The 71,450-nt window shown below is 42.6% G+C and overlaps 3 protein-coding genes across 7 annotated transcripts in view; 1 reads left to right on the plus strand and 2 right to left on the minus strand.

Annotated features, from left to right (window-relative positions):
* Positions 1-984: 984 nt before the first annotated feature.
* Positions 985-14,045, minus strand: G6pc2 (glucose-6-phosphatase catalytic subunit 2). The gene is given in 9 exon segments (XM_042055371.1): positions 985-1,243; positions 7,798-8,081; positions 8,083-8,315; positions 8,952-8,994; positions 8,996-9,068; positions 11,613-11,643; positions 11,646-11,720; positions 13,202-13,311; positions 13,834-14,045. Coding segments are annotated over 9 exon segments (1,320 nt in total).
* Positions 14,046-22,064: 8,019 nt separating this feature from the next.
* On the plus strand, positions 22,065-34,537 carry Spc25 (SPC25 component of NDC80 kinetochore complex). Of its 4 annotated transcripts, none has more exons than XM_038337013.1 (7): positions 22,065-22,188; positions 22,856-23,005; positions 23,100-23,165; positions 27,411-27,557; positions 29,168-29,272; positions 31,843-31,941; positions 33,866-34,537. In XM_038337013.1, exons 2-7 carry the CDS (start codon positions 22,867-22,869, stop codon positions 33,988-33,990), a joined length of 681 nt encoding a protein of 226 aa, XP_038192941.1. In that variant the 5' UTR covers positions 22,065-22,188; positions 22,856-22,866; the 3' UTR covers positions 33,991-34,537. The 4 variants fall into 4 exon arrangements, with proteins under 4 accessions (XP_038192941.1, XP_038192942.1, XP_038192944.1 ...); XM_038337014.1 differs by having other exon boundaries at positions 22,067-22,178; XM_038337016.1 differs by lacking the exon at positions 22,065-22,188 and adding an exon at positions 22,414-22,440.
* An 8,105-nt stretch (positions 34,538-42,642) lies between these two features.
* The window catches only part of Nostrin (nitric oxide synthase trafficking), a 52,541-nt gene continuing 23,733 nt past the window's right edge, over positions 42,643-71,450 (minus strand). For both annotated transcript variants that reach the window (XM_038336986.1, XM_038336987.1), the window contains 11 exons: positions 70,342-70,404; positions 68,243-68,341; positions 63,201-63,326; positions 57,526-57,624; positions 57,307-57,432; positions 52,058-52,166; positions 49,843-49,931; positions 47,007-47,132; positions 46,007-46,121; positions 44,859-44,945; positions 42,643-42,971 (listed from right to left, as the gene is read on the minus strand). In XM_038336986.1, coding sequence (XP_038192914.1) covers positions 42,835-42,971; positions 44,859-44,945; positions 46,007-46,121; positions 47,007-47,132; positions 49,843-49,931; positions 52,058-52,166; positions 57,307-57,432; positions 57,526-57,624; positions 63,201-63,326; positions 68,243-68,341; positions 70,342-70,404 — 1,176 coding nt within the window. In that variant the 3' untranslated portion in view covers positions 42,643-42,834. The remainder of the gene's footprint in view (positions 42,972-44,858; positions 44,946-46,006; positions 46,122-47,006; positions 47,133-49,842; positions 49,932-52,057; positions 52,167-57,306; positions 57,433-57,525; positions 57,625-63,200; positions 63,327-68,242; positions 68,342-70,341; positions 70,405-71,450) is intronic.

Below are 71,450 nucleotides of genomic sequence, written 5' to 3' on the forward strand. Positions count from 1 at the left end.
GTAGAGAATTTTAAAGGAACTGCAGATTTCGTTGCTGTTTCCTATCATGCTTAGAGAGCAATTTGCATGCACACAGGTACCGTGGTAAAATAGGCATTATGTTCCTTTGTATTTTCTGAATCTCGGGAGTCAGTGAATAATCTCACCTGCACAGGATGACAAGCCAAAGGAACTCCCATAAACAACCAAACTCCACTGCAGTTCTTTCAAACTGTGTTCAATTAAATGCCCAATTAATTTAAATGGATAGACTGTAAATAAAATAATGCACATGATTATCATCTAATTAGCACCGGCCAGCATTAAAATGTGCTCATTAGTGAGTTGTAGAGTATCCTAAGGCTCATAATTAGTAATCAGGGTGTACGTGATTGGCATGGGTAGCTGCCGCGATGTAGCTATTCAACCCAATAAATCAGAGCTAGGGTGAAATATGCCTTATAAAGGGGAAAGAGGAGTGCATAGCCAGTTGGTGAATTGACATTTTTCTCCTTTATGTAATTAAGGTGCAATCCCTACTCTCAGACACAAGCAGATAAATCTAAGAACAACAGAACCTCTATCGGAAAATAAAAATGTGCACTCAAGATGAGACAGGAAGTTCCAATAATTACCATAAAAGAATACAAAAAGGAAAAAAATACACACACACACAAACCCTTTGTGTTCATTAGCTGAGAGCATGAAATTCTTCTAGAGTAAGTACAGAATACGAGGAAAGATAAACAAGGTCTTAAGCTTTCATGCATGTTGAAAATTCCAGTCATCATTTCAATATGACTGTAACACATGTTGTAATTTAGAGAGTACCTTGCCTTTATCTTTTCACTGTTAGTGTGAAATCAACAGGCTGCAGAAGACAGACACAGTAGAAGCTACATTCATATCTAAAAGAAGCCATCACGGCAGATACTGTTGATTGGCTACACTATTTTCCCTATTACAAAGGCTAGAAGTTCTTTACCTTTTCAGACTCTCTTGCAGCTAGAGAAGGTCAGGTGATCCTGCCAGGCTTATGAGACACAGGCACTGGACTCTGTGTGGACTTTTCCTTCCTAAACAAAGCCTGGACGGGGAAAACAGCTGTTTCCGTTCTTGTCTAGACGCGAGCAGCCACACTGTGATGACTGTGATGACTGAGACAAGGGCATGGTACACTATGACAGCAGAGCAAAAAGTACCAAGCCTGATACCTGCATATCCCCCAGATGGTTCACCAGCCTTGGCTATTTGCCTCACCCACCTTGGTAAAAGAGAAAAAGGCACATTTTGATTGTATGAGGCCCTGGAATAGCTTGTTATTAACTATGAATAAATAAATAGGTTGTTAACTATGAATAAATACAGCTTTAAGACAGGTTTTTATTCATAAGAATATTGAAGAATAAGTATATGGAAAACTAAACTACTATGCTTAAATGACCTTCAGATATGACTTTTATATTGAGAGATAGTCTAAAATGATTTTCATTTATTTTTGTGTTTCTGGAGGCAGGTGCTAGTTATTTGACTAAGTCTAGTCTGGAGCAGTCTGAATGTCTCAAATTACCTAGAACTCACCTCAAATTACCTAGAACTCACGTTTCTCCTGCCTTAACTCCCAAGTGCTGGCATGACTAGCATGGGCGATCATGTCTAGCTTTTAGAATGATCTCAAAGTTACTAATTTAAAAGAGCCAGTTCATCTGCTTGCAAGTTACTATTGTGGAAAGGATGGTGGATGTCCCTGTAGCTTATGTTAGCTGTCTTCCAAAAATATTTCACCTCCCCTGCTTTAAATAAAGGAAGCTGTTAATTAGGCATTTCCTATGATGTGTGGGATCTATGAAGGTTATAGTCTCTAGCCCTCACTAAGTATATTGGGCTTACATTGGGAACATCTGGATTCCTTCTAAAGGTGATAAACCATTGGAAAGAAAGTAAATGAAGGAGAGGGAAGATTTAAAGGGCAGCCTAGAAATTCCCTAAAGCCCACAAGCTAGAAGTAGTCCTAGGATCTATTAGAGCTGCAGTAGATGGCTGGGAGCCAATTGGACACTCCTCAGGGCAGAGGCTATGGCACGCTATGATAGCTGTGTATGACCCCATCCCTACACCTCGAGCACCCAAAGGCAATTGATTAATGTCAAGTGGATGGTTGAAAAGTTAGAAAAGAAAAGCCCAATTTGAGCCTAAAGAGATCTTTGAACAGTTTTTGACACTGTTTTCTAATGTTTCTTTTACACGGTCATTCTCAAATACCTCTGTATCATAAAATCAACTTACAGAGTTGTGTTACATTCAAGAAGCGCATTTCAGCTGCTTGAAAAATTAAAACATGGCTTATCTTTATTTTTTTAATTTTTTGAGATCTACTTACATTGTTTCCCTCCTCTTTTCCCCATCCAAATCCTCTTGCATCTTTTTAAAAAATTCTTGGTCTCTTTTCTCAATGGTGCTACATGTATATGTTTATACTTGTATATATTCCTAAATACATACGTGCACCCTGCTCAGTCTGGATATTGTTACTTGCACGCACATTTTCAGGGCTGATCATTTGGTATTGGATAACCAGTTAGTTGATGCATAATCCAGTAAGCTTCTGAAAACATGAGTTCAAACAGACTCACTTTCCGAATCACACAGCAAACATCTCCAACCCCACAAAAGTCCCCTCTTTCACTCATCCCAGTATTTCTTTATACCTGCTAAGTATCTCTTCTAGCAAGAATTTCCATCTTAAGGTGTCAAGGAAGAATGGAATTGGCAATTTAATTATAAGAACAATCAGTGGGCATGAAGTCTATGAATATACTCTTGTTAATAGTGTTGCCTCATTATATCAGTTGAATTATTTCACATCTTCAAGTATTCCCTTTCATAGCTATAAAACTTGAATTTTAATTGGCACAGAATGTCTGAAAGGCCAAAATGTATTATATAGATCCGAAATTGTTTAACAAAAGAGCAAATTTCAAATCGGATTACAGCCCCTTTTAGAATTTATAGCCTTGTTCATCTCACTAAGTAAAATTAAAACAGTATCTATGAAACACATTTTACACAGCCTTTCATATCATCTTTCTCGCTCTTTTTATAGAGAAATGACAATACCCCTATACGCCTTCCACAAAGACGGTGCTTCGCAAGAGCACACAAAAGAGGAATTTGAGGAAGGGTTACAGTTTGAATCTGAATTGTCCCCCCATAAGCTCAGTTTGAAGTTGCTGGCATCTACCACCTGTGTCCTAATGCTATGTGGTCCACACAAATTGAGCTGCAATTGTGCCTCTTGATTGGCCGGGATGGGAAAAGCATGACCAGACCAAAGCCAAGAGAATAAGATGCACACCAACACCTGAGGACGGGCAGAATACTTGCTTCTCCTTTCCTAAGTCAAGGCAGTTCTCAGACAAGAAAGATTGACAGCTCCACCGCTCCTTCACCCGCCTCCCCAGATGTTCTAATGGCAGAGCTAGGATTAATTGTGAAGAAAAGAACAGCCCAAGGACTACATGCTGTTCATGCAGAATTGCTAAACTTGGAGATGCCAACGTGTGTTACAGGCAGTGGTGGGTAAAACAGCACTCAGTAAAAGCATGGTGTGTGGTCAGGGAACACAGCCTGGGCAACACTGTTTAGGAAGCAAAGCCTGGGGCCTGGAAAGTCCATTTTACAATGGGAGTTGGAGCATGACTGAGCCCGCAGTGTGCTGCGGAAGATGGGAGCTGGGAGCGGGACTATGTTCTTCATCTGGGCTGGGCTCTTTCTCGGGTACACATGTCACCTGCTCTCACCTACATGGTTCCCAGATGATTCCAGGGAAGGGCTTCAGCCCTCATCTAACCCAGCACGGGAAATGAGATGATGGGCATTGGGAGCCAATGTAACCCCTAGGTTGTGCCTCAAACCTAACCCAGAAGGACTCCAGCTGCCACATTCTTCCATCTCCCAGCAGCCTCTGCGGGGGGGGGGGGAACACAGCCTTTGAACTGAAGGCAGAATTATATTCAGAAATCATGCGGCAAAATGTTGGTGGAATAGGAAAGACCCCAAGAAATTAAAAACCCACAACAGAACAGAATTAATTGGCTTCACGCCAACCTTTATAACCTCCACTTTTGAGTTTTCTCCTTACCACTTCTGTGCTGCCTAAAGAAATGGATGTGGTTCCTTTGAAATCATTACTGCGATCTCCATTAAAGGACAGCAAAGACAGTAATTAGTACTTCTCACAAACCAGCCTTGTATCTGACATAAACTCCAGTTGTCCTTCGAGGAGCCCAAAACAGAGCCTTTATTCTCAGAACTTTCTCATGAGTTGTTACGGGAGCTGCGTCTGGATCTTTCTACCACTCAAGTCCTTTTCCTGGAAGCGGGATAAGTAAGGACTTTGAAAGCACCAACAAAGTCGCATTACGTGACCTTCATGGGGGAGTCGCCAGATGACATTAAAGATAAAAGGACAGTTAGGAATGGCTCTTTAGTTCCTTGGCAACATTAGATTCAGGTATTCATCCAAAAATGCTGCCTACAAATTACCGGGAGACCAAGATGAGGACCAAGTCTTCAGGGCAACGTGATACTTGGAAAGCTTTTGTTACTATTTTCTGAATGACCACAGAAGCACTGCTATCAGACATATATGTATCCTAAACCAGGAAAACGTGTTCATAAAGTCATCCAGTTATCAGAATATGACCATCAATTATGGATAAAAACACACAGTTTTGATGCCTTTGGGCTCCCAGGACATGGTACAGGGAGGATGTACCCAGACTCCTCAGTTTGGAGCAACAAAGCTTCAGGGAGACCCAGGTGGCCAGAGCTCACAGGATGGAATCAGGGGGAAGGGATCTGGCCTCTGTAGAGGTGCCTCTGGAAAATGCTGCCAAGACCAATGCTAACATGCTACAGAGCCCCCGCCCCGCCCCCTGCTTCACCTTAATGTAGTTAGAGATAGGAAACAATATAAATTTTGTTTTGCTTTTCAAGGAAAAGCATGATGGAGTTGGATTTGTAATACCCAATTCAGTAGCTACTAGACACACACTTAAATTAACTAAGAATAAATAACATTTTATAACACCTATGCTAGTTATTCTTTTTTAAAAAGATTTATTTATTATCTATTGAGTGTTCTGCCTGCATGTGTCCCTGCAGGCCAGAAAGAGGGCACCCAAATCTCATTACAGATGGTGTGAGCACATGTGGTGCCTGAGAATTGAAACTCAGACCTTTGAAAAGAGCAGGCAAAGGCTCTTAACCATTGAGCCATCTCTCTAGCCCCACATGCTAGTTATTCTTATGTCAACTTGACACACAAACTAGAGCCATCTTAAAGGAGGGAGCCTCAATTGAGAATAAGATAAAATCTGGTTGTAAGGCATTTTATTAATTAGTGATTGATGGGAGAGGGCCCAGCCCATTGTGGGTGGTGCCAACCCTGGGCTGGCTGTCCTGGGTTCTTGTTCCAGGAGGAACAAGCCAGTAAGCAACACCCCTCCATGGCTTCTACATTAGCTGCTGCTGCCAGGTTTCTGCCGTGTTTGAGTTCCTGTCCTGACTTCTTTTGATGATGCACAGCTATATTAAATGTAAGTCAAACAAACCCTTTTCTCCCCAAGTTGCTTTTAGTCACGGTGTCTCATCACAGCAACAGCAACCCTAACTAAGACAACACCTTCCTCAGTTGTATTAGGCACATTTTTAAGAGTTTAGTAGTCACACGAGCCAGTAACTACAATATTATACAGAAGCAAATATCTTTATCATTCTAAAAAGTTCAATAAAAAAAAAACCGCTGGGGAAAGTAGTTTGAAAATATTTAATGAATCAAAACTTTTTAAAAATGTTTTTAACCAAGAATTTTGTGTGGGGGTCCATTTTGTCTCAAAAATTTTGGACCTGTAAAGTTTAGAGTCTGTTCTTGGATTTCAAGAATGTCTTACGACATTTTTAGGCTCTCTGTTGTAGGGACATGCATACAGAGATGGTACCAACTTAACCTTCTAAGGGAGAAGCCCAATCAATAGGCTATCAAAAGAAAGTGACTCAACATTCTTCTTAGTAGTTAGTTTTAGCAATAATAAATTCCCTTGCATTTCTTTTCAAATGCATGTTTGATTGGATAGCTTCTAAGCCTCTTGTCTAGATTGTATCATCCTGACAGCTTGGGATATTGACATTTTTCCCTTGAATATGCAGATGGGTAGACACTGAATAGATGAATATAGTGAGTCAAATGAGCTCAATTTTGCTTATTTCTTGTGAATAAATTGAAAGCCGAAGTCTTCTACATCATGATTAAAATCAGGCATTTTCTCCAAGGCTGTACAGAACCATCCCTCTTGCTGCCGAAGCAATTTCAATCACAAAAGCAAATTGCCTCCAAGTGGATTCCTCCAGGAGATTTCAACTACATGGAAAGAAAAATCTCCTCACGAGGGTCTCAGAGGCTTCACGGTAGATGGGGGTAGAGTTGTTGGAGATTAATTATTGAAAATAAGCCGCGCCTCATCCCATTCCTTCCCCCTTGAGGATGGCATGTCATCTACAGATAACTGCGTAGGGTAGCTGAAGAAAGTTCCTCCATGGGAAACCACAGGGAATGCCTGGTAGAATCGGGCACAGCAGCAGACTCCCCAGCCTATTGATGCCCCGGTCCCCTCGGGCCTGGGTGAAAGCAGGTTCAGAATGTACGCGGATGGGGGATTCAGGATGGACATTATTGACTCTGCTAGAAACTTGCAAAAAAGGCTCGAAGGGAAGACGGCCTCCTACATTTGCAGGTGAGGTGGCGGGGCAGACAGAAGGCAGTGTGGCTGGGGACTACGGTAGCCTCGTGCAGGGACAGTGACAAGGAACGCTGAAGAAAGGAACACGAACGAGTCTCTCCTACCTCTCTCCCTGCAGTTCCCCAATCAGCATGGGATGGATTTATTCTCAAGTAAAAGCTTTTTTTGCTCTGAGCTTTTTTCCCCCCTAAGGAATCAATTGCCTTTTTTTTTAAAAAAAAAAAAAAAAAAAAGAACGCTAGTTAATGTGTCTTATAAAACCAACAGTACATTTTCTAAAAACACACTTGGAGAGCAGCCAGTGAATAGGTGTTAGAGATGCTATTTTCCATGACTCCAATCAACTGGTATGTTTTCATCCATATTTATGGCCTATTTAATACATCATCACCTAAAGTAATTCATGTATAATACCCCTGAGAAGAGTTACAGACTGCGTTGAAGGAGACCACAGGCTATCGACATGTAGCGAAGACAGACTCACAATCTTTGAGCTTCATCAGGAAGACAGGGTTATCCACTGAAAGTCTAGAATTCCATGAGGAAGAAAAAAGAATCTTGCTGAGAAGTTGTTGGTGTAGTAGTACAGCCCAAAATTAATTTTCCAAAGTGGGGCACAGAGATTGGTCCGATGAGCCGATGCACATGTATCTAATAGTTTTTTGGAGGTTGAAGAATTTGGTTTTCCTGATTTTGAAAGACTTGACTCCTAAAGGTAAAATATGGGGACGCCGCAGTGAAGACGTTTTCCGGTAATCAGTAATCCAATGGGGTGACTCCAGCCAGGTTTATTGACACACCGACAAGCACTTCTGGAGAACAGAGATCAACAGTTGACAGTTTCTGGTCCAGACAGGAGCCGGCTCTGCTCATTTGTGCCGGATAAACTTGGGTGTCACATGTTCAGCCACTGCTGGCCTGGAAAAAACTCTATTCGGGATGTAAGTCAAATAGATATGGCATTTCAATGCCATTTCTAAAAAAAAAAAAAAAAAAAAAAAACCATGGAGTCTTATACGGCAACCATAGACTCTTCTTCTCACTGGGTCTCGTTAGCATACGGATACAGTAGGGAATTAGAGCCACCACGGCCAGTGGGATGGACGCGCTTTTACAGAAAGACAACAGGTAAAACCAGGGCTCCCTGTGAATCGGGATCTGGGTGAAGCAATAAAGCTTCAGTGTGATCAGTGAGGTCTTGGCACCGAGCAACCGGAAGCTCAGCTTGCAGCCATTTTCTCCCCGGCAGCTCGTAAGAAACACTTCTGAGTTGATGGCGAAACCCAAGCCAAAGAGGACCCCCGAGGTTTCTCACAAGTCCCGCAAATGGCGTGCTGTCAATGTGGATCCAGTCTGGGTTGGCTCACCACTTTTTGACTATAGGCAGAGACCACAGCAGGTCCATGTCGAGCAGTCTGGGAAGCAGGTAAAAGCCAAGTGCAAACAGGAAGAGGAAGATGTTGGTCTTCAGGTACACATTCAAGCTGGCCATGTGGATTCCTGGAGTGTGTCCAAAGGCCTTTGCTATTAGCATCCCTAGGGATTACAAAGATACCGGCATAAGTGTGTGACCCTGAGCCCTTCAGGAATCTCTCCCCTCTGTACTGGGGAGGGCTTTAGACACCCAGGTTCTAACAGTTTCCTAGAGTGTTTTCAGACATTCATTGAAACAGGATAGTCCCATAGTCTCTCAACCACCTACGTTTGCCAAGAAGGATCAGTTAGGAGTCAGGAGCCTTGAATGACAACCCATTTTGCAGGCAGAACACTAAGCAGTACAAAGCGGCCACTAAGTGAAGTTGAGTCATGCAATAAGAACTTTGATAACCCAGACTGAGTGGCTGTGAGTTGCAGGGTCTTTATGAAGTCCCCCAAAAGCACAGTATATGACATGGTGGTTTGGAAGACGGACTTCGCTTCAGCAACACCTCAGAAAAGCCCATCTCACAGGGCAGTTACTCATTTCCACAGTGAGAGGGACTGTGTCAGCATGAACACAGGTGCTCAGGAGAGCAGTACATTACCTAAGCCCCCGTGGTAGCATTTGTGTTAGTAGCTTGCTAGAACTACCTCTGACACCAGAAACCTGGTGACCAGGGAGCGCCTGACACCACGGAGCGGCAAGCAAAGCAACGGTGAAATCACACAACTAATCCTAAGAGACCATATTACCACCCATGACTCCGAGAAGGACCTGATGGGGGAAACGTGTTGCTTATGAACACTCTGGAGACACAGACTCCGACTTGAATCAACCAGGAAGCACTCCAAAGGAAGGACCAGGTCAGTCTGTGATAGAATAGTCACAGGTGTGACTAGCAAAGAAATCGTAACTCCTTACACTTAGGCGTTGACACCCGTAGTCCTTGTGGGACTCTCCTAGACACCACATAACACAATTCGAGAGTCTCTTTTCCACATGCCTTCACAGCTTCCATAGGATCCAAGAGCTTTTGCACAAGACTTCACATTCCTTAATGCTATCTCCTAAGGCTTTAATAAATGTTTTAAAGGAATGTATTTAGTCAAAAATCCAAGCATGGTGGGGGGGGGGTGGCAAGAGGGATGTGGACATAAAATTCTACTCCAACAGAGGAGCTACTGGCATTTGATATTCATGGGGAGGGGAAGAGTTAGATTTGTTTTTTAAGAGTGTGATACCTGCTAGGTCCACCATGATCCAGTCAGGCTCCACACCCAAAAGCAGTTGAGTAACACAATTCCTTCTTAATGAGTCTGGGGGTGGTAGAGGGAGGGAGAAAGTGATGGTGGGGAGAGGGGTGACAGAGACAGAGACCCTAAACTGGATTTGTAAGGGGGTAAGGGTGGATCTGGGAGAAGGTGGGTGAGAGGAAATTAATATCAAGATACACTGCATGAAATTCTCAAAGATACTTTTCTTTGAGAAATATTTTAATATCATTCTTAAAGAGGAAGGCATTTGGTGACCTTGAAATAGGGAAGAGGGAGCAAGGAAGATTCAGGTGTGTGGGGGAAGGATTTAGCAGTATCCAGAATAATCACGAATAAACCATATAGATCTTTGTTCCCTGGTATTTGTGCTTCCTCGCTGTCCTCCACTCTCGGCTTTTCTTTGTTTGAAGAAAAACACTAGAGGCAGCGTCCACTTAGGTGAAAAGCTCATGAATGTTTGTTCCACTGAGCCCATGACCTCTCTGTGTGTAATCTCACAGACTCTCGGGGCCCTGATTGCTGCATGATACACAGAAAAATGAAGAACAAGAAGATATACTGTATACATTCTATTAGAAGCAGAAATGTACACAAAAAAACAGGGTAGAATATTAAAATCCAAACAATAAAAAAAATGCTGTATTTATTGCCAGGAACCCTCAACTGGTTTATTGTTGACAACTAGACTAAAATTTAGTTATAGCAAGCTCAAAGATTAAAAAGAAGAAATGAGTCTACCAAAGGAGAGGTATCCAGTGTTTATCCAAAGGGAAGAATTAACAAGGATTTGGAAATGTCAGCTAATGTGCAGGCACTCGCTACATTTTCTTTTGAAGATTTATTTTTATTTTATATGTATGAGTGTTTTGCCTGCATGTATGTATAAAGCACCATATGTGTATCCCTGGTGACCTTAGGGGCCAGAAGAGGTTGTCAGATCCCCTGGAACTGCTCTTATGGATGGTGTGAGCCAATCATCTGGGTTCTGGGAACTGAACCTGGGTCCCATGCAAGATCAGCAAATGCTTTTTAACCTCTGAGCCATCTCTTCAGGCCCCACTCACTAAATTTTGATAGATGAAGAAAATATTGCCATTACAAATATCAAAAAGGAATAAGGGTATTTTTTTAGAACAAACATATTCTTCCAGAATTGTTCATTTGAGGGAAGAAAGACCCACATAGACTCCTTGCTTACGTTATTCTGCACTAATCTTAAGAAGTAGAATAGTATTTTCAATTTGTTATTTTAGAAGAAATTTTCTATAACCGGTAATGGTTGTATGCTAGATTTTTTTAAAAGGTTGACATGTTTTTCTTTCAATAACTAAATTTTGGTCTGCTTGTCAGCAATATAACGTTTGAGGATTCCTGGCACTCAATGCAGTCTTTTTTAATAGTTGAATTTTAATATTTGATAGGATTTTTGCATGTTTCTACTTCTAATCAAAGCTGTACAATCTATGACTAAAGTGTTGTCTAGGATTGCTTTAATTACAAAGAATTTCAAAGGAAGAACAGAAGAAAAAGGCCAATTTCTACATGGTGTGCTATCTTAAAGTTCTGTAAGGGTCTACACATTAAGAAATCTGTTGGCAGTAAATCTAACATGCGAATTTAATTTTGCCTCTAGAATGTTTTAATTAAAAAGACTGCACAGATTTTAACAGCTAGAATATATTTTAGTGATCTTAAAAGCATTGGGTGTTCAGAGTAGGAAGCATAATTTTACTAGATAAATCAACGCATTCAAGAGCAACGAAGATTCTTAAATTTTTAAGTTAATCTTAAGGCAAGAGAATGTGCACGCAGAAATGTTTCCTTATGCAATTTTAGATGGCTTGTTTATGAGGTATCAAAATAATAATTGAATTCAGAATCCCAAAGGCGTATTTAGCAAGTCATTAATCAGATAAACATTTCCAACTCAATTATAAAAGTGGTAATAGCTGTGAGCTAATTAGGACATTATCTTAAAGCAGAATATTCATTTCCCCTCAGCCTGCTACATGGGCTGTGAAAGAATAGAATAAGCACATTTCACTGAACAACTGAACATGTATTAAAAGGAATATTTAGAAACGACTTCCCGTATTCAACACTGTCTTGTTAATGCTACAGAAGTTGGGGCACGCCGACCTCTGCAGAGTGACAGAGGACTTGTCCATCTGACAGTGTTGCTTAGGACAGCTGTTACCATGACATACCAGACACACGATGAGCCCATTGTGTGACCAGATGGACTTCCTGTAACGAGCACTGTTTGTTCAGAAAGTGGTTAATTAAGCATCAGGATCAAAAATGAGACAAAAAGATGCTATATTTGCCATGTAAATTACACTAAAATAAAATAGAAGCCTCGCTGGTTACAGGTTAATATGTGCTGTACAGAAGTAGATAAAAGTGAAGTCAATTTGAGGCTTAAATTCATGACTTCAAAAACACCATTTAAAAAAAAAGAAGGAACAGAGAGAAAATTGCTAGAAAGATTGGATTTTTCCTCTTGGTCCCTGGAGGGGTAGCCCATTCTTGATCATCTGTAATATGGATAATAATGGTTAGAGTTAAAATTGCCATGTCAAATATAGGGAATGTGACTTCTCAGACAATTCCACATGATGGAACAGGGCCATGAAGTCCTGAATATCATGGACTTACAACATATATAATCAGATATAACTTTATGTAATTCTACATTAACTTTCTTTAAGGAGAATGCGTTAGGTATCTTATCTCTCTCTCTCTCCCTCCAGACTTTCAAGCTGACTGAATTCTGCAAATCAATATATCCGGGTGTAATTAAGAGCATGGGCAGTTACAGACAACGCTAACACAATCTTATTCATTCTTCATGTGTTGTTTTCAATTGACAAGAAAATTAAAGTACTTCTACTGGACCTTGAATCGATTTATTTTCCTTAAGCTAATAGGCTACCGTTGTTCTGCTTGTGGCTCACCAATTGACTTACAAACAGCTGCTGTGTGCATGCAGAAACCAGAATGTGTACGCTGTGGCCATTGCAGTGAGAATCTTGGCGAAACACTGGAGAATCCAACCCACAAAGACACTAAAAGGGGGGTGTGACTTGTGACAGAAAACATCTGCCATCAGGTGTTTCTTGTCACCGGCTTTTCCTTACCACCAAAATGGATGAATTCTTATATACTGCTAGTTTTGCTTTTAACTACTTTACTTAGATGTCAGGCGTAACTTTTCACCCAGCAGAAAGCCTCTCAGGTTAAATTCCAAATCCTTGCTGTCCCAGAACTCTCTCTGTAGACCAGGCTGACCTCAAACTCACAGAGATCCACTCGCCTCTGCCTGAGTGCTGGGATTGAAGGAGTGTGCTACCATGTCCAGCCATTTCTAGACTCTTAATGGAGTTCTTTGGGACTTCATTCTAGCTTACTGGTTTTTTTGTTTTGTTTTTTTTTTTGTTTTGTTTTTTCATTTTGTTTCGTACCAAACCATTACTTCCAAAAGCAAATACCCAAGTATAAACAATTCGGATAGGATTCTCCACACATAATCTTTCACAAATAACAATGCAGAATTCAACTATCCATAAAATCCTTTCCTTCCTCATTAGCAGTTGTTATAATAAACGTTAAGCTTCCCCACTCATGACACTTTCTTTGAGATCCTAGCTATCATTTGATCATAGGATACTAATCATACATAAAGACTTAGAATAGTGTCCGTAAAGTGAGGTCGCTTTAATTGTTACCTGGACCTGTCTCACATGTAGTAGGAAACTGGTAAAGACATGAGCTTGAGTGATTTGGGTAAATCTGGCTTTCTTGGATCCACCAGTAAAGACGATACCCAAATAATATCCTGCAATTAAAGGCATATGCATTTCACATGTACTTAAATACAACTGTTAACTAAGTGGAGACTTGTCATTCTTGTAAAAACTGACTCAAGTAAAGAGTCATGATTGAAACACCCTGATATAACTTGGGTTTTGTGCTCTCATCTTTACAAAAGATGGTAGTATCTGGGGTTTGGGTACTCTTGTCTCCCATAAACAGGGAAGGTCTATGGGTGCTTTGGGTACTTAGAGTGGGACTATCAAAATGGTCCTTAGACTTATCAATCACCCTACTGTCCCGCTAACTCCTTGGTTAATCATAGCATATGTTTTAGTGGGTTTTGCAATCACCTATAATTCAGTCAAAGTAAGTATTTCTATGCTTTTTGTAAGTTCTACTTATGAACCTGGTGTCTCAAAGTAACCAATTTGTTTGGAATACATTCCAAGTCAAACTACATACATCGGAAACCTGATCATTAATCGAAAATCACAAATTTAAGAATAAATTTTAGGAAAAAAATAAAACAAGTCAGGAGTCTTACCATTTGAATATAAGATTGAACCAGTCCCCTATGACTGCTACCCATATCATCTTGGTTCCAACAGCCTGATTCAGTGGAAACCAAAGTGGAAAGTGAATAGAAAAGGTATTCGGGGGGTCTCCAACATTGGACATACAATGCAGAAAATTGTAGTAAGCCCTGTAGTCTCTCAGTTAAATAATGAGTACTCCACTCCTATGAAGGAAATCCATCTTGAAAAGATGCAGTTCTACGCCTGAAGCAACTGGAGCTGTGTCTTTATATGGCACCCTGGTGATGTGTTGAGTGTTGAGCCATCACTGTGACACATGATGTCGAGCATCTGTGGAGACAGGATGATGGTCCTCCTCCCCGCAAAACCTCATCCATTTATGACTTTAGTTGGAGGGAAAAGAGGTGCTGATCCGGGCAATTTGGGGACAGTCTGGAGAGAAGCCCGTGGATTTCTTCTGCCTCCTCCTTTCTCATGAACAGTTGGACCGTGTTTGCTTGGAACTTTTCACACGGTTCATTTCCCTCAAGGGCAGACATTAGCAATCTCTATGCTTGGCTAGCAAACGACATAAATAATTATTCCTCATCAAAGAAGCCTCAAAGCCATGCATTTTAATTTCAGATAGACTGTGGGTTTCTGACTATTCTACTGTGTCTTTCAGGAAAACGAGAGAGAGAGCGAATTTTTTTTTACTTGAAATTTCTTACGATTCGACAGATTCATTTCTGATCATAGCTTTTGAAAAAATAAATGATCGGGTAGATCTTCAGTATCAAAGAATGTCAGGATATATATGGAGCAAAGACAAGATACAGCAAATACATGAACTCAGAGGGAGATGCGGTGTTTACATGTTTGAGTGTGAGGCAAAAAAAAAAAAAAAAAAAAGACTTCTTTGACTTACTTGGGTTATAGAAATGTGTTAGGGCTAAACTATTATTATGATTATCATTATTACAATGTATGTATGTGTGTCTATGGATGCACACATAGCACGGTGTAATTGTAGAGATCAGAGGCGAAAGTTCAGGAACCAGTTCTCTGTTTTCGCGGAGGGTTCGAGGGCTTGAACGCAGGTCATCTGGCTTGTGGTACAAGCACCCTTACGACTGAGCCATCTCCCTGTTTCTATATTGCTTTTAACTGACTACAGAATAAAGCTGTGAGGTTTGGAAAACTGCACTTGGGACAAAGAGAAAAACTGACTACCAAGGGCTTCCCACCAATCAGGGATTTTCAGCCATTTGGATTGTTGAAAATTGCTCGTTAGAAGTAAATGAGAAGCACCCCCCACCCCACCCCCCCAAAAAAACCCCCAGCTGGGGTGAAGAGAGTGCCACATGGAGACCTAGGGGTCACTGTCAGAGTGAGGTTCTCTTTCTATCTAGTAGGGTTGGCGAGGGGTAGAGTCAACCCTTGCAGGTGCTGAAGGTGCGGCCAGTAACACGCTACTCATCCCCATTCAGACAGTGTCTTTGCAGGTCACAGCCTGCTTTTCCAGAAACTCTCTTCACTGGCTGCAGTTGTCTCTGTGAGGCTCTTCCAGATATCCCGTCATTCCACAGTGTGACGGGCTTTGGCGTCCCTATGGGTTCCTTGCTCACCTCTGTTGCCTCCCCTGGAAGAAATGGATTGACTGGCCATTAAAAATGTTTGGGAGTGCTTTGCAGTGAACATAGTTCTTCTGATAAGGGAGAAACATACATGGACTTAGAAGAATTATTCTTAACTGGCAAGTAGACACCTCAGGCTATCATGTGCAATGGCTTTGTCTTATCCCATATCTATTGAGTTCTACTGGTGGGATCTGGGCATTGGTCATATAAAAATACTCCGAGACAGTGATTCCAGTGTAGAACCTGGGCTTAGAATGATGGAGCTCAAACAAGCCATATGCAGCATCTGCCTTGACCAACCAACGTCTGTGCTTCAGGCCTTTTTGTTTTACATATTCTAATTTCCATAATTTCTTTAATGAGCCACGAGAAAGGACATAACTTCCCTTTATTCTTTTTCTAAGAAGTATCTGAGCTACATAATTCATGATATTCATTTTCTTCAGAAGTGTCATGTCCTTAAAACAGGGTATAAATGGTATCAAATACATTTTGTCTTACAATTAAAAATTAAATTCCAGGCTCATTCAACATTTCAGAGTCTATGGTCTGTGATGAAGTTGACTGCACATTTGTTCATCATCTTAGGTAGTTAATTTAGACAGACCCTGTGTCTCCAGAGAACGCCCGTTCGGTAGATTATAGGATAATTAACAGAAGCAAAAGCATCTCAATGTCCTTTTCCCTTTAATACAATCTGCTGAATCTTCTTATTCCATCATAGCTTGCTAAGTCTTTTCATGTCTCTTTGCTCAATGCGCTTCCTCAGCAGGCTTCCTTTTTAGAGCATCATGTTCCCCTGCTAAAGTTGCCATGAGAAAATAAACACACATTTATTTTCTCATAAGCTTGAAAAGTAGAAGTCGTGACGAAGGGGTCAACACTATTATAGTTTGCTCCATGGCCCCTCCTTGGCTTTTGGATGGCCGTCACCATCTCCGCGTGTCTTTACATGGTGTTCCTCTGTACCTGTCTCCATCATCGTTTGTCTTTCCTTTCCTTTCCTTTCCTTTCCTTTCCTTTCCTTTCCTTTCCTTTCCTTTCCTTTCCTTTCCTTTCCTTTCCTTTCCTGTCTTTGTGTTTCTTAGTCTTTCACCTTTCCATCTCACCCTTTTTTCCCCACACAAATTGTGAGGTTTAATTACCTAGACTCATCACTATTGTTGCTGTTTGAAACGAGGGGTCCAGGTTGACCTGGAACCTCCAGTTCTGGGGCTAGAGGTATACTCTACCACATCTGGCATTACATGAGTCTTCGAATTGATTGCTATCGTTACACTTCCTAGCCGAAGAGCAAAGGCATCTCTAAAACAGCCACAACAAACACGAAATGTCCAATGTTGCGTTTGAAAATCGAGCCAAGGCCATTGAGATGGCTCAACAGCTATGAACGCTTGCTGCCAAGCCTGGCAACCTGACTTCAAGCTCAGGAATACACATGGCAGAAAGACAGAAGAGACTTTGCTCACCTGGGCATACATACCCACCCACACACATATAAACAGAAAACTCTCACACAAAGCAAAGACTACTACTCAAAAGTACACAGCCGAGCACCATTCCCTTCAGGATCAGTCTATCCTCACCTTGCTATGGGATTCGTCTCCAGTTATTTCTCTAAGCTTCCAACAACTAGAATTCTGCTATGCCAAAAAAAGCTCTGTGTGTGTGTGTGTGTGTGTGTGTGTGTGTGTGTGTGTGTGTGTGTGAAAAAGAAAATTTTTTCTTAGTATGTTGTTTGGGTCCAGTCTTGAACTTCCTGGAATCACGGGTAAAATGTTTGCCCTCACATTTCTTCTAAGAAGGTCACAGCTTTCTGCAGATTTTCAATAGAAGCCCTGACCCAAACAGATTAAGTACAGCATGAAGTTTACTGGCGTCCTTGTTCTGTCCTTCTGTCTGTATGCCTTTTCCCAGGATCCCTCCCTCCCTGGTTTCCTTGGCGACTTCAGTACGCCATCCTCCCCAGCATGACTCACTTGTGTTAATGATTTCCTTACTTTTAATGACTGTGTGGGTGTGTTTCCTTTCACTAATGTAGCCAGTCTCAAAACCCTCTACTGTTGCCCAGTTTCTAAGTTAGTTCTAGTAATTGACTACTTTCAGCTCTCTCCAGAATGTTCTCATCCTGGTTTATTTAAACTCTTGCTGGGTTTTAAGTAAGCCCTGCTGGTTTTAGACTGCAACCTGGAGGCCACAGTGCAGACTTTTTCCAGTATGTTTTGCCATAGCAAATATTTTTTTTTAAAAAAAAAAACCCACAAGATATATTCTTGTCAGAAAATGAACTGTTTGTCTCCAGTTATAGATCCTGCTGCAATTCAGCACCATGCAGACATGCTTGACTTTGGCTAGTGCTGCTCCTGTTTTGGCAGCAAACAAACCAGGCCTTTAATGCCTCCGTGGCCTTTATCCCTTCCTAACAAACTCATCTACCTCTTCTATAATAAATCATATTCGAGAACTCTCCAGCATCACCTTGCCGAGTAAGTGGGTTTATTTCAGACTCTAGAATTGAGACTCTAGTGACTTTTATAAAATAATTACCTCCATTCTGGCTAGCATCCCAGTAATACTGACATTTTATAATGACACTAGTATAAATTGTCTTGCCACAGCTTTTAGGTACCCCTTCCATTAGTCTCATTAGAAACTACTCTCTAGAACTGATCATGACCTATACATCCATAAGCCGAGGCTTGGATCACAGAGAAACCAACAGCGTTGCCCATGGAATAGTGCTCTTCATTCTTTCCTTCTTGGTGGAGCTAAAGTGTGTTATGCAGCTGAGCTCATGTTCGATGGCTGAAGGAGCACTTACTCTACAATGAAGTAGTCTCAAAGTTTGGTTTGCATCCTGCTCACCAAGACTTGTTAAAACCAAGATCCCAGGAACCTCTTTCCAGAGTCTTAGATATAGTAGTAATTGAGCAGGTCCTGTGAGTTTACATGTCTACTGAACTCCCAGACGGTGGTGATGCTATTGGGTGTTGAACCTTAGTTTCGAGAAGTACTGACAGGTTTTGATAGTCACCTGTTCTGGGTAAGACAGAGGTAGATCATACAGCAAGAATCTTGTAGTCTAGTAGAGGCTGTGAGGCAGCTGCATAAACACCCATGCTATGCCCTTAGACTTGAACAGGAAGAAGAAAAGGAACAGACAAGGGCAGAGGTAATTTTCAGTCTGGGCGAAGGAGATTAGGAAGTTTTGTGGAAGAGGAAGCCCGTGACTGGGCCTTGCACAGGGAAATGACAGCGGTGGCTCCCTCCCTCCTTTCCTCCTCTACTTCCTTTATTTTGAAACTGGGTCTCAAGTTATAGCTCAGACTGGACTGGAACTCACTATGTAGCCCATGCCTGGTCTCAAACTCATGGCAGTCCTCTTTTCCAGCCTCATGAACACTGAGGTGGAAGATAAGAACCACCATTCCTGGCTTCAAATGACCAACTCTTAAATTTAAGAGACAATTAAAAACTTGACTGGCAATTGAAGCCATGACCTCACACATGCTAGGCACTCATCTCTGAATTACAATCTTAACTCTTCTCTTCCTCCTCATCCCGGAGACAGGATCTCATGCAGTCCTCCTGCCTCAGTCGCCCTAGTACTGGGAACAGGTGCAAACCATCATGCCTGACTAGCAACCAGCTTCTTAAGAGAGAGAAAGTGGAAGGGTGGTGGCCAGTGCCCAGGAGACGGAGAATGGTATTCGTGCCCAGTGGGCACGGGGATGTGAGAAGCGGCGGTGGGTGCAGCTGTGTTAGTACAGCATCAACGCTACGTCGCGTAAAAAGAGTTGTGGTTGTAAATAATCTGTCATGTGTATTTTACCACATTTTTACAAAAGCTGAGTATTTTTCTTTTGGCATTGAACGTTTTCTGAGTATTAAGCAATATCCTGTCTTTTCCCCCTCTGATGCCCTGATATCATTCATCCTTTTTTTAATTGAGTAATTTATTAGTGCAATTGTTTTAAATACACAATTCAATGCTTTTTTTTTTTTTAGTAAATTTATAGAGCTGTCATCAATCACCATAACCTAGTTTTAGAGCATTTCTGTCACCTAGAAGGTTCCTGCGTGTCCTTTGGCAGGAAGTAGCTGCCGCTCCTGGACTCCAAGACCAGCCAGCTGTCTTCTGTGTGGATCTCCATTTTCCGATAATGTCACATAAGTGCAATCACATACTATATATTCCTTTGCATCTAGATTCTTTTGTTTAGCATAATGTTTTCTAGGAAGTCCCCTTGCCCCATGCATAAAGTTTGCTGTGAGCCTATTGCTAAAGGCAATCTCGTTCTCAGTCCATAGTCCTCAGACATCTAGACTCTCATCACCTAAGGACCAAATAAAGAGCAGCGTAAAGGTGAGCAGGAACAAGGCTTCAGTTAGCACCTGCCTTGACTCTTACCTGTAGGCGGAAAACCTAGCACAAGCATCATCACATTTAGCTGAAGACCCAAGACACCCAAGACATAAAATGTCAGGTAAACACTACCAGATATCTGAATCCATAAGTTAGTGCATCAGTGTTCAAAATTAAAGCCTTTTCACAGAAAACTGTAGGTCCGATTTTTAAAAACTTGAAAATATTTTATAATTAAAAATGTGTTTGTGGGGTTAGAGAGATAGTTCAGTGGTTAAGAACACTGGCTGTATTTCCAGAGGACCTGGGTTTAATTCGTAGCTTCCACATGGTGATTCACTGTCTGTTAACTCCAGTTCCAGGGATCTGATGCTCCTTTCTGACCTCCAAAGGCAGTATGTACTCACAAGACACACAGACATATATGCATGCAAAACACCTATGCACATTAAATACCAAACAAACAAAGAAATAAATAGTACTTTGGGGGAGCTGTATGTACACGTGAGTGTGAGTGTCCATGGAGACACCTGCATGCTGGGAACACAAGCCAGGTCCTCCACAGAGGTGGTCAGATTTGTTAATAACAGGCCCCAGGCAAGAAAGTGACTTTCAGACACACTGTGATGTGCAAAATGATGATAAACTGCCATGATTCACAAGTCTTGAATTTTAGGTCTTGAGGATTAAATGGACCAGATCTGGTATCCCTGAGGTACTTTACTTTTGTAGCTGGTGTCTGGATGCTTAGACGTTTCCAAAGAAACAGCAGTGTGCTTGAGACCTTTGCTCTTCAAGCAGGGGGTTATTTTCGGAGACAGTATCATAAGCAAAGATGAAAGTAACAATAAATCAGTCTTTCAGTGCTGATCACCTCTAGTTCCCTTTCTAGGAGGGCATATTCCCAGTTCCCTGGGTTTCTCAGTTTTACAAAGAGGGAGGCAAATAACAGGCCTGTTTCACCTGTGAAGTTCGCTTCCCCACGGAAGGGAAGGTTTGCTTCCAACAAACCCTAGTGTTCTTAGTTAGGGTTTACTATTGCTGTGAAGAGACACCATGATTACAGCAACGCTTTATAACATTTAACTGGGAGTTTACAGTTTCAGGCTGATTAGTCCATGACCACCATGGACTAATGCGGAGCAAGGCAGGGTGCAGGCAGAAGTGAAGCTGATTACATCTTGACCAGATTACAGCAGGAAGTCGACTGGCTCACTGGAACCTCAAAGCCCACCCCCAGGGACACGCTTCTTCCAACAAGGCCACACCCACTGCAAACAAAGCCATACCTCCTAATAGTGCTTTTTCCTATGAGATTATGGGATTATGGAGCCCAATTGCATTCAAAATACCACACCTCGTTTAAAATCTTTATTATTTTTAAAGTATGTGTTTTAAAATAGCTTGGTGTCTCCTACGTCGTCTTCAGGAAGCATGGGTTACTTTGGTAGTATTCTGGTCCCATTCAGTTTGAAGTTCTGTAAAATCTGGGAGCACATTGTTCTTGTGACCAGTAGTCTTAAAACTCAACATCTGATGAACTGGGAGAGATGGTTTAAGAAAATGCCTGCTGCTGTCCCAACGGCTCACATCTGTTCCAGGGCATCAAATAGCTTTTTCTGTAAGCACATACAAACATAGAAATCAAATAAGTAAAATACTTCAGATAAAGCAAGGTTAGAGAAGCTTGGGAAATTCAAATAGTAAATTTTGGTAAATAGCTTGATAACTTTCAGGATGTCACTGCCTAATCAATCATTACTGGAGTCAGTTCAGGAATCTTTTGCCATTTACAAAGAGAGGTATATAAGACGGGCGGTGGTGGCACACGCCTTTAATCCCAGCACCCGGGAGACAGAGGTAGGTGGATCTTTGTGAGTTCAAGGCCAACCTGATCTACAAGAGCTAGTTCTAGGACAGGCACCAAAGCTACATAGAAACCCTGTCTTAAAAAAAACAAAAAACATGGGTATATATTTTATAAAAGAATGTAGTTAAATTTTAATTTTTACATTTTTCTGAGGCCCGTGGCAAGCCCTTCTTGCTAGCTCAGTATAGACCCAGTCTAAGCATGACTTAAGACAAGAACTACGAACCCCAGAATGCCCTGCTCCTTGTTTGTCCGCGAGAATTCCTCAGGCCGATTTTAACCAATCGTTGCACGGAGAGCCTTCGCCACTAGCCAATCAGAAGGCGAGTTGACTGGCGGGTAGCGGGGATCCAGAGTTTGAAATCGAAAGTCTGCGCGGCGGAGGAGCGGCTTGCTGGTTCCTGCCCGACGCGTCCGGTCTGCAGAAGACGGTGGCGTTTCTGGTCTCCCAGGTCGGGGAGCCTGCCGAAGGGCTGCGGGGCTCGCCGCTGTCGCGCGGTGAGGGAAGGTCGGCTTGGGTCTGCCGGCGTTTGTCCGCCGCGCCTTGAACTCGGGTCTGGGCTGTTAGCCCCGGGGTTCGGGTTGCGTCATCCGGCGGTCACCGGGCCGCCCCGCCCCCTTCCCCGCCCCCGCAGGCCGGGAGTTAGTGGGGTCCTGCAGTCGGCCGGGGTCTAGTGCAGAAAACCCAGACCGTCGGTCCCCCTGCTTCTTAGGGTCTCCTTGCCTGCGATCGGGTCCTTAGGAGGATAAGTTGACTTGGGTTCTGTTAAAAAAAAAATGACTTGGAAGATTCATACAACATATTTGGATAGTATTTCCTCTCCCGCCACGCACACACACACCTCCCTTCATGCTACTGCTCTCAGAACGGCTCTGTTGATCAGGCTAGCCTTGAACTCACAGATATGCCTCTGCGTCTTTATTGCTGGGTCGGAGCAAAAGGGGTGCAACCACCATGCCCTGCTGTTTTTAATTTATTTAGACAAGGTCTCAGGTATTTCAGGCTGGACGTGGATTTTACTGAGGATCGACCTTTAACTACTGATCCTCCTGCCCCCCATTACGCCTGCCCCCCATTATGCTATAGCAAGGCCAAACTGCGGGTATATATTCGGTTAGAACATGTGGCTTATTTTGGTGTCCCATTACAGTTACATGTGTGCTCTGTTTTGCAGCATCGGACACGATGTTTGAAGACGAACTGATCCTCTTGAATCAGAGCATAAATGAATTTGGAGATAAATTCAGAAACGGCCTCAGTGGGAATCCTAGCCAGATGCTGGGGCTCAGAGATACCTTCAAGGACTCCCTTAGAGCGCTTTCAGGTACTGCCCTTACCCCCCAGCCTGCTCCCCTGGCTGTTCTTCCTACTGATAGACTTCAGCGGAATTGAGACTTCTATGGCAATTTGTCTTTCAGAAAAGCTGTCTTTGAAACTGAAGGAAGAAGAAAAGATGGTTGAGATGTTTCAGGAATATCAAAACCGTATGTGCAGACCTGTAGATCATTTTTAGATTGAATGTCTTTACGGTGAAATTGTTTATACGTTCACATTCATGCATATGCACATTCATCAAAATTCTATTTCTGACACCAGCTTAACGTTGACTTATCTTTACACCTAGTACTATGAATTTTTTCAGTATTATATTTGGATGCTATATGATTGGCATCATTTTATAATGTTATTCTGTCTCATTCTAATTAAGTAATGTATGTGCATGCTTATGTATGTATAAAGGCCAGCCTTTTAAAAAAAATTGTTTTCACGTTGAAAATCCCAGCTGAGGAAACTGGAGTTTCTTGGGACTTTGGGGTCTGGTTAATATTCTAATAATATTTTTACCACCACTTCTTCCCTTCTAATTTCTATAGCTCTCCAGATATTTCAGTACTGGGTCTATATCTTTTATTGAATCACACATAAGCCATGAACCTGGGGCCAAGGGTAAGACTTCCACAGAGACATTTGTTTTAGGGGCACCATGTTTTAAATACTTAAACTGAAAAACCCTTGTAAAACATACAGTGCAAGTACACAAACACATGCGCGTGCGCATTGATTTTTACCTAAGAAATTTAACTAAGTTCCATAAACATTTGATTGTTCTTGCCCTGGATTAAGGAAACTGCGTAAGGTATACTCTTAGAATTTAGTGGGGATGAAGACAGGGAGACTATAGTTAAAATATGGTGTAATTGCCTTGCAGTGTGGGTGTAGGCCCTGGAGGGTATGATCCAGTGAGTTACAGAATAATTAATAGCTAACCCTTAGCCCACATGTCTAAGCAGTTTCCACATTTTAACTCTGTCCTCACAACTTTAGGACACGTAGGTTTATCTTCCTGGTTTTTTGTGAGAGGTCTTGCTTGGTTGGCTTGGTTGGTGGAGATGGCGCATCACTTTCTCAGGCTGGTGTTTCTGCTCAGTCTTGTGACCTCACCTTTCTGAGGATTACAGGCACCGCCACACTCTCCTCACCCGTGTTTTTTGTTTTTTTAAAAAGGAGTAAGACTTCTGTAATAACACCCTTAAATAAATAATATAACTATGAGGTATTTAGCAAGAAACATAGCATTCAGTAGTTTTATTTTCGTTTGAATCAAAGGTGAATTATTTCACCTGTATGTTGTTGAATTTTGTAGCCCTCCTCTTTGATTTGTTTTTGAATCAGGTCTTTCTCCCTGATGGTTAATTTGTAATTTTTGTACCTATACTTGCTGCTTTTCTGATTTTATAAGATTTCATTTTGTCTTTTAAGTATTTAGTAAGTTCAGGATTTGTTTCGAGTTCTGGCACTGCTTAGCGAGAGTACTCTACCCCTCTGATGCTGTGTTTGTATTTTTCTTGTCACACTAACTTCCTGAATGCACCAGCAATTGCTTCCAGGGTCCTTGTTTCCCTGAGTTGCGTATTGGTTCTTCAGGCCTTCTCTGGGGTCCTGTTTCCACGGGAGTGCTGTGTCTTACAGCAGCTCCTGAGTCTCACCTGTGTGTTGGTGTCAGATGATTTACTGGCTATTCTTGTTAGATGGTCAATTGACTGTCCCCTGCTCCCCCTGGGCCTGCAGAAATGTCTAGCTAGACTCTGGGAAGTACTGACACCTTCGTATTTAGAAGAACACAGTGTCATCTAGAATCCAACTCAGCCAAGTGTTTGAGGCAAGTTGTGTCAGAGCCCGCTCCGGCAGAAATCAGCTGGGGTACCCTGGGAGGGGGCGCTGAGGCTGAGGAAGTGTTAGATTAAGAGAAATGGAGACAGAAACAGGATGGACTGGGAGGACTGAAGGTCAGTAACAAACAGCCCAAGTTTATTTCTCAAGCAGCATACATACTTCAGGCAAAAGGCAGAACAAAGAGCAGTCCAGTCAGCTGACCACCTCCCTGCACTGTCGTTAGGAGGAAGCTCAAGCAGGTGCATTATCTTCTTCAGCTAAGCAGCTTCTAATCTTTAAGAAGGAGTGCCTCTGGCTGGCATACAGCAGCCCAAATCTTAATAGAAAAATGTGTTCTTTCAAACTGGGCAAAAATGTTCCTTCCCAGGGGCTTAATCAGGTCTTTCTCATAGCCCTCAAGGTTACTGGAACTCAAATGACTTCTTTAAGTCAGAAATGACACCAGGTGGAAACTGAGTCACACATGGGCTCCCACAAAGTTGTAGGGTTTTTTTTTTTTTTTCCTACAGAGCCTGCTTTCTTGATGGTGGATTATTGTTTAGTTGTAGATGATACTTTGTTTTTGTCATGTTAAAAGATCTAGGCCCCTCTATATATCTAGTTTAAGAAATAGGGCTGGAGAGATGGCTCAGAGGTTAAGAGCATTGTCTGTTCTTCCAGAGGTCCTGAGTTCAATTCCCAGCAACCACATGGTGACTCACAACCATCAATAATGAGATATGGTGCCTTCTGGTGTGTGCAGGTGTACAGGCAGGAGGAACATTGTATACATAATAAATAAATAAATCATAATAATAAAAAAAGAATCACTGTTAAAAAAAAGTCGGGCGGCGGTGGCATATGCCTTTAATCTCAGCATTCGGGAGGCAAAGGCAGGTGGATCTTTGTGAGTTCGAGACTAGCCTGGTCCACAAGAGCTAGTTCCAAAGCTACAGAGAAATCCTGTCTAAAAAAGAAAAATCCCCAAAACCAGTAGTGGCAGGGTTGGCCCAGCGGCACCTACCTGTTTTATTTGTAGGGCTGTCGCAGGAGCTTTGGAAGTTCAAGGCCAGTTTTAGCAATTCAGTAAGACCCTATCTCAGGATAAAAACTTTAAAAGTGCTTGTGGGTGTAGTTTGGGGGAGGGTATGGAGTGATTGGTTAGCATTTTTGAGGGTCTGGGTTTAATCCCCAGTAAAATAAAAAAGAGGGTGTACTTAATTTTTAAAACATGTTTTGCCAGTGCCTGTTCATATGACATATTTTCCTTTTATTTTTATTATATCTAACCATATTTGCTTTTAGTGGATTGTTTTTAATATATATTTTTAAATATGTATTTTTTGTTTTATGTGTATGGGTATTTCCTGCATGTATTAAATGTATAATGCATTCATTCAGATCCCTTGTAGGCCCGAAGAGGGCATCAAATCCTCTGGAAAAAGAGTTACAAATGGTTGTTAGCCTCCATGTAGACTGAACCCAGGTCTTCTGCAAAAACACAAGTGCCCTTAGTCACTGAGCCAGCTTTCTAAGCCCCTGGATTTCTCTCTGAGAGTTTTGTATGATGTGTTTCGGTCATATTCATCCTTCCCCTCCACACAACTCCTCTCAGATTCACAAGTTCTCTCCCCCACACACCCCCAACTTTTTCTTTTCCCAAGCCTTCAAGTCTAATTTGTGCTGCCCAAATACTCTTGGCTGTGTAACTTTCTCTGTAGTGAAGGGTGACCTGACCCTCCTGCCTCTGACTCTAACTCTGACTTTTGAGCGCTGGGATTGCAAGTGTGCACCACCACACCCAGTTTACGGGGTGCCAGGGATCAATGTATGTACCATGGTTCATGTCAGAGGTAAGCAGTCAATTTACGGGAATTAGCTCCTTTGTCGTCATGTGGGACTGAAGTCAACTCAACAGGCCTGGCAGCGAGCGCCATTATCTGCTGATTCCTCTCTGTGTTTTACATAAAGCTGGCTGTGAGTGGGGACACGGTAGTGTCTACTGTTTTAGTCTCAGGGTTATGCTGACTTTGTCAGGTTTGCCAATCTTATCACCATTTTCTCCTGTCTTTAGTGCACTCCAGAAAAGCTTGCAAAGCATTAGAATTAGCTGTTCCTGCCAAGACTGTGAAAAGCTGTCTTGTAGAGCTGGACCATCTTCTCTGGTGGGCTCTTACAGACTTACTTAGAACTGCTGGGGTCATGAGCTTCTCATTTCCTGGTTTGTGAATTAATTCAGTTTTCTCAATTTTAGAAGCATTTTTAAATTTTATTTTAAAGACAACTAATGAAGCAGATTCTCTTTTAACATTTATGATTTTTGAGTCACTAAATATGTTTATCCATCAAAGTACTTTTTATACTAGGGAGATCGAGGCCAAAGGATTATGCGTCTGGGGCCAGCCTTTGCTACATGGTCAGTTTGAGGCCAGCCTAAGTTTACATAGGCTCTGTCTTCAAAACAAAGTACAAAAGGAATGTATTAATCTTAGGAAAGCCAGTGATTTTTGTGTTTTTCTTAGTTATGTGTCAGAGAGTAGGCTGTATGTATTTTAAATGCCGTGTGTTTCTTGCAGAGCTCCGTAAGCAGAATAAGCTCATTCAGGAAAAGAAAGACAACCTGCTAAAGATGATCGATGAAGTTAAAAACAAGAAGCAAGAATTGGAAGGGCTGACAGCAAATATCCGGGACCTTAAGGAAGAATATTGTAGGAAGAAGGAAAGTAAGTTTGTGGTCACATTTAAACTAGTCGGCTGATTTCAAAGGCAGGGGGTTCACAGTCAGCCGCATCTTTCTGGCTGTGCTCCTCGTCTGTGTAGGTGGACGACTCTTCAGGGCGGAGCCGACCCAGCGTCTCTGCTCAGTGTCACTTAAGTCACCAGGCGGGCTCGGTCTTCTTTTTATGATTATTGTCTTGCTTAAAAAGTTTTGTCCAGTTTCAGTTCCAACCAGACCCCCATGCTGTTGTTACTCTGAAACTGGACAAAGCCTTTGAGTGTCTCATGTAGCCCGGGCTGGTCTCAAGCTTGAACTAAGGATACTTTCAAACTTCTGGTCCTCCTGCTTCTACCTCCCGAGTGCTGGGACTATAGGCATGCATCACCATGCTGTACCTGCGTTGAAGAATCTTTTTAAGGACTTAAAAGGACTTAGCAGACATTTATGGTCCATAAAATCTCTGCCAGACAGTTAATGCACAGACTCACAACTGGGGAAAGTACAGAGAATTTGTGGCTGGCCCTAGAAGGGACATCTGTATCACACCCCTCCTGCCAAGGCTCAGGGGGCGTCACAGAATGGAAGGCCCAGAGCTGGGGGAGGGGTGCTATGAAGCAGCGTCTTCTGGACGTGACGTGCGTGGCCAGTGCACTTACAAGCTCTTAGCAGCTGTGGTTACTGCGTGAGTGTGGGCCAGTCAACATAGATAGGAAGAAGGGCACGTGAGATCCCACCCTCAAAGAACTGTTGACAGTATTGGCTGTGGGGAATGAATGGGTCACCGCTATCTTCGATAGTGTAGCTACTGGTAACAAATTGCGCCTGCCCCAATATAAACTCAACCTTTGCTCCTGCAGGAAACTCAGTTAACCTCAGCAAGTCACAAACACAGATGTGAAAGGTTAGGGGAGGGCACCTATAGAGAAGGAGCAGGGTTTTGGCAGGAGAAAGATGAGACCGTGTGTAGAACTGAAAGGCTAAAAAAAGATTCTTAATCTCTGTTGGGTTTAGGAACACTCATACTACAAAGGCCCTTTCTGTAAAATCTTTCATATTCAAATAAATGCTTTATTTAGAAGGGAAATGTACTGCCTACAAACTCCAGAACTGCGGGTTAATGCTTTCTTTGACAGTTCTCATCCAAGACTAGACTGTGAACTTGTGCTTCTCATCTGCCATCTATTAGTTAGACTTACTTGTTAACTTAAGATAATTACAAATCAACATGAAATGAGGCTGAAATCTCGTGGGAAGCAGCTATGCTTAGAAGAATAAAGTATTTCCCCTTGAAGCTATTAGTATTGATTTGTCTAGCCAGTAAAAAACAACATGAATAATGAAATCTTTTTCTAGGCTAGTTACACAAGTTCCAATGTAATCTTTTCCTGGGCTAGTTATACAAGTTCTTGGCCTGATTATCCATATCTCAAGCAATCCTTTTTCTTTCATCTTGAACGGAAACCCCTTTTGTTATTTATTAGTTGGAAGCTGAATAAATATAAACAGATTGATATACCTGGTGTAACTTTTAGTGGTTTTCAAGTTTCTTAAAGTTAATTCAATAAGCCTTAAATTGAGAATTACCTGAAATACTGAACACTTTTTAAATTGTAGCAATTTCCACTGCTAACAAAGCTAATGGGGAGAGATTGAAACGGCTGCAGACATCTGCGGACATGTATAGAGATCACCTTGAACTAGAAATCAGAAAGATTCATGGTAAGTAGAGATATTTTTTTAACTAAACTAGTAAGCACATCATTAGGTTTTTGGGAAATAGGCCAGTGTCTGCCTTTAATCTAAATAATGAGTATTGTTTTCTTTAGCTAGGATTCTAATGAAAGCAGTTTGACATGATTGTCAAAACAAACAACAGAAAGCATGGAAATGTTTGCTGTTTGGTTCTCCCTGGCGTTCATTTCATCTCCAGTTGCCGTAAGAATGGCTGTGAGAGAATGCTGGTGAAATCACTCCTTCCATCAATGTAGTGTGATTTATTCTATTTTTGTCAATTGGATTGCTATGAGTAATTGGATTGTACCTGTTTGTTACCTTTAGAAATAGTGCATAGACTTTATCACAAAATTCCCCTAAAAGAGGGGAATTACTATATTAAAAAGCACATAAATATTTTTATAGCTATTATATACATAATATGTTAATTAGTTATAAGTTAGTATTTGGGGGCTTGCCAAGATCACAGTGAGTCTTGGTGAGTCACTGAGGGTACTCAGTCTATGTACTGGCCTTCCTTAATTCATAGGGAATATGTTTTAAGACATGTATGGGCTGGATGGTGGTGGCTCATGCCTTTAATCCCAGCACTTGGGAGGCAGAGCCAGGAGGGTCTCTGAGTTCAAGGCCAGCCTGGTTTACAAAGAGAGTTCCAGGACAGCCAGAGCTAAACAGTGAAACCCTGTCTTGAAAAAAAAAAAAGAAAATGACATGTAATAGATGCCTGAACCAGTTAGTTGTGAATTCTGTGTATATTTCCCCTAGATGTGAATATTTAACATAGATAAGGTTTTATGTTTTATTTATTTATTGCATTTTAAAGTCATTTATTATGTGTGTATATATGTACCATTGCACTCTTTGGAGGTTAGAAAATAGCTTGGGAGAATGAGTTTTTCTTCATGTGTGTTCTGGGGATTGAATTCAGGTCATCAGGCTTAGCGGCAAGTGCCCTTCCCTGATGAGCCGTCTCTCAGCAGCCTCTTTCCCCCTTAGGTGTTTTATTTATTTATCTATGTGTTTATTTATTTACAGACAGTGTGATTATAATGGTGGGAAGGGCATAGTGTGTGTTTGGAACCAAGTAGCATCCTTTGCTATAAGCTGGAAAAAGTAAAGTGTTTTCCTGACTTAAGCAGATCAAGTGAACCAGAGGAGCGAGTGATAACCTGCTGCTGTCTTTCAGAAGAGAGCAGCAGAATTGAAATAAACAAAAGAGTGATAAGCTGGTGTCCACTAGAGAACCGATAGACGGCTTGGTGCCCTGCAGGGGGACACACCAACCCACAAATGGGCACAGAAGTCTCTTTGCCTGTTGGTGACTCTGAGAGAAGGCCCTTGTGTATATACTCGGGAAGAAAAAACCCAGGTTAAACCCTTCATTTAGTTTAGCTGAATATATCACCAAGTCTTTCTTTGGCATGCATGCCCTTCCTAGAACCATTAACATTCTAAAATGTGGTGTGCTGACAGTGACTTCGTTTTGAAGTTGGATGTAAGATAAGTCTTCCCTAAGTTTCTGAAGCTTTCCTTTTATTACTCAGAATTTTAAATAAGATTGCTTAATTTTTTATGCTATAGAAGTTAAAATGTGTGTGAATTTATACGTTGTAGCAGCCAGGCATTTACTTCTTTGGAAGCATATCAAGGTATTTTTGGATAGTAAAGTAACTAGAAAAATGCAAAATAAATTCATTTAACAATATGGGTTTTATTGTAGTAATGTACGTGTAGCATAAAACTAAGCTTTTTTTTTTGTTTTGTTTTTTTGAGACAGGGTTTCTCTGTAGCTTTGGAGCCTGTCCTGGAACTAGCTCTTGTAGACCAGGTTGGCCTCGAACTCACAGAGCTCCACCTGCCTCTGCCTCCCGAGTGCTGGGATTAAAGGCGTGCGCCACCACCGCCCAGCTAAGCTGTTTTAACCAACTTAAAGTACATTCATACATTAATTACATCTGAAGTGTTGTGTGACCATCACTAACCACCATGGATTTCTGTATCTTTTTATTACCCCAAGCAGAAACTTTTTAAAAGCTCTCAGTAGCCTTGACTTTATTTTTTGGTTTCCATGAATTTATCTTATCTGTTGTAGCTATTTTATATAGTTGAATTGTACAATATTTGTTCCTTTGCCTCTTAAGCTTTGTATTTCCAAGATGTTTTTCCATCCTGTAGTTATGTATGAGAAGTTCATTCCTTTTTATGTCTGGGAAACATGTATGTCTGTATGTGTGTGCATGTTGTGTACACATACACAATGTTGTGTTTAACTTCCCCTGCAAGGAGAGGGAGCTGACACTGAATTGTTTCCCCTTCTGGTTACAGTGATCTTAAATCTCTTAAAAGCTTAAATCTCTGCTTTTGTGTTTTGAAGTTTTTAGCGTTTTTAGAAGTGTATTCTGTGCATTCAACCTTTAGTGGGTATTTGATTTACAAATATTTTCCATAATTTTGTGAGTTTCATTTTCTTGATAATATCTTTTGAAGGGAACAAAGAGGTTAATGTCAGTGACGTCCAGCTCTTCTTCTCATATTAAATGGTTTACTCTCTTCAGGTGATAAATTGCAGTTTATATTTACCGGTATTGACCCTAAGAAGCCTGAAAACCCATATATGTTTTCCCTGAGCCTAAATGAAGCCAAGGATTATGAAGGTATGTCTTCCCATCTCTTGCGTTGGTTTCAGATCACTGCCCTCAACTGTCGTTTGATTCATAATATAAGGAAAATACTGTTTGCACAAGCTGTCTCCTTTTCAGTGTTTCTTCTTGAGGTCCAGTCCTCTAAAGGATGTTAGAGTAGTTTTGCCATGTAGATGTATTTAGGGGCCAAAGCTCATTGTATTTTATATGTAAATTGATTGCCCTTGCAGAGAATTTAAAGCTGAAACTGTGACTGGCAGTATGAATAGTTTAGTCATTGCCACTTTGTGTATAATAATCAAAATGTGGTCATTTATTTTGCTCAAAATATTTTCTTTAAAGGCTGTTTCATCCCCAGTGCAGGTTAGTCACTGGTTCTGCAGCTGGTCAGAGAGCCTTTAGTTTATAGGGAATGTGTGTGTGATCGCTAACAGCGTGAACACTAAGCAGGTACAAGTATGTTTGTATAGTCTTAATTCTAGTCTTTGAATTTGTTGGTGTTCATAAAAATGATTCTCACCTGAAATATCATTTTAAAGCTTGTATAGCTGGCAGATAAATGCCCAGCATGCTGCTTGGCTCCAAGGCTTTGTCATCCTATAGGATTCAGATTTTGAGACTCTTCATCCACAAAATATTTGAAGATTTTCCCTTTAGTAATTGTCTTTTAATCAAACAAGTACTAGATATCAAAGAGCAAACTCCCAAACCCTCTTTCCTAGTTTTTCAATTTTCTCTAAATTGTGTATTATTGGTACATAGGCTGTTTGGATGTTAGTGTTGTCACCATGGCCTCGTGCCGTGAGTCATTGTCGTGACTGTGTTGGTTGAGGCAGGAAGACCTTAAGGTGCGTGGTGTGGAGCTGAGCAGGAGCACGCACGCACCAATGCCTCATCACTCTGTGCTTCCCGATTGTGGGGATCAGGTGGCCAGCTGCTGCACGCTTCTGCTGCCCTGACACCCCCACCATGGTGGATTGGCCTTTGAACTGTGAGCCGGAATAAGGCCTTTCTCTGTTTTCTCAGAGTATCATAGAACAGGAAAGACAACTTAAAGACCCTCACAGTGTTTGATAGTATATTAAATTAAAGCTCCCAGAATGAATTTTGAACCAAGTCCTCTGCTCCTCTGTTATGGTCCTGGCCAAGCAAACTCTACCAAAGCCATAAAGCTAATGTGGCCAAGTCCTTCCTCCTGAACAAAGGAGATGATTGACGGTAGAAAGAGCGGGATTGTTCTTTTGGCAACTCTCACTGTAGATTTGCTCTAGTCTACTAGCTACAGCTGACACAAGGCTCTTTGTACCTTGTGGCTTTTGCCTCATTTAGTTAGTGGACTCTGTAAATGCCACTCTTGCAACAGTTGCTGTGTGAAAATCTTGGATATTTCTTTCAAAAACCATAAATTATTGAGAATTGGCATTAAAGCCAGGTATGTGTGCTCTTGTCTTCAATTCCAGCACTTAAGAGGCAGAAGTAGATGGATCTTCATAGAGTCGAGGCCAGCCACACCTATATAGAGAGACCTTGTCTCAAAAAAAGAAAGATAAAAAGGATTGGCATTAAAAGTGCTTTTTTTTCTTTCATATTGTGGCAAGAAACATAGACGTCAAACTGAAGGTTTGCACAGAAAATGACTTCCAATAGTTCAAACAAAATGTGTGTGGAAGATGGCAGAAAGAGCACTGAGTGTCACTCGGCTCTCAGTCCTCTGCACCGTGCTCAGATTTAAGGTGGGACCGATCTCACAGTTTGAGTCCTTAGAGATTAAGAAAGGAAAGGACTAAGAGATAACAAGAAACTCAGGTGTGTTAGTTTCTGCCCAGCATTTCAGTAAAGTGTAATTGTCGTTGAGACCAGCTTAGAGCCTACGTTAGAAACCCTTCTCCACGGTACAGAGAGCCCCTCATTTAAAGTGCCTTCTTCTCTCTTCCAGTGTCCGACTGTTCACCTCCTCTTGAGTGCCTAGCAGAATTTCAGGAGAAGGTCAGGAAGACTAACAATTTTTCAGCGTTTCTTGCTAATGTTCGGAAAGCTTTTATAGCTACGGTTCATAATTGATGTAGAAATAGTAGGTTTGTTCTACTTTGTTCTTGTATATATACCCTAAAAGAATCTTTGTCCTTTGCCCCTCTGGTTCTTCAGTGTTTTTGTGTGGTATGAAGGAAACTAGAATACATCATCCCAAAACATGCCCTTTGACATAATACTTTGAGCTAAAAACAGTTAAACAGCAGCAGAGTTAGAAACAGCTGTGCCCTCCCTGAATTTGCCTAAACATGGGACCTGAAATGAAAAGGTGTCTAGCCACATACCCACAAAGAAAGATGGAAGTTAACCACAAAAGAGATCGTTTACCTCTTCAGACATGTCACCGGAGAAACGGAGAAGCTAGCTTCATTAACTTATTCCTATAAAATTATTCTCCACAATTCCCCAAACTTTGGAAGCCAAAAGTCTGACTTGTCATGTTTGTCAAATCTCGCTCTTCTCTGTTGAAGATGCTGCGCAAACATGAGGCTGAACCTGTTTGATGTTCTTTTATTTGGGGTCTCCTGTACAGTATGCATGCGTGTGTTAATAAACGTGATAGTTTTCTCTCTGTGAACCAGTCTTTGTCTCTTCAGTATGAATTTATGAGGGCTGAAGGGAAATGGTTTCGTCCCTCACAGGTGTATTTCTACATTATTTTTTATTAAAATCTTAGAGGGAGATTGATAAAGTAAAACATGCCCTTTAAAAAGTGAAGCAAAAATTGATAATATAACTCACTAGTACCTGCGTCCAAGCCTGATGACCCAGGATTAATCCCATGACCCACATATTAGGAGGGAACAGACTCCCCACAATTGTTCTACTTCTACCCGTGCCATGGTATGTGGGCCTGCTTGCATGCACACAACTGAAAAATTTTAAATGAAATATATATCCTTAGAATTCATTCATCTAAACACACTAAGAGGTTAGCAATAATACATTTTGGTCCTTTAGAAGAACAAATACAATACATTACATAATTACAGAAGGAGGCTTACTGGGTTGGCTTGCATGGTTAGAGATGGCATACAGGAGATGCCAAGAACACAGTAGTTTTTTTAGGCCATGAAACTTGAAGCCCCAGAGAAAGGGAGACAATGATACAGTGCCATTGATGCAGGCGAAGGCTGGGCCACTGGAGAGTAACTGATGTGAGTCTCCATTGAGAGGTTAGTGTCCGTGGGCAGTGACAGCAGCAGCATTAGATTTAGGGAGGATGGCACTGCACTCATGGCGTGACTTTCTCTCTTCCTACTTTGTTCCGTCTGGGTCCCCTACAATGGTGCTAGCTGCCCCTATTCAGAGCAAGCCATCCTCTTGGGAAATGCCCTAGCCTAATGTGCCATCTTCCCTTATGCGTCTCTGAATCCATGTTGCCAATCAAATGAGTCATCTGTAGTAACTCTCAGAGCAATTAGATCAACTATTAGATCAATTGTAACAGCGTCAAGTCATTATTAAGAATTACTCAAACACAACGCTGAAATCTTCTAATCGTTGATGATATCTAAGCTAGCTCTCCATCGACTAATGTGAGCAGTCTGTCCAGTGTGAATATGCTGAGCAAGAGTGGTTCACCTGACATCACGTTGTGGTGCCACATTTTGTGACACTCCACCACCCAGCCAACAGTATACGGCTTAAAAACGTAGGAATTTTTTTAATTTCTAGAATTTTCCATTTAATGTTTTTAGACTGTTGTTGACTGTGGATATTTGACACTGCAGAAAGTGAAACCGCAAGAAGACTTTTAACAGAGTACAGTGAGCAAAATGTAGTCTGGGGGCAGACCTGCACGTTTGGCTTTAACTGATCTACCTATATTTAGATGCCTGTGTAAGATTCTGCCATCCAGTGCTGATATTTGTGGACCTAGTTCAAGCATCTAGTAAGCGGTTTCTTCTACCTAATAGTCTAATTGTTGGGGGTCCAACAATTTCAACCTCCTCCCAGTCCCTATACCAACTTGGTAGTAAAAGGAATAATGTACAGTGCTCCCACTCTCCAGTGCTCTACTCCTCCATCCTCCCTCCCTCCCCCGCACCCAATCCCTCAAGTTCCCATCCCTCCCTGCCTCAGTCCACTCTTGAAATCTATTTCCCCTCCCAGGGAGATTTGGGCATCCCCTCCATGACCCCCCGCCCCCTTGTTACCTAATTTCTCTGGGTCTGTGGGTTGTAGCATAGTTATCCTTTATTTTACAGCTAATATCCACTTATGTTTGTCTTCCTCAGTCTGGATTACCTCACTCAGGATGATTTTTTTTTTTTTCTAGTTCCATTCATTTGCCTGCAAGTTTCCTGGTGTCCTTGTTTTTAACAGCTGAGTAATGCTCCAATGTGTTAATGTACCACATTTTTTTTTTAATCCATTCCTTGGTTGAGACACGTCTGTGTTGTTTCCAGGTTCTGGCTATTACAAAATAAAGTGGTTATAAGCATAGTTGAGCAAGTGTCCTTGTATGCCTGCACACCCTTTATGTATATGCTGAAGAATGGTATAACTTGGTCTTGAGGTAGATTGATTCCCAGTTTTCTGAGAAACCCACACTGACTTCCAAAGTGGTTGTACAAGTTTGCACTCCCACCAGCAATGGAGGAGTGTTCCCCTTGCTCCACATCCTCACCATCAGCTGTTGCTTGTGTTTTTAACCATTCTGACAGGTGTAAGATAGTACCTCAGAGTCGTTTGATTTGCATTTCCCTAATGACTGAGGCTGTTGAACCTCTTCTTAAGTGTTTCATTGGAGATTTCCTCTGCTGAGAATTCTGTTTAGATCTGTACCCCATTTTTTAATTGTATTATTTGGTTTGTTGATGTCTAGTTTCTTGAGTTCTTTATATATTTTGGAGATCAGAGGGCTTATCAGAGCCAACCCTGAGTTATATACTTATAACAAGGCCACACCACCTAATCCTTCCTAAGCAGTCCACCAACTGGCAACCAAACATTCATAAATACGAGCCTTCGAGGACCATTCTCATTCCAACCACTGCAGGTGGGAAAATTATAGTTCTTCGAACAGAAAAAGAGCTTAGGTATTTGGCATAACAAAATACCAAAGCTCTTTTTGGCTACAAGGCAAGTAAGTGAATACTTTTTATAGCAATTGCCATGAGCCCAGTATTTCTAAGCCCTTTCTGTACATCTGCCCAGCAGTATTTTCTCAACTTGTGAAATAGATATCACAATAACCTTATTCTGCAGATAAGAAATCAAATATAAAACTTATATAGCTTCAAGTCACACAGCTCTTAATGATATAATGGGGATCCTAAGTTTCATGTTGACTGCATCACATGGGTTTATGTGACCACAAAGTTGTCAATAGATTCAAACAAATTTGGACTTATAATTCAGCCTTCGCATTTCTGTAGCTTTGTTACAGTTTAAAAAGATGAAGAGCACTGGGTGATGGTGACACACACCTTTAATCCCCGTGGTTGGGAGGCAGAGGCAGGCAGATCTCTTAGTTTGATTCCAGCCTGAATTCATAGCAAGTTCTGGGAGATCCAGGGCTAACCAAACCCTTGTCTTGCAAAACCAAAACCAACCAAACACTAACAACAGAGTAAACTGTTGAATATGGCACTGTGTCTAGATTCTCTGGAAATAGTACTAAAGTCATAAAGCAGCTGCTTTCAGAACCTGGGTGGCTGCGTAGTCTCCAGACTATCAAATGGAGCATCCACTCAGGGCTCTGCATAGAACAGAATGCAGATATGATGTGCAAAAAGTCCCTGCCCCCTGCTGTGTTCCCGCACAGTCTGGTCCAAGACTGAGCCCTGCCTCCTCGCCCCTCTCTCCCCCTCCTCTGACCTGTACATTCCCTCCACGTGAAGGGTGTGCTATTTTGATTCCAGTGTTCTTTTATTGTTCTCATCAAGCTTGCTACCCCCCCAGATGATCAAGGTACTGAGAGGGAGTGATTTCACAGTGGGGAACAGTATAAGTAAGCTCTCCTTCAGTTGTTAAAGGCTTATAACCCTGTACAATAAAATGCACTCCAACTCAAGTGTGACAGCATTTTTGATGGATCATAAAGCACTTTAAGTGATTAAAATTCCTTCTGCCATTATGAATATTAATTATGTGTCATGGAATATGCGAGAAAGAAACAAATTGGTATATCTTTGTGCTTTGACATGATAGATACATCAGCTTTTGCTCTGTTAATAAGGAGAGAGGAGTGGTCGAAGTAAGAGCCAGTAGCTGGCTGATTAGCTTTTTGGAGAGAGGAGTGGTCGAGGTAAGAGCCAGTAGCTGGCTGATTTGCTTTTTGGATCCAGGTTAAACCTCGATTTCTCTGTCTGAGTTTTTATTAATCGTGCTTCAGTTGACACCCAGCTTTTGGGGCATGGATTTATGAAAATGCCGTTTGCCTGAGGCTAAAAAGCCACCAGCCCAGGCCAGAGCTGAGACTGGAATTCCAGCTCTAAGAATTGAAACCCAAACCCAGACACCTGGGTTGGGGAGAAAAACGAACTCCCAGCTCCCCTCTTCCCCAGCTTAGCTTCCATGTAAAGAAGGAAGATACACAGAATCTGGATACCATATGTGATTGTGCTGTCTTTGAATTGTTTGTCGGCTGAGGAAGGAGCAACAGCTGCTAAAAGACATTTGATTATAAATGTTGCTGGATTAGTCCAACCTATATGTTTTGAAAATGCCTTGACTTTAAAACTTAAGTCGAGATATGTTACTTCGGAGAAGAGGTTTTGCTTTTGTTTCCACAGGAAATGAGAGGCTCCACCCAATTTGTATGACTGGAAATTCCTGCCTGGCTAAAAACATTTTGAAATAAGTCTGCCATAACAAACTATATTTGTATTGTACTTTAGCTATTATAGTATTTGTAAGGAACATGTTGAGCCTGGGCTTTTGCACATGCCCCTTGCCATGTTTCCTTGAAACTTACATAGGTTTCGTCTGTCAGGTTCTAAAACCATGACTTGAGTCTCAGATCACTGGACTTAAAACGAGAAGCCATGACTTTAGATGGGAGCACCTCCCTCTCCTGCTACTCATCGACGAGAAAGCTGAGCCCGGAGATGGGAACCAACCAGTGAGGTACCCTGGGAGAAGAAACTGAGCTTGGGACTCAGTCTCCTCACTCAGGGTCCCAGGACACACTACCCTTCCTCAGGCTGTCTGCAGGGTACTCTTGAAAAAGTCAGAGGAAAGGGGATGAATATACTGGGGGGGGGGGGGAACATACAAAATTATATACCCCAGCTGCAATAACATTTTTTCATCAGCATTCCCAAACAAGGAAACCGTTTGCCTCCTCATGAAACGCTACAGATGTACGAAGAAAGGTCCCTCTGAAAATTTCACTCCGGGCCACCATTATCATTACTTCCTATGTGCAAAGTAGTCTAGCTGCAGTCGGTTGCTACACATTTATGTCTTTGTCCATCAAAGCTCAGGAGAGTGAAGCGGGACGCGAAAGGAAATAGAAATTCAAACTCTGTTCATTGCCTGGCGGCCTGCCAACTTTTCCTAATCCTGGAAGTTGTCACTAACACACCTTTAAGGATGAAAAGTGCGGACGTGTCTGGCTCTCCTTTTTATGTAGTATACACTACAGGAAGTGCAAAATACAAGGGGATGGGGAAGGCCTGAACACAGGGAATGGACATGAGTCAAGAAACAGGACGTAAGCCGGGCGGTGGTGGCACACGCCTTTAATCCCAGCACTCGGGAAGCAGAGGCAGTCAGATCTCTGTGAGTTCGAGACCAGCCTGGTCTACAAGAGCTAGTTCCAGGACAGGCTCCAAAGCTACAGAGAAACCCTGTCTCGAAAAAAAAAAAAAAAAAAAAAAAAAAAAGAAACAGGACGTAAAGCCAGCCATTTTCTAGTTCCAGCTCTGCCATGGGCTTTTTGTTTTGGTTGACGGATGAGTGTGTAACGCATATTTGACAGCGAAAGTGTAAAATTTAACAGCAGGCTTCAGAGCCGCTGTTCTGAATGCCTGTTCTAGCTGTTGAGTTGTATAGACTTCATATCTGGTTAATTTTGGGGTTATGTTCTTATTTACTTGCAAGGTTTTTTTGATTAATAAGGTTTATTTTAAAAAAAACCAACTAACGAACAAAGAACAACTTTGGAGTGTTTTCCTAGGTTTTATGTTATGTTTCATATAGTAAATTGTACTTGAATTCCTTGAGGCTTGCTGTCTGTACCAAACATTATTGTGTTAGTTATGCGCTAGGTAGGGATGTAATAACACATTAACCATTGATGTTCCCTGATTTGAAAATTTCCCTTTAAAAAATGGTGAATTAGGCCTGGCGGTGGTGGCGCACGCCTTTAATTCTAGCACTCGGGAGGCAGAGGCAGGCAGATCTCTGTGAGTTCGAGACCAGCCTGGTCTACAAGAGCTAGCTCCAGGACAGGCTCTAAAGCTGTAGAGAAACCCTGTCTCGAAAAATCCAAAAAAAAAAAAGGGTGCTGGAGAGATGGCTCAGCGGTTAAGAGCATTGCCTGCTCTTCCAAAGGTCCTGCGTTCAATTCCCAGCAACCACATGGTGGCTCGCAACCATCTGTAATGAGGTCTGGTGCCCTCTTCTGGCCTACACAGACAGAATATTGTATATATAATAAATAAATATTTTTAAAAAATCCAAAAAAAATGGTGAATTAAAGAAAAAGGTGTAGAGCCGTATTATACAGGCCTATATTTCTACATTATATGGCGGCCAGACTTTTAGGCCACAGTTTGCTCCTAGCCACACAGAAGGTGGTCACCTACCTAGCCTTTCCAGACAAACTGACACCATTCTAAACAAAGAGTCAAGATATGCTAATGTCACTCTGCTCCTTCTTTGTAATTATGAAAGATCGCCTGGGGAAGAGGTGTTAATTCAGTATACATGACAGAGCAGCCATAGTAGCTGATGTGACCTAAATCCCACTACCTAGGAAACAGAATGCTAATGAATTTTCCCCTCAGTTTACATTTTGGTATAAAAGCTGTTTGGAGAATAAATGCAGGTGAATTTTGAAGATGTGAACTCAGGATTTCATGAAGGATCACTGAGAACTCCCTCCCAATAAAATGATGTGAGTTGTGTCTTTATTCTCACGCCTCCCCACTGGTACGAGAGAGAATTTCTGTCGAAGCCGGACCCCGACAAAAGGAGGGCACAGGAAAATAATGAAAGGGTTTTAATGAATGCAAATATGGATGCTTTGGAAGGATATTCTTTTTGGCAGAGAAGTAAGATGCGTGTCTCCATCAACATCCTAATTCTCATTCCCTAGAGTGTGTGATCTCCGTGCTCTGCAAGCGGCTGGCTACCTTAACAAGTCCAGTAAGTACTGCTGCCCTTGGGGGAGTTTGCTTTCATTCTCAAGCTTCTTATTCAATGTATTTGAGGAAGCTGCAGAAATGTCCGTTTTCGGCCTGTAATCTTGGAACGTGGGAGGTGGAGTCAGAGGCCGGCAGATCTCTACAAGTTCAAGGCGAGCTTGTGGTCTGCATAGTGAGTTCCAAATAAACCAGAGCTATGTAGTAGGCTCCTGTCTCAATACGCACGCGCGCACACACACACACCACATAAACACATACACACATACACACACACACCACACCACACCACATAACAATAACAAACATTCTGTTTTGATGGGGAATGTTGGGTTCCACTTTCTGCTCCAGCTAAGTTCTTATTGGCATTAGAGTTCTTTTCTGTAGGAATTACTTAGGGTATTTATTGCTTCCACAATGACCCAGTTTCCCAATTGGCAAAAGATGTTCTGATACAGGAAAGGAGGCGTGAAATCCCACACACCACCTTCTTCCTGTTTGCTTTTCCTCAGTTCCCAAGCCATTCCTGGCTTGTATTTGACCTCACTCTAAGAGCGGTTGTTGGTGGGCAGGGGCTGGGAAGTTGCTATCTCAGAAGGTCATGCATGGCTCTGGCTGAAACTTCATTCTACCCTGAGATCCTCTGAGGGTCTAGACTTCTTGTCTCACTCCCACCCCCTCCTGCCCCCAGCCTGTTGGGAGCAGTGAACCCCCAGATCCTGAATTTCATGTACACAACTTGATTTCCTCTGCTCTGAGACAGCCTACAGCTGCTCTGAGCTCGAGACCCTCAGGAGTTCCTGATGGCAGGAGAGTGGTTTCTGGTGGGTTTGGCTGGGGCGTGGCTATCAGTTAAGGATTTCTATATAAGCCTCTCTGGTACACAATAAAAGGGGCATTCTTGTTTCAAGGATGACCCGTGTCTCTGTCTGTCTGTCTTTGTGTGTTTCAATCTCCAGCCCCTTGCCCAGTTCACAAACTGCATAATAGCGCATAGAGCGCAGACGGGCATGGTGCACTACACAGACCAGTGGACTTTGGAGCCTGGCTCCTGATCCTTTATTCTGCTTCCCAACCTGTGTCTATCACATTGTATACTGCTTATCTGTCCACACTAGTTTTGGCTTTGGTCTGTGTTCTTTCTTATTTCCCAGGCTTTGCTTGACCCCTCATAGGCCTGCTGGTTCTCGTCACCACCCAAAGCTAAAGAAAAGAGGCACCTAAATCTTAATTATTGTGTACTCCCAGATAATGATGTCATTTCGGGCAAGTGGCTGAAGTCACTCTGGATAACCATCTCTGTTTTGTCATGAGTGGATCATCTCTAGGGTCTTAAGTTTTAGGAACCCATAAACTTCCATGCTTCATTCAATCCAACTGTCTTTTATTTAATTCTGTTTTGAGTTAATACCCCTGAGCACCGAGTACTATAGAGTGCAGGCAGGTCTCTACCACCACTGCATAAGGAAAACTCACAAAGGTGATAACTGTCCCTCCTTATTCTCAGCACATCGTTTACAGAACACGCAAGCCCCCCCTGGTGTCCACTCTTGTTTTATGACTGCGTAGCTGCGTTCCCAGCCTTTGAAGGCAGCTCCTCCACATAGGCAGCAGGAAAGTGGCCTTTCTTCCCATTCAAAGAGCCGAACCACCATCCTTCTTCCTTCTTCTCATGTAGGGTCACAATGTCTCCTGCGAGGACACACACTGAGTTAGACCGATGGTTCTGGGCAGCCTGAGCACATGCCACACAAAGTTGGTAAGAGCTTTAAAGAACAGTTCCATACCCAAGAAACTGCTTGGTAACATTGCTTTCTGCATTTGATTTGGATGAAGCACAGTTTGCTGGCTGCTGTGCATGGAACAGCCGAGAATGCTAAAGAGAGTGAAATCATGAACTACCAAGTGATGTTAAGGATTTGCATAAAATCGGAATCATGGTAGAATCACACAGCTGGCTCTCCTTTCATGTGCAGTGAACGGGTTGTCAGCAAACTTGCTGTCCATACCTTAAGGGTTATACATATTGGTGGCTGTGAGAGTTTAGAAGTGTGTCTCTATTAATAGTTTTCCTTGAAATTGTGATAACTCCCTGTGTCACATTTGGATTCAGTCTTTCTGCAGTTTCACGTAGAAATCTAGCCTCCATTAATTTAGACAACTTTAATAATAAAATATCAATTTGGAGATAACCATTTGAAGGAAATGGGTAAAGCCGAATTCCTAACACAGTTCTTATCTAATTTTTGGTTGCCCTTTAAAAAAGTAACCATGGTCTTAGTAACTGTAAACTTGGTGGGTGGGCCTGCATACTTTAGTTCAGCCTCAGGCTTGAGAGAATTCTTTTTCTCTCTCTGGGCTTATTATTGTTTGCATATGAAGCGTCCCCTAAAGGTCTGTGCGTTGAAGGTTTAGTGCCTGGGCAGTGGTGCTGTTGAGAGATAACTGGATATTGGGGCTGCTGACTTCATTAATGCGTTCATATTGAATGGCCTGTTCAGAGATCTGTTTGCAGGAAGGTCACTGAAGGGCTTGCATTTCAAAGATCAAGGTCATCCCTTCCCCTCCCTTCTCCTCCCTCCATATCACCCTCACCCCCAGCTTGCTGGCTATGGAGGATGGGACAGCTTTCCTCCCTTGTTACAACATTCAACTCTCAAATTTTTGACCTCCCCATAGACCTGAAAGGCAACTAAGCAAACCAAATCCTCGGAAGCCAGGAGCTAAACTAGCCATTTCGTCTCCTCAGCTGTCCGTCTCAGGCATTTTGCCACAGCTTTGAAAAGCTGACTACCAGGCTGCTTACCACACATCAAGGTAGAAACACCCACTTCTGGGTCCAGCGTCTAGGTCTCTGCCTTAGCTTGGATAGCCAACCATAGAGACATGCAGAAAGTGAAGGCTGGACATTTCTACTTATGTAGGAGTGTTAGTTTATATAATCTACTGGAAAACACTTCCCTGGGAAATATTCTGACACAAAGGGACCTGATCCTTTAGAGGGGCTCCAGGTTCTTTTCTGAGAAATGGGGAACAAACATTAATCTGCGCACCAATGGACTCAGACTCTAGAACTTTCTGTCATACTAAGGGAGCTATTAGTTCACTTTTCTGCAATTTTCCCATCTGAAAAACAAAAAGGTGGAGTTCTGTCTCCAGGGAATCCCCACGAGTGGCATCCTGCCCCAGTATAGCGGTGCGGTGAAGGACGTGACTGAGTTCTGAGCTCAAATCCTGCACTGCTCCTGCTTGTGATTTTAGTCTAAGTACGGAACTTTTCTCTGTGGCATTCTTCTCAGCTTTAAAACAGGAAAAAAAAATGTCTGTCTCAGAGGGTTCTGTGAATAATAATTGAACGATATGCTCCCAACAGTGCCCGACACATACTTAGAAACATGAAATGACCTTGAGATGAGGTTACACAAGCTTTAATTTCATGCCCTTTGTCTCTATTCTGTGAAGAATGACCCAAAACCTCAGCCAGGAACAACTTAACGCTGTCCCTGTAAAACAGATTTTATTCAAAGGAAGCATCTCAACATGAAAAAAACAATTAAAATACGTGAGAATGAGTCTTACCTTTTTCCAAATTCAGCTCATCATCTTGCCTGGCTTGGAAGGTATACAAAGCCTTGCAAAGACTGTTGCTGACTCGGGACCCAGAGGCTGGAGTTTGGCATGAAACTGTAGTTACCATGGTGACTCAGTAGGCAAAATGAACACAATCAGAAATTCTTTGTTTAACAGTATGGTGCACAGTTTAAATTTTCTCAAAAATTTTACAATTTTATCTAATATTTCTTCCTTGGTTCAATACGTATCTGTAATATACTCAACATGTATATGAACTATGCACATCATATAACCAAGACTCCAGATTATACAGGGAATATTAATTCTGGAGGAAAATGGCTGTTTTTATACTAATAACAATGGCAATTTAAAATTATTTGCTTTCTGTGTGCACATGGTCGATGGCATTAGGTAATGCGTGTGGTAGCTGCATTTTTTTTCTTTTTAAAACATACCAGCTTTGCCACCCGGGAAGAGATAGGGAAGAGATAGGGAAGATAGGAACGTGTATGTTTCATCATCCCTTGTCAATTAGGGAACTGTTTCTCAAAAAAATTCACTGGTGGCTTTTTTTTTTTTTTTTTGGTTTTTCGAGACAGGGTTTCCCTGTAGTTTCTAGAGCCTGTCCTGGAGCTAGCTCTTGTAGACCAGGCTGGCCTCGAACTCAGAGATCCGCCTGCCTCTGCCTCCCGAGTGCTGGGATTAAAGGCGTGCACCACCACCGCCCGGCCTCACTGGTGGCTTTTGAGTAGATTGCGTGACCTCAATGCCTTGGGTCTTACTAAAGCTCTTTATTATTTTATTTTTAATAAAACAAACAAACTGGAGGGCTGAGATTGCGGTATGTAGCCTAGGGACAATGACTGTGTGTATGTATACATGTGTGCACATGTATGTATGTACGTGCACATGGGCACACCTAGCTTCTCATGTTATAAAATGATGTTCCCAGCCTGCACTCCTTCGTAAGGCCTTCCTGCCTTTTCTTCTACGTTTGTACATGAAACTACAGACGCCAACAAGTTCATCACTCTCGGCTGAGAGGTAATTATTTTTAGTAAATATGGGTGAATGTAGCTTAGAAATCATATTCAAATATAGCGATGAACTCTACCCAGAGGACAAGCTCACGATTATTTTGGGCACTGGATTACCTGAAGGGGAAGAACGAGGGCTGTTCTGCCCGCCAGAAGGTGCCTTGCGCACAGTTTTCTCTAGTCTCGTCGTCAAAAGCGGCCGGGATATTCTTACATAAGTGTGAGTGTGTTCCTGTGCAAGTAGAGTTTAAAAGAGAAAGTCAAACAACCGCGTTATAAATCTCCGCGTGACATTGTTCTCTGTACGTCAGGTCCTTGGGATTTATGTTTGTGGGTTTTTCTTTTTTAAGGGGGATGATGCATAAATAATCAAACTATCTCTAAGACCCTCTGTGTTTAAGCTTTCTTGTTCCAAAGGCAAAATAGTTTCAGAGTGAGATGATTACTGTATGTTATAGTCTGCATTTCCAATTTGGACCTATGTGTCTGGGCCTCATAGAAACGTCCACAGCAATTCTGGAAACCCAAGTTTCACGGGCCCCCAATAAAATGATGGAGACCGTTTTAGAACTCATGACTCTCCTCAGAAAGAATACTGTCCCTTCCTCTCTGGACGTTTGGTTATTACTTCCCTTCGAAATGTCACGAAACTAGCTACAAGCGGTAGCTGTCTGCGTAACAATTTCCAGAGTGTGGCCCTGCAGGGACACCTGTGCGTGTGGTGTAGCCACATTATGTGCTGGGTTAAACATTTCCACTGTGCTAAGATGAACCTGTCTTACAGTCTTACAGTCTAGGTCTGTCGGAATACCAACATTTCAAGTTAGCAGGGGGTTCCACAATAGCACATTGTAAAGCTAAAGTTAAGGTCTGAAGAGAGAGGAGAAAGCCTGAGTTCTTCACGTGAGCGACTGAGTTTCATTCCAAAGGACGTGTTTAGTTGGGTTTAGTGCCAGTGTGCTCAACAGAGATCAAAGTAAGTTTATTTTAGTCACCGGAGTAAGAACTGGGGCACGGGTACAGCTTGAAAGTTACGGTGGGTTTTCTGCCTTGACCTTCTGGTAAGCCCTTCCACCTGCTCAGTCCAGCTAAGCCATCCCAGTGACTTCCGCGTTACCTTTTCCTTCCACTTGAAGATGCAGGCACTACAGGGGTGGCTGGGTTTCGACCTCTGCTCCAGGTCTGCTAACACTGAAGACAGTTTGTAGGAGTTCGCTTGCAAAAGGTCTAGTTTCAAACTGTTCTGTAGACACATCGTGTGGCCGTGGGAGGGAATGTCAAGAGAACAGGGCACAGCCGGTGAATAAAGGAATCTCAGGATCCCTTCCAAAGGGAAAGAGGTCTAGAAACACACACACACTCGGCTCACATACGAATACATGGGAAAACACTGAAAGAATAAGACCACGTGTGGAGGGGAAGACTTGGGTGTCTTACTGAGGCTTTCCCCTCTTGTAGTTAGGGCAAAGAAAACAAGTTAGATTGGTTCCTAGGAGTCTGAGATGATGAACTACTTTGGATAATTTCTTTTTACCCCTGAGGAACAAGAAAGAAGGTAGGTATTGATTCCCTTCAGAGTCATGAGGCAGACTTTGAGTACATCCCACCAAAAGTCACAGGAATTGTGTTTGCTTCTATTTAAAGAGGCATGTCGTATATTGACCAGAAAAGAAAAGTTTTAGTAACACTGCTCCTCAAAACCGGAAACAACATTCAAGTAATAATCCAGGGTGTTTGAGTACAAAAATAAGGAGTGGCTCTGAGTTCCTAGTCTTCTCCTATTTGGCTCTGACCTTGAACTAAAACACCATAATTACTTCTTTTTAGGCTGTGTTCAGTCAGGAGCAGTCAAATTACAGAATAAACATTGGAAGGGCCTTCTGCAACCCCCTCCTCCCTCTTTCCCATTCCTCCAGGATAGTATTCCCAACCCTCGTGGCCCAGTTGGAAAGTTACTTTCTGAAGGAATGGTCTCGAAGCACAGTTCGCCTAGGAACAGGCTCACCGAAAATGAAAGTCAAACTCCCCATACCTCTGGAGTTAGGCTCCAGCTATGGGGCATTTGAAAGCGTTAGAGAAGGCACCAGGCTCTCTTAAGAACAGCACTCCTCCTACCATCTACAGATAGCTACTCTGAATGCCTCTCAGCCAAGGTTCTTGAGTCAAATACAGCACTTCGAGGCCCAGGAGATACTGCAACAAGCCAAGTTTCCTCTCCAAGAACCCCCGATCCTACGAAACACTATGAAATACTACCAGTGTCCCTCTGCCCCGAGGTGAAGAGTTCTGTGGGGTTTGGCATTCACCACTTGAAGCTTCATGCTTCTCATAGAGTCACAAGCTGGGTTAACGCGTCTCTTTACTTCTGTGTGAGCTAGGCTAGTTTGTGAGCAAATGACACTCATGCGTGTCTAATGCTGGCAACGAGAGCAAAACTCAACACAAAGACAACCGAAGAGACGAGGGCCATGCTTTTTATGACTCTGCTTTGGTAGATATCCTCAGCATTGAATTAGTTAATTGAACATTTTGTGTGACTACAGTGTGTTTTAGGACTTTCTGTAAACTATACCCACAGGTCATTGCAGCGGGATTTTAGATCTCCGCTCCCAAGCAAACAGAATGAGATCCTTCTTTTCACAGAAAGTTATTAGGGTCATTTCTGCAGCAGCCTTCCCACTAAAGGAAATCTATACTTAAAATACACACACACACACACACACACACACACACACCCCACAAATTATTATAGTTGGCTATATCAGCCGGTTTTCACCAAACCACTACTCAAACTCCCAAGTTGGTCAGAATTATTAGATAGCTACTTCCTCAGGAAAGCTAGGTTAGGAAAAAAAAAAGTTCTCTGGGTTCTTATATCCTTTAAGACATTACTAAAAATGTCCGCCCTTCCTGAATTCTTCTTGTATTAACAGCAGCCCATGTCTCACCATGCAAACCACAGCACAAGCCCTCTGCCAGCACCTTCTCACTCCCACCCAAAGTCCTCCAAAAGTTTGCTTCTAAAATACCTCCCTGCTTCCTGAGTCCCTATGCTCTCCTTTGCCACGCCCCCATGCCCTCTTCCTGATTATAACCGTATCTTTTTCTTGTTTTTAGAAGATTCTGATGTCAGATGAAGGAAAAAATGGAAAGTAGGATCTTATTAATAACTTTAGCGGCACCTCTTCATAATGAGGCTGCATATGTTCAACGTTAGCTGAGATCTGATGTAATGCATCCAACCTGCTGAATGCCCCCACTTAGGCCGGCAGGCCTAAGGCTGCTCAGAATCTTACATTAGCTTACATTGGGCAAAATCACCCGATGCAAAGACCATTTCATAACAGAGGACAGTCCCTCATAATGTATTGGACATTGTACTGAAAGTAAAAAACAAAACAGCTATGTGCACATACTATCCCACCACCGTAAAAGGCAAATAATCATCAAGTCGAACAAGCTGTCGTTCAGCTTTTGAGCTCCTTCTCTGAGCACTGCGGTGGCATTTTCTGGATAACAATGCATCCTCAAAAAAGCTCTATGGTATAGTATCCGTATTCCCATTTTGCAGATGAGAACAGTAACATTCCAGGTTTCTACAGCCAGCAAAGCTAAATCAAAGAATCAGCTTCTGTGAATGGCAAGCTGGAGATTTGGTGATTACGGGCACTTGACAGGGTCAAAGTGCCTAGGATTCACTAACGGATGCTTCTATTTTGGAGACTTCTATTCAGGACACAATTGTGTCTCTCTTCTACAGAAAGCAAAGTAAACATTTCCAGGTGATAGGAAGCTTCCACAGCCCTCCAACAACCCGTGTAGGAGCAGGTTTTCTCAGCTCTCCTACTCAATTGTTCTGATTCAGCAGGAAGGAGCTGTAAACAGGGTAAGCGGGTTGAAAAATAGTCTAAAAATAACCCTCTCGTCAGGAAATGCACTCTGTAAACGTTTACCTCGTCCATTAAGGCCTCTGTATCCTTCTGGCTCTTGGCATCAGCGAAGGAAGAGTTGCCGGAGAGTGTTTTAAGCTTTTGTTCCAGGCCTGGAAATGAAAGCACATGCTAGGTCACCTTTCACCCAGTCCTAGTTGGGTGTTAACAGGGAACAGTCACCTTTAAAGAGATTCTGAGGCTAGAAGTGATACACATGGGATGTCGTGCTATTACATTTGTATTTTAATAAATAAAGCTTGCCCGAAGACCAGAACGCAAAACAGGTACGCTAGCCAGCCATACAGGACAAGCAGTGGCGGCACACACCTTTAATCCCAGCAGCCACACTAGTCTGCCACAGAGGCCAGGCAGTGGTGGTGCAGGCCTCTAATCCCAGTGCTAGAGAGGATTAGAAGTCAGGATGAGACAGGAACTCGCTCCCTTTTAGTCTGAAGATTTCATAGACGTAAGAGCTCTCTAGCGGCTTGGCTGCTTTGCTTTCCTGGTCTTCAGGCTGAACCCCAATATCTGTCTCTGGGTTTTTATTATTTGTGCTCCAGTGGGACTTCCTAAATGGAGGTGGATGGGGTGGGGGAAGGGCTCGGTGTAGCTGTCACGGGGCTTCACTCAATGGAGATGGTTAGCGAACATACAGCTCAGTTATTGCTACTCTTCTTGGATGAAATTTGAGAAATGCCCGTGCTTAAAGGATCTGACTGTAGTTTTCAGGATAAGATTTTGAGTGTCCTTTGGCCTATTCCAATAATCCTCACATTTACACGATCCTGCTAGGTTCTTCCCCCGTGTTCTTTTTAGGTATGCAGCATTTCCTATCTTGGGTTTCCTGGTCACGTCAAAAGAAACCCTGTGATCCATGCCAAGAAACTGTATTATAAATGTGAGGATGTTTTGCTGTCTGTCCTGCCTTGGAGTTACTGCACGTGATATTTCACCTCTGACTCCCGAGTATAGGATTTGATGTGAATAACAGTTATAACATTGCAAACATTAGTAAAAAGACAGAAATGAAACCCCCCAAATCATGTTTAAATCCCACAAATTGTCTCTCATCACAGTCACTTTGCGAAACAATGAAACTATACATTTCTAAAGCATAGCAGTGGACTACTTACAAAATTCTCATAAATTGACCAAAGTGTCTATTTATACTTTTTTGTCTTCTTTATTTTGGTGTTTGGAGAGTGGGGTCTCACTCTATGCCAGACTGGCCTTCAAGTCACGATCTGCCTAGCCCAGCCTGCGTTTCAGCCTACAACAGTCTTCCTGTCTCGACTTCCTGAGTCCTTACGGGTATACTCCCACAGCTGACCCTAAACTGTAGTGATATTTCATTTGTATTCTAATAAATAAAGCTTGCCTGAAGATCAGGGAGTAAAGCAGCCACCCTGCTCAGCCTTACAGACCAGGCAGTGGTGACACACACCTTTAATCCCAGTAGCCACACTAGTTTGCCATAGAAACCGGGTGATAGTGATGCTCACCTTAATCCCAGCACTAGAGAGGAATAGAAGATGGGAGGAGAAAGCTCTCATACACAGTCTCATTCTGAGATGTCAGGAGGCAGGATTGCCATTCAGGATCATACTGAGGTAGAGGTAGGAGCCTGTGGCTGGCTGTTTTCCTTTTCTGACCTTCATGTTTAACCCCAATTTCTGTCTCTTGGTTTTTATTAATCGTGCTACACTAAGTTGTCTTTTAAATTTTTTTATTTACTGTGTGTGTGTGTGTGTGTGTGTGTGTGTGTAAGGCATGTGAACATATGTGCCACAGAGCATAGTGGAGGCCAGAGGGCACCTCGGTGGAGCTCTCCCCTTCACCTTTCCATGGGTTCTAGGGATCACCCCACACTGCCATGTTTTCAAGGCGAGCGCCCTTACCCACTGGGCCATCCCACCAGTCCCACACCTGACTTTACATTTTTTCCCTTTGATTCAACACAACTTAGATTTAATATGCAGTTCTTTAAAGAGAGGATCCCCCGCCCTGCTCCACAAAAGTGGACGAACCCTAGCTCTGAGTAAAGCTCCCGAGTGCGGTGTAATACTGTTCTTTATCCTGCATGGAATGACATTGTCACAGGCCAGGCATGGTACCAGTGTGTGTGCCCGCACACAACGGGCAGAGAAAGGAGAAACGTGTGAGGCCGGCCTGGTCTGCTCCATGGAGTGAGTTCTAGGCCAGCGGTCCACGGTTCTGGGGCATGAAAACCACACACCTTCTTTGTCCCTTGAGGCCTTTTCGATATCTTTCTGCAGTCTCAGCAATTTTGGTTTTATCAATGACTTCCGTCTCTCTTTATCCATTGTATTCTTTGGATCTTCTTCCTTTAGAAGGGGAAAAAATGACATTTAATAATAATGATGACCCTTAATAACTTAAGGGAAACAAATGAGAGTCACTACTTAGAGTTTTTCTGAGACTCTCATTATATTTGATGGTTTTTACTTTTACATTCTATTTGCTGGTTTTATTCTTATTCATCATATTTGATGGTTTTTCCAGTCTCACCAGAGAGGGTGAGGTTGAAAAATGAAGGTAATATTTGGTTCACGCACATTGTTCCCCGTTTTAGGCCTGATTAATAAGGTCACATCCCATTCACAATTCATCAGTACACAGCTGAGCAGTCTATTTAATAAAGCCAATGATTCTTGGGGGAAGAGATTTTCTATGGTGACTTCAGCTTCTGGATAAATAAATTATTTGCCGGATACCTCATGCTTCATGACATAATTGATATTGATTCAAACCCAAGTCTTTTAATCATCCACCGCGGGACTCTGCATGCCTCAGGTTAGGACTGCGTCAGGAGCGGAGCAAGCGTTCGCTGGATACTGTGCTGGCTTGCTATCAGGAGTAATAGAGCTAGGGCGCATGCTCAGCCCCAGATGGTACTCTACCTGGTTAGTTCCCCAAGCACAACTTTAGGAGAAGCAGCCACTCAAGGCACGCACCAAGGCTGTAGATTGGTGAGGTGAAAGGAGGACCAAGGGCATTCTTCAGGAGAAACAGTGCAAAGAAAGGAAAGAGCAAGAACGGTAGAAGAAAACGGGGCCTGTATCGGTTAGACGAGAGGTTAACGTGGTTTCATTTTGCTTTGTTTCATCTTGAGACAGGATCTCACTACTTGGTTCAGTCTGTTGGGCTTGAATGTACGGCAGTCCTCCTGCCTCAGCCTCTCAAGTGCTGGTATTACAGGCATGAGTCACAAGACCTGGCGGTGTATAAGTTCTCAAATGGATTACTCTTCCAGGTTGGGTGAAAAGAAAACAATTAAGCCGGTGGGTCAGGAGGTGGCTGAACACGAGTGGACAGCAACCCACAGACGGAGTGGGGAGCTGCTGGGGGAGGGGAGAGAACTAGAATTGTGGGTGCTGGCAGAGAACCTGGCTTTAGATAAACCTCCACGAAGCGGGGGTCACGCAGGGTGTAGAATGAGAGCATCATCCCCATAAAAATATGAGGTTGATTAAAAGATTTTCTTTCTGTATCATACAATGGAGGTTTCCCTGTGTCTTTATTACATCCACCTCTTACTCTATGAGCTTAGCTGTGTTTCCCTCATTGTACCTGTGACACCGAGATATGAATGAAGGTTCAGGCTGAAGCTGGCAGGTATTCAGCCCTTAAACACAAAAATAATTCTCTCACCCCAGATTCTCCACCACTGCTTCTTGGAGCTGCCTGGAGTAGAGGCCTCAGCTGCTGTCGTACCGTTAGGTGAGACTTGACTAAGCCGTAAGGACACCTTACTCTAGTCCTAAGATCTCGTTGGAGGAATGCCATCACAGTGTGGCTCCTGCACCGGACCTTCTGGGGATACCTAGCATTTAAACGTGCATTACCAGGAATGCCACCTCCTAGCACTTCAATAGAATCCTAGCCAAATGTCCCAGCATAGCCTCATTTTATTAACAAAGGTGACAGTGGCATTTTAAAACTTTATCACATTTATTTTATTTGCAAATGGTTGCGGAGGTCGTAGGACAGCTTGTGGGAGTTGGTTCTGTCCTTCCACCACGTGGCTCTTTGGAATGAGCTTACGGGCATGGCAGCTGCGCCTTCACTCTGCCTGCTGTCTTGCCAGCCCCATGGGGACATTGTAGCTACAGCTGGTAAGCAAACAGCAGGTGAGTTTTGCTGTCCATTTGCCCATCTGAGGGTTCGCGCACTGTTGGAGGAAAGAAAAGGCACCTTTCAATTTCATTCCCATCTTCTCCTTCCTTTCTGCTTTGAACAAACCAACGTGAGGACACGGTGTGTCTCCACATTCTGTCCTTCTTCCCCAAACACTGGCCGGGAGAAGGGCAGTGTACCAAGAGAGGCATGTCAAGCTGCAGTCCTTCAGGCAGGGATTTTACAGAAGTGACAAGCAGCTCCACACTGGTCACTGGCCTTCCACAGTAGGAGCTCAGATTACTCTCTGGTCTCGTTTGTTCCTGTCTGAGTAAATGTCACAGCACTGGATAAAAGCCAGTTCATACTGCCGATGAACGCGAGGTCAGACACTGGAATGCTTAGCTTTAAGGATATCGTGACAATCCTTGTCAGTCATCTGAGACAGATTTAGCCACATGGTTGAATTCTAGGGCACTCAAATTTCTCAAAAAAAATGTGAATTCCCATGAGCATGCTGATTAGAGATGAACTGTCCTAACTCCTGATGCTGCAACGGAACCCTCGAATCCCCCAGAATACCTTTATGTTATTGCTAAGTTAGGGGATGGAGGCATTTTCATTGTCCTTTGGAAGAAAATGCAGGGGTGTCTAGAAATACCTGCTTAACCGAGGCTGGCAGGGAAGAGCGCCCTCCCTTTTCATTCCCGCTGCCTCCCTTTCTGCTCTGAGCAGACATGGCTGCTAGCAGCACCCTTCACCTTTGCCAAGGTAGGAAAGAAAAGGCTCAATAAAGAAACAACCGGCTGCTTGGGTGGCTGTTGGGCATGGGGGAAAGGCTAATCTTGTCGGGAGTCAGAGCTCTTTTCCTCTCCCTTCTCCCTCTGTCCCTGTACTCTGAGCAGGGTACTGGTTCTTGGCTCTGGGTCGGCTGTATATCGAATCCAGCTGGAGGGAATGAGTAGATTGGCTCAGCAGATCAGAGACGGGTAAGAGCCGGGAGTGAGCTTGAAACCTGGATAAGTCCCAGCAGATAGCACAGGAAAGAGCAGAAGTCATCAACGCTTAGGTATAAGGTGTGCACAGCTCAGGGTCGTGCACTTGACTACTATGTACCGGGAGGGCCGTGGGCTTATTCACTCCTCAACAGCCAAAAAGGAAAAGGAAAATCTAGGATACTGGGGCCTGGTGTTCCAAGCACGAAGGTCACTTAAGTCCCAGAGAGGCTTGAGGGGAAAAAGGCGAAGTTTGGTTTTGCTCTTTGTTGTTTGTTTTAGATCAGCTAGCTCCTGGAGGTCAAAGAGTTTACTCCGAGAAGCTGAGTGTGTAGCTCATACCTGTAATGCAAACACCCAAAAGACTGAGGGCGAGTAACAGAAGCAAGAGGACTTGGTCTGCTGAGAGAAACTGAGCCGTTTTCAGCAATAAACATACTGAGGCAGAAACCCCCAAATGGCCTCAGAAGAGGTCTCAGGCAGTTTGGTCCTAATTTTTCAAGGGTAGGGATCTTTAAAAAAATGCCAATTTTCCCCATGCTTGGGACAAACATCTCTTCTCCTTTGAGTAAGGGTTGCACTTACTGACTTCTAACACACAGACCATGACAAGAAGTCACTGCTAAGACCAGTTCACACAGAACTGCGCTTCCTCTTTGAGTGCTATGGCTTTGGGTATCTTGAGCCACTCATCCAGAGGGAAGCAGGCTGCTATGTGTTGCCAGGTGAGAGATGGGAAATTCACATTGCAAAAATTAAATATGTGTGCTGGGTGGTGATGGCAGGCACATGCTTTAATGGAGGCAGAGGCAGGTAGCGGATCTCTGTGAGTTCAAGGCCAGCCTGGTCTACAGAGTGAGACTCCAAAAGCTACAGAGAAACCCTTTCTGGAAAAACTAAACAAAACAAAAAACATTAAATATGTGTGTGTGCGTGCACACACACACACACACACACACACACACACACTAGCACACATGCACACATACAAATTCAGAAAGTTTAGATAGAAAGGGAACTATGAGAGAGGAGGAAGAGGTGGGAGAATAAAGAGAGCAGTGGAACACATGTGGCCTGGAAGCTGAAGGGAAGTCTGCTCTGGAGGAGGTAGGAGAGTAGCAAGCATGATAAGGAGGAAGAAGGTAAGGCCATGGGGTAAAGGAAAAATAAGAGCAAAGTATAATGGCATCTATACATATGTATATGTATATATATGTGTGTAAATGTATATATGTATATATGTGTATGTAAATATATATGTATACGTGTAAATATGTATATTTGTGTAAATATGCATGTGTATATATGTAAGTATATATGTATATATGTGTAAATATGTATGTGTGCAAATATATATGTGTAAACATGTATATATGCATATACATGTGTGTAAATATATATGTGTATATGTGTGTAAATATGTATATGTATATATATGTGTGTATACATATATGTGTGTGTGTGTGCTGCAGTTGGGATGTATTGTATGAGAGAAGAATAAAAAACAGAAAAAGAAAGAAAGAAAGAAGGAAAGAAAGAAAAGAAAGAAAGTCCCTCAAGCAGAAGTACTGATATCAACTTTCAGAGATGAGACATGAGGGACTCTCCTCATGAATGGACTAATGTCATTGTCATGGGGATGAGTTTGTTCTAGAAGCAATTCTTGCTCTCTCACCCATGTAATGCCATTTTCCTGTCCTGTTACGATGCATCAAAGAAGATCCTCAACAGACTCAGCCACCCAGGACATCCCAGCCTCCAGAACAATAATCCACCTAAATTTCTAGTCTCTGTTAGTTACCAAGTCTGTTCTATTCTGTTTTGGCAGCATGCAAGACAGACCAAGACAAAGTCCCAAGAAGATTCTAAAGCTTAGCCAGCCTTTCAATGAAGTATTGCTGCAGTTGTAACCCACGGATTATTTTTGGTTTTTCGAGACAGGGTTTCCCTGTAGTTTCTAGAGCAGCCTGTCCTGGAACTAGCTCTTGTAGACCAGGCTGGCCTCAAACTCAGAGATCCGCCTGCCTCTGCCTCCCGAGTGCTGGGATTAAAGGCGTGCGCCACCACCGCCCGGCTCCCCACGGATTATTTTTTATGATTATTTATAACTCTATGAAAAAAATAACATTTTATTTACAAAAGAAGAGAGTTCCACCCAGGCATGATGACACAGGCTTGTAATCCCAGTCCTTGGGAGGATGAAGTAGGGCGATCAAGAGTTCAAAGGTCAGCTTTGGTCTACTAGGTTTGGGGGTGAGGAAGAAGACATTTCCTTTAGCATTGTTTTTACTTGACTTCTCAATGCAAGGCCAAGGTGACCTGTGAAGGTCACTTCCTGTCACTCCGTACTTACAAAGTAGTCAGTCAGTAGGAACTCGGATTTGTTCTCTGTAGACAGGATTGCAGTTTCCTCCATTAAAGCCTGGATGTCTTTCTCAACATCAACCTTGCTGATGGCGCAGTGGATCTGTGTGTGGCACTGTAACACCGAGCAGAGGAGAGTGGGGAGGGTGAAGAACCGTTTCCCTCCTCCATCATACACACCAGGAATGGATCCATCTCTGCTACTCACCGTGGTCAGCGTTTGTCCAAAAAGAGAAATGTGTTGGCTGTACTGGTTTAGATTATTACATAAAAGCTGAATCCTTTCCTTTTCTAGCTCCAGCATGCTCTGGAGAGAAGAAGAAAAAATAAGGAGAGGTCAAACATTTGCTCCACAGAGCTTGTCCCCCCCCCCCCCCCCCCGCCACACACACACCGTGTGATACCCTGAGCAAAGTGTCCTGATTTGTCTTTCACTGTGGTACATCCAAACTGCAGCGCAAGGAGAATCCCAGGGCAGGATCTGACTTGCTGTCTGTCCTAATACTGCCATTGAAGATGGATTTAATGCCTAAACTTCCCTATGCTCCTGTGCCTGCACACAGCATGGGTACAGATGCTACAAGTTACCAGCTGTCTGCAAGAAAGGAGAAAAAGAGAAATGAAGGCATTAAGATGCCCCTTTGATGTTTTGGAAGAGACTAACTCCCAGGAAGACCTATCTCCATCTCCTAGAAATGTTTCTAGACACCAAATACTTCCGAAATTGTTAACAATACAAGCAAGGCACACAAGAAGCAACGTTCATTCATTCTCTTCAGTTTCTGCTGCGCTGGCCTCAGGGAACTCACAGGGGATCTTGCAGAGGTTGCCTTTCCATTTGACCTACTTTCAAACAGAAGATGTATCCTACTGAACTCAGGATATAGTAATTTGATGTTTTGAGTATTGAAGAAGTAGTTACTTCGTTTGTTCCTTGTTTGTATCATGGTAAAGAAGTCTTGCCTTCTAACCCCCTTTTAAGATTGGGGTATATAAAGCGTATGGAAAATACAATGCTGGTGGATTCAGAATTCACTGGGTAGCCCTCCCAACTCTATTCTGTGTCTCTGTCTATTTTTGTGTCTCTGTTCTTTCCTGACTAACATTTCTAATCCACACATCCCCTACCCTAGAATGTACAAACCCGCTGAGGCTGGACCCCCAACAGATGTCACCCCAACACGGGACTTGACATGAGTGGTTTGTCTGTACATATGTGTTTATGTTACATGTGTGCCTGAGGACACACTGTGATTAACCACTGAATCATCTCTCCAGTCCCCATTCTCTAGTCCTCAAGAAACTATATGATAAAAGTAGAATCTCTAATTACAATGAGTTCTCAATGCTAACCTTTATTAGACCTTGGGTATCAGAGTCTATTGATTAAAGGTAAGAAAATGGCCTCCTCATTACATGCGGGATAACAAAAATTCCATAGCTGGATTTTTATGACTTTTAGCTAGCAAGGGTGAAGTGAGGAGCACACGCTTGTTAGCCTTGTTAAAGTTATGCGGATAGCTTCGCTGGCTATTAACATTCTAGAGCGAGTAAGTTACTGGACCCTTGGCTCTCACTTGCTGGTTTGTGGCTTTCAGGATGGACGGAGAAGTTCAGCAACTGAGGCTAGCTGAAGTGATCAGGGGAGATTTATAGGCCGTGTTGGAACGGTGCAGGCTGCAGAATAGGTGCCCAGAGGACTGTGAGCTTTGACAGAGACAGCAGGTGTCTAGGACAACATTCTCCACAGGTGGTTTTGATAAGGTTAAGGCTCTGGGAAAATCAGTGGGTACTGTTGCCCCAAGGAAGAAGAATGACTGGGTATCAAGGCAGGGCAGCACAAAGTCAAAGGTTGCCCCTGGCTTGATCAGTTGGTGTCCTCCTACATCGTGGTGCTATTATGTATCTGTTGGACATTGCCACCAACGCTTGCAGTTTGAATTTACATTTTCAGCTAAGATAAGGTTTGCATAATATAAGCGGCCTCATTTTGAAGATACAGTTTGCTTCTCTGAAGAACATTTGCTTGGCTTTGCAACTCTCATCAGCTCCATCTCCCTGCCACTTTTCATCTTGTAAAAAAGGAAACACTATACCCATGAAGTAATGACTGTCTGTCCCTGCTCCTCCCGACCCTGACAGGTACCGTTCTACTTTCTCCCTCTCTGAACTTGACCATTGTAGGTCTCAAGCAGGAAGAACCATCAAATGTATCTTTAAAGTCCATCCATGTTGTAGCTGTGTCTTTAAGGGGGAATGATAATCCAGTGTATTGTATGCTATGATTTGTTTATTGGTATAAGATCATTTTAATGTGTCTTCAAATGGAAGCAGCCAAATAGTCAACCACAACAAAACACCTCTGTACCAACACGAATACAGATTCCCCCGCCCCCATCTCTGACATTTTGATGGGAAGCCGGCAGTTGCGCCCTCACAGCCACCTGGTTAGATAGCTACACCATTTTTTGAGAGAGCCCAGTGCCTCTGCAATTGCCAGTCTCTCCTGAGACTTCCCCTAAAATCACAGGCATCAGCAAATTGAATGTGACCAATTGTCCTCTGCCTTCCCGATAAAGAATTAAAGACACAGAGGAATACCCTATCAAACAGATTGGTAGAATTAAAATTTCTCCTAACAAACATGCAAGACAAATGCAGTTCATTGGTTTGGATTACCTTTAAAAGGAAAAAGAGTTCTTATCCTACTTTTAAAAACCTAGAATTTGATTGTTGCAGTCTAGCAATGCAGGCAAAGGATGCAGGGTGGGGAATAAAAGTCAGACTTCAAACACATGGCACTCTGGGGAGTCGCTGTTTCTTTACATCGATAAGCACAGAACCACACGCATCAATCTGAGATTAGAATAACTGGTGTCCTTTTGTAGAGATGGGAATGTTTAACAGCTTTAATTACATTTCAGAGAAATCATTAAAATGATTTGTGTTTGCTCATGAGAAGAGGCAGAAATGAATTCCTCTGTGCAAAGGGGAAAAATCCATATCTCATTTAATGAGTTATTGCTTCCTAGCGTCTTGTTCTTTCTGTACAGAAATGGTTGATGGAGAGACAAGGCATTCTGGAGGGCCTCCAGCTGTTTGACAGCACGGGTGAAGGAAGCGTGGTCAGAGAGTTACCAAGGGATGGCAGATTGAGAGCCTGTCTGGGCTCGTATAATTTGCGTTCTTCAATTATTCTCTTCAGTTTCTGCTGCTCTGGCCTCAGGGAACTCACAGGGGATCTTGGAGGGGTTGCGTTTTCATTTGATCTGCTTTCAAACAGAAGATGTATCCTACTGTTTCCATAGCAGGGACTTCAAGCTATAGTATGCTTAGAAGTTACCTGGACACCTCCTAGCACCATCCAGAGGCTCTGAGTCACTGGGTCTTCGTGAATTTTATCAGGCACTCTGTGCTTTGAGACACTATCTTAAAGCCACACCACACACACACACACACACACACACACACACACACACACACACACGCGCGCGCGCACACACATATGCACATGCACGTACACATACGCACACATACACACACGCATACACACACATTATACATTCTAAAGACTATTATAGTAACTGTTCTAGACATTTTTAAAACGTAGAACACAGACAAAAGTGAAACAAAAATATTCAAGTTCTTACCAATCAGAGTTGATAATTGTTTCATATGATTATGCTGATTACTTTTTGGTTTAGTTTGGTTTTGTCAACTTGCCATAAAGCTAGGGTCATCTTGGAAGAAAGAATCTTAATTGAGAAAATGCCCCCATCCAATTGGTCTAGAGGCAAGCCTTTGGGGGCATTTTCTTGATTACTGATAAAAGTCGGAAGACCCAGCCCACTGTAGGTGGTTTCACCCTTGCGGATGTAGTTCTGGTCCGTGTAATGAAGCAAGCCCTAGAGAGAAAAACCATAAGCAGAGTTCCTCCATGGTCTCTGCCTGAGTTACTGCCTCCGGGTTTAAGCCTGGTTGTCCTCCAATGATGAATTATATAACCTGTAAGCCAAATAAACCCTTTCCTCCTCAAGCTGCTTTTTGCCATCCTGCTTTATTATGGCAATAGGAACCTAGCTGGGACAATGGTAATGTTTGTGCTGACTTGCAGAGTCCAGCAAAGCTGCTCTTATAGATCTGAAGTAGATTTTAGGACTGGAAGTGGTTATATTGGTTTCTCAGGAGTCACTCACAAGCGGAGTGGCTGTATATTGCAGCCCGGCGGTATTCCCACCAGGAGTTCCATCATCTCCCTGGTTCAGCCCAGGTCTGGACACTCTCTGTTTACAGACGTATCAACTCAATATGCATCAGGTGTGAGTTGAAACCTTTCTACGTGGATGTATAAATGATTTGCTTTTCCGTAATATCATTGTTTTGAGGCTAATTCATATTTAAATATAGGCTTGGTTTAGTTATAGTTGGAAATTGGCCTACTTTATAAATTAGAGCACATTTCTTTTTTTTTTTTTTTTTGGTTTTTCGAGACAGGGTTTCTCTGTGGCTTTGGAGCCTGTCCTGGAACTAGCTCTTGTAGACCAGGCTGGTCTCGAACTCACAGAGATCCGCCTGCCTCTGCCTCCCGAGTGCTGGGATTAAAGGCGTGCGCCACCACCGCCCGGCAAATTAGAGCACATTTTAAGAGTTTTCTATGGACGGGCATGAGGACTGAGTGCAGTGTTTTCTCACCGTCTAATTATGAACTATCTTGCAATAAACATTATTGTACCTCACTATTGAAGTACAGGTTAAACCTTTCTTCAGGATGGAACCCTACAAGGGAACTTCTATATTATGGGCAAAGCCACTTTGCTGTTTTCTCAGATACTGTTAAATATCTCATTATAAAACTTCATGAGTTCTTATTTTCTAACATCCTTGCTAATACTAGATATTATCGCTCCCTAATTTTGATGCATGACTATCTCTTCATGTGTTAAAGCTGTGATTTTGAGTTTTCTCTTTGCAATTTGTGTGTTCACATCTTTGACTATCTTTGTCAATTTGATGCAATTCATTCTTTTACAAAAAGATTTTTTTAAAAAAATTATGTGTGTGGGTATGGTGCCTGCATGTATGTATATGAACCACACACATGCAGTGACTGCAGAGACCAGAAGAGGGTGTCAGATCCATTGGGCCTGGAATCACAGATGACTTTGAACTGACATGCAGGTGCTGAGAATTGAACCAGGAGCCTCTGAAAGAGCAGCCAGTGCTCTTAACCACAGAGTAACCGCTCCATCCCACAGAATTCAGAATTCCTCCTCTGTGTGTCTCTGTGTTACGAACAATCATTTTTAAGGTTCTGAGTTAGTATCTTATTCATTGTTGTATATTGCTTGCCTAACAAATGCCCAAAGCAGAGAACTCCATACATGAACACTGAGTCTGCTGAAATTCCACTCTGAATCTCTAACACCTAAGTCTTAATTTACATTCTACTTGGATAAAACTTCATTGATGTTGGCTTAGACTCCACCGAGAATTAGGAGCAGAAACTCTGGCTAATGGTGCACATGAACCTTCACTGGTGATTGTGCTCGTGGAGAGATGGAAACAAGGAGAGGGAAGGCGGTCTGTCTAACGCCATACTACAAGTGAGCATCCGAGCAAGGAGAGAAAGCAGATCTCGTGAATGCAGAGCCAATCAGAGCTAAGAAAGAAGGCAGATCTCGTGAATGCAGAGCCAATCAGAGCTAAGAAAGAAGGCAGATCTCGTGAATGCAGAGCCAATCAGAGCTGAGAAAGAAGGCAGATCTTGTGAATGCAGAGCCAATCAGAGCTGAGAAAGAAGGCAGATCTCGTGAATGCAGAGCCAATCTTCACTCCCACATACAAACGACATCGAGAGAGGAACGCTATGAACGCTGGATGTACCTCGTAACATTTCTCCAGCGTGCTCTCCCACTTCAGTCTAGTAGAATAGCCGGCCAGGTTTTTTTGGTAGTAACTTTCATCTTCCTTTTCCAACTTCTCAGTGGATTTTTTCAGTTTGTTGAGGAGCTAAAGTCAAATATCAGAGTCACACAGTCATCGGCACATTTACAAGAGAGCTCTTGGCATCCCATGAAGCACAAGTGGCCCAATGTTCCTCAGTTTCAGGTCTCTATAAATAATAGTTACCGCAGAAGACAAAACCTAGGTTTTTGGAAGGTTTTTTTTTCTATTAAAGGACATTGAATGTCCTCTCAATATACCTCCAGTTTTATGCTTGAAGAAACTGAATTCTAACTGAATTTCCAAACGTGAAGTGATCTGTCCACATTCCTCACATTAAGGCCAAATGACTGAATTTGACAATTTACAGTGTAGGACTGAGAACTCCACCTGCAATCTACTGGCACATCCTATGGCTTTCTCCTTCCTTCCCAGTGTGAGTAGAGACTTGTTGACTCATACAAATTTCAAACCTGTTTCCATGATGGGGAACCAAACCATCATTGTGCAGCTAGAAGCAGAGTTTCAGAATGAGGCGCCATGGATCAGAAGTCTCGTTTCTGTCACAGGAGAAGTGACATCACTTTCAGGAGCTACAGAGTCTGTTTTGCATCTCTGATAGGGATGGCTGCACCCACTTCACTGAGTGGTTGGGAGGATCCAATACGGTAATACATGTGAGATACATAGCGCATCATGTATCCCACACTGTTACAACACTAAGCCTGAGATTTGTCCCCATGTTAGCTTCTCACTAAAGACAGGTAGACATATGGTTTCCTTTCATTTTGCTCTCCAAGGATCTGCCCCTCATGAGCAGTCCCCTCCATGACATCTGCTTTCTGATTGCTAAGTCTTTGGGAAATCAAGGCAATGTTGAACTCGTCAAACCACATGGCTGAGACGGCTAATGGAAATGTCCAGACAAGCAGTTCCATTTCTGAGAAATGAGGATTTAGATTGCACGAATTATTCGCAACTTTCATGTTCTTAGTTATGAACTGGTATTTATAAAGTAGCAGCTTCGGGGGCTGGAGAGATGGCTCAGTGGTTAAGAGCATTGGCTGCTCTTCCAGAGGTCCTGAGTTCAATTCCCAGCAACCACATGGTGGCTTACAACCATCTGTAATGAGATCTGGCGCCCTCTTCTGGCATGCGGGCATACATGGAGGAAGAATGTTGGATACATAATAAATAAATCTTTAAAAATAAATAAATAAATAAATAAATAAATAAAGTAGCAACTTCAAGGGCCCCCAGTAGAGATAGTCAGTCATTAGCTAGCTCTGTAATGGGCTAGCTGCAGGTCCTCAGGTGGCTCTCATGCACCCTCCTGGGTGTTAGCAGTTTAGAAGTTTCAAGGACAGAGATAGAGACTTTTTTTTTTTAGTTTATGTCTGACCCTCTTTATGTTTAAGGACATTTTGACTAATGTTACAATAATGGAGAACATCCATTCAAGAGGCTGAATACTAAGACTGTTCTCTTTATTATTCCAGTCAATACACGGCTGCTCTGTGATGTATGACCTATACCAGGCACGTTCAGCTTTGCATTTCAGGGGTAATGAGCCACATCTATCTGCAGAAACACAAGCTTGTGAATTTTAACCTGATAACAATATAGTGCCCTGATATGGGAAAGAATTGATGAGCCCCAAGGACCTAGAAAGAACAGTCAGAGACAATGGCGAACAGGAGGCAAGGTCAAGTCAGGGAAGGCCCTGCTGGGCCACGTCACAGAGTGTAACCCATATTGTGAAGTCACTAGACAGCCTTCAAAGGCTTTTCAGAAGAGAATGAATGGAGAGGACTTTAGTTTCAGGAAAGTCACCCTGCTTGCAAGTGACAGTAGAGCCAACACTAAAGGCAAAGGGGCTGGCTTGTTAGTTCCAGTAATCCCGGCAAATGATAATTGTGTCACGGTGATGGTGTCAGGGAGCTGGGTATGTCAGCAAATCCAAGAAGCAATTGGTTTAAGGGCTAGAATCAGAATAGTATGCCAGCTAAAGATGTGCAGAGACCCAGAAGATGCAGGGGGAAAGACTTATCTTAGGTAGGAAGAGATGATTTCTAGAGGTGCCAGGAGACAGTTTAGAGGCAGATATGGCTAGAGACATAAATTTAGGCATTGTCCGTGTAGAAATGAGAGTTGAAGCCTTGGGAGTATATACGTTAAAAATCTATTATTTATTGAGTGCCTGATATTGAGAATCTTTTGTTGGACACTGGAGACACAACAATGAATTAAACAGACGGGCCCTGAAAAGAAATCCTCAGGCACAGCAGTATATAAGGGCCAAATGGGAAAAAAAATGACATCCATAAAGGAGGCAAAGATAAAATATCCAGAGATGTAAGGGGACCAAGAATGGGATACTGATAAAGTTAAAAGAAGAGACTGCCTGCAGAAAGGGAGATAAATGATGTACAATGCTTCTAAGAAGTTTGTGGGGTAGCTTGAGGAATGAACAGGGAAGTAGAGACAGATTGCAGACAACCCTTCAAATAAATCTTAGTGCAGGAGAGAAAGAGAGAGAGGAATGGGTAGGGCCATGAAAACTTCCTTCCTGCTCTCCCAAGGCAGGAGGTGCATTGGAGGAAGCGGACAAGCACCTCCAAATTTGAATGTTGAATTTTAACTTCTCTACATCATTGCATTAGAAATTGGAGTCTTTGGGAAGTGTCTCAAGAGTGGAACCCTCATGAATGAGATCAACAAGCTTATGAGAGAGAGGAACCCAGAGCTCTCTCCTTGCCTTATGAGGCTATGAAGAGATGACTGAAGTCTTGGCTCTCACCAGAATCTGATCATGCCGGCTCCTGATCTCTAGAACCATGGCAATTTTGACTGTAAAGAAGTTCACTAAAATGTATGCACTGGGCAAGTGTTTGAGTGGCTTCCTTAAACTAACTGTGTGACATTTTTATTTATGGGTTAGTTAAAGTCATTTTACTTAGGTTTCTGTTTAAAAGGCTATGAGAAATAGACTCTGTGGTGCCAGCTGCCCAGGCTATGGTAACTTCTTATAGCTGCTCACACAGACCAAGATAGACCTGGGAATTCAGAAGACTGATGGGAGGAAGCATTGTGGGGTTGGGGGGGTTGTCTAAGACAGGACAAGTCGGGTGATTACCAGAGGGTCTGGAAGGCAGGGAGCCGTAGTCTCAGAACATGGGATGAACTGGTCTCTGCCTGGCACATTTGCAATTAAAAGTGAGTAGTGATGTAAGTCCTCTGGGAGTGGGTGGGGAGGATGGAAGTGGGAAGAGGATGGGGTCTAGGCTCACTTCCGCTTCCGGGGGTGGGGGAACTGGGATTGCTAAGCAGGAAAACAGGAAGAACTGCCTAGCAGCGGTGCTGATGATAGAGCACTTCCACGGGCATGAGAAATGAAGGCCAGGTCTGGTGTTCACTTAAAAACAAAACAAAACAAACAAACAACAACAACAAAAAACCCAGATCTAATTTAAGCTGACTATGGGAGGGACCTATGATGTCATCACAGGCAAAGGTCACGGTCATAGGCCCACTGTAGGAAGGTGGGGAAGGGCACTGCATGCTTTCACCCCCAGGGAAGCTGCTCCCGAAGGAAGAAGAAATGCACCCCTTGGCTGTACTAGTTTTTCTGTTGCTTGACATCAAGGAAGAATAGCTTCTGATGAGGGTAGGAAGGCTGGGGCATGTCCTGGTGCTGAGATCTTTACATATATGAATTAGCTCCTCCATGGCTGCTTGTTATCCAGCACAGTTTTGAACTGCGAAGACTGGCATGTAAAGAGATAAGGACCTTCCAAATCGTGCTAACGATGCGTTTAAGTTGCGCAGCTGACGATTTCTTCAGATGACGGTTTCCTTTTCTCTTTTGAGGACTGTAATGGTGCCAGCTGCTATCCTTGGGGGGACTTCACGTTAGAGAAAGTGTGCTCCAATACGGAGCACATACTACAGGGGCTGGGCTAGATAATCTTTTGAGGTAGAGCCCAATATTACTTGTGTTCATTTTTTTGTCTAAGAACATAGTTCTCAAGTTTACACTTATTTAACTCGTGACTCAGTGTTGTGACCTACACATGGACGGTTATGGATTCGGAAGAGGCTTGGGAGAATCGGGGGTCCTGCCACAGGAGGGAGCTGCAGCGGGGCCTCACAAAGATCTTCCCTTCCAGCGTCACGGAACTCGTGGCCCGTTGATCTACATGTATTACCTGGCTTCGGTTAAGTTAACAATGACACATGCACTAAAGCCTTTAAAACATTTCTGCCAGGAGTGCTTGATCGCTTTCACTAAGAAACAAAACATGAAGAGGAAACAACCTCATCTCAGTAAACGTTCTCTTCTGCTCATGGTTATAAATACCTCATTGCTCAGAGGGAAAAGAAATCTGGGTGATGTAGGAAGATAGGACAAGAACTTGATGTAAACTATAATTACTTACTTTCTTAAAAGTTCAAATTGCCAAGATGAATGGTGGAAATGTAAATTTATATTTACTGTGATTAATCCATACTTTTTCCCTCATGGTGTATTTTATTTACATACTTACTTGATGATTATTTTCCAGTTATATGAACATATCATGGTTAGCTAACCATCTAAAATGCCATTTTATCTTTCTCTCTTCTTATAATCATTTCTACTTTTCATTTTAGAGTGTTCACAGCATATTAGTGTAATATGCAAAGTGTTATATATAGTATCCCATAAATATAAAGGATATATATTTACTTATTTGGAGAGGGAGCTGAGATTTTTTTAAAAAAATAAGAGTCTCTATCAAAACTGTGGACACCGCAAGTCTAATATGCCATGTCAGTGATATATTTCAAAAATCTTATGTGAACCACAGGTGACTTTGAAATCCCTTTTCATGCCTGACCAACCTACAAATCCCTACAGGGGATGAGCCAGCCAGTTCTCTATATTCCCGCAGAAGGCAGGAATCTCTAAGCAGCGTGCTCCTGCTACCAAGACGGCTCACCTTCTGCTTCTCCTTCTGGGACACGGATTGCTTGGAGCTTTCTACAAGGTGGAAAAGTGCTTCATGCTTCTTGGTACTCACCATTAATTTTTTCTTAGCCTAGAGACAGAAACATACAAGAGAAGGAAACAAAGCAGAAAGAAGCAGAAATGGCCATTTAGAGAAAAGCTCTTCCATTTTGGAATGAGGTCTGTTTGTGAATGACTGTGAGATTTGACTTCTTTGTTCCCACCCTTCATCTCAATATCTGCCCAAAATACTACAGCAGCAAATATTTTGATAGGGAACCACTGTGCATTTTGTCACGATATTGGGTATTATGTGCAAGAGAGTTAGATATTTGCTAATTGACCTTGAACTCACTCTTTTGGGGCCTTGGCCTCCTGAGCGTTGGAAATGCAGCCCTGAACCACCAAGCCCAGACTGAGAGTTCAGACTACAAAATGAAACACTGTGTGTGTGTGGGGGGGGGGGGGTGGAGGGAATCAGCCTACCGCCTTCCTTGAAACTTGTGAAGATGCTATGCAAGGAAGCTCAAGAAACAAGCTGCTTACAGCCCCTCTTTTAGCTCAGTCACGTGCCTGATGATAAATGGGTGTGAGTCAAGAGTACTTGGTCCTTCAGAATTTGCAATTTTGTCTCTGAAGCAGACTGCACGTCAGGACTGACACCGGAAGCCTCTTCTTGCATTGAAATGAGGCAGGAAATGATTACAACTCAAGAAATCCATGTGATCTAATGACTTTGTTATTCTTCATAAAACAATGAAATCATTTGATTTAGGAAAACAACTTATCAGAAACTGGGGAATAACAGGAGGGTTTTTTGTTGTTGTTCTTTGAAGCAGACAGTTATAGAATATTGTCTCTAGCCTTTGATCTATTGTATTTGATCTATTATTTCCTGTGAGAACTCAGTGTTTACAGATAATTTTTTTTCAAAACAAACCTTTTTTAAAAAACTCAGAAAATCAAGAGCAAAATTAAAAAAAAACAAGTGTTTGGATGCTTTTTTTGGACTTTGAGATTGTTTCTCAATGTGATTCTCTTTATCAGTACATCTACCACAAGGGTAGGAACTTGTTTGTCTAGAACAGTTCTCATCTTGGTCTCTGGAGTCTTCGATATCAGCAGAAGCTTCAGAAACAAGCCTGAGGTCAGCTGCTTCTGAGGGCATCTCTGGTTATTTGGTATAGGCGGCTGTTTACTTGTGAAGGTTCTTTGAGGTCATTAACATTAGGAGACGTAAAGGGAGGGTTCAACTCTTGGAATGCACATCTTCTTCAAGGACATGATTGGGTTTTCTTAGCAGATTCCTCAGTCTCTCATCCTCCTTACTCAAAGAAACTCCTACACAGGATTATTCTAGACTAATCTGCTGTACATGTGGACCTCATCTGCTGTTTCTGTAGCTTAAGTTCTCTGGCTTCTTACATCCAATCAAAACTTATCTAGAGGATTCATGTGCTGTTTCCTGTGCTTGCTATCTAGCCAACTAAGTTTCCAAGTAATTGGAAACGTGGAGCAAGCCTTAGTGTAGCCCATGTGTTCTTGTAGAATTAACATGTGTTCCCTTTGACATTAGCACACTCCTTACCATGCCCTCTCCATAGCAAGGTAGAGATCACTAGCACCCTGTACAAATGAAAACCAAAGCAGTGTTTGTTACTTCACCTAAATGTCAAACTCCACAGAGAGGCAGTCAATATAACACGATGGAAAAGAGCAACGACTCCAGAGCCCGAGAACGTCTAAGACTTCGTGGTTTAACCATTAACCAGTTTCAAACCCTTGGAAATAACCTTGACAGTCCAAAGTCACGTGATACCTTGGTTGGTATGATGACTGAACACACAAACAGGCAGCTCTTGGCACATAAGAAATGCCATGTAAATATTAACCATAAACCGTACCCATATCTCGAGTCATCCTCTGCTTTGGATTAGTTGAATGATGCATCTGTATAATAACTCAGGTGAGTGATTTTCGCTTCAATAGGTGCATTGAAAAGCGTTAGGACACACCATTATGTGTGTCCAAAAGTAAAGAAGTCCCATCCTAAGAACTGCGTTTATGTAAAGGCTGTTTGTGTATACTTGCCTTGATTTGCTGATTCCAGTTGTTAATAACAAGATTTGCCGTCTTTTCAACTTCATTATCAAGCTGTCGAAAAGAAAAACAATGAAAAAAATGTTGCCTTCTTGCTTAGTCACTGTTATTAATTAAATATCTATGGATACCAAAACTCAGAGATCAAAACTTATTCCTGCAGCATCACAGCATTTAGAGGTGGGACTCTGGGGAGTGGGAGGAGCCTGAGAGTGGAGCCTTGTAGGGATCTGAGGAGTCTAGGTGCTTTGAACGAGAATGGCCCCGTAGGCTCTTGCTTCTGAATGCCTAGTCCCAAGTTGGTGGAATGTTTGAGCAGGCTTAGGTGGTGTGGCCTTGTTGGAGGTGTGTCACTGGGAGTGAACTTTGAGATTTCAAAAGCCCAAGGTAGGCTGTGGTCTCTCTCTCTTTCTCCCTCCCTCCCTCTGAACAGGAGATAATGGGGACCGATGATTGGAGGATCGTGACGTCAGCTATCCAATGTGTTGTAATAAATTATAATAGCACTGATTAATTTATGGTATCAAATGCAGTTATCATATTATTATATGGTATGTAAAGTGTTTTATAATTAGTGAAATACAGACTTGCTTTGAGTTTTTCTAAAGTTGCTGGCAAAAGTAGATGATTATATTTATTTCAAGTAAATTTTGTCACTTTTTCTCTACTACCTTAGATAGGACATCCATTCTGGTGGAACACAGCATATATATATATATACATATATATATGTATATATGTATATATATATGTATACACATAATATACATACATATACACACACAAAAACATCGATTCTAGTTAATGTGTTTATATTTCATTTATTTTCGTTCCTCTTCCATCTGAGTTTTCCCAGTTCCTTTAGTTCTTTAGCCTTATAACCAACTTGACCCTGTCCCCCACCTCCAAGATTATTTTTACCCTTTGCAAGGATGGCCTGCTAAGCCTCAGGCACTTTGTACCTGCGCTTGACCCTGAGCCCACACCTTGGGAGCACAGCAGCATTAACAGCTGCGCTAGTTGTCTGGAAGCATTGTCTAAAGCGGCTAACCATTGTGATACACTGAGAACGGGGGGGGGGGTGTAGGGAGGGGAGAGAA

This window comes from Arvicola amphibius, chromosome 7 (assembly GCF_903992535.2).
Source record: "Arvicola amphibius chromosome 7, mArvAmp1.2, whole genome shotgun sequence".
NCBI lineage: Eukaryota > Metazoa > Chordata > Mammalia > Rodentia > Cricetidae > Arvicola > Arvicola amphibius.

Bases quoted from the DNA above. Each gene is read 5' to 3' on its own strand.
- Spc25 (XM_038337013.1), top strand. From the start codon at position 22,867: ATGTTTGAAGACGAACTGATCCTCTTGAATCAGAGCATAAATGAATTT. The intron at 23,166-27,410 runs GTATGTGCAGAC...TGTTTCTTGCAG, and splicing joins GTTTCAGGAATATCAAAACC to AGCTCCGTAAGCAGAATAAG. The intron at 29,273-31,842 runs GTAAGTAGAGAT...TACTCTCTTCAG, and splicing joins AGAAATCAGAAAGATTCATG to GTGATAAATTGCAGTTTATA.